Consider the following 72,089-nt stretch of genomic DNA (forward strand, 5'->3'; position numbering starts at 1 on the left):
TTGAACAGCCTCTGAGTTCTTGAGAAAGTAAAATTTATTCATTTTGTGTGGAAATTTATTCCAAGATTGGATTTGGAACTGGGGTTTCCTTGATTACTCATCCAATGTAAGATTTTTGTTGCTAATTACTGTTATATTACCTTTCTTGAACATTTTAGTAATTATTGTAATGAAATCGTGTGCAGGAAATAAAATAAAAAGTGATGAGAAAACAATCCTAAAGAAAAAGGAAAAGGTACTCAAACTTGATAATCGATTCGATGAAGTTAATATGGAGTTGCTCAGATGTATGGCTTGCTTCAATCCTAAAGATGGCTTCTCTTCTTTTGACAAGGAAAAGGTACTCAAACTTGCCACTTTTTATCCTTCCGATTTTTCAAACATTGATTTGATGGACCTTGAGTGCCAACTTGATATATTCATTGGAGATATGAGAAGTGATGAAGACTTTCAGAATTTGCGAGATATTAGTTCTCTTTTGATGAAGCTTGTTGAAACAAAAAGAGATGTGGTTTATTCGCGTGTGGTTTTGCTTATCAAGTTGATTTTGATTCTTCCGGTTGCCACTGCAAGTGTAGAGAGGGTGTTTTCTGGAATGACATTTGTGAAGAATAAGTTGAGAAATAGAATGGGTGATCAACCTTTGAACGATTGTTTGGTCACTTTCATTGAGAAAGATGTGTTTCTACAAGTATCCGATGATGATATAGTGAATCGTTTTGAAGAAATGAAGACTCGTCGAAAAATAAATTAGATATAATGTAGTTTATTTTTTGAAATGTATGACTCTAAAATTTGTATATTTCAAAATATATTGCTTTTAGTATTAGTTTTTATTTTTGGTATGTTATATAATGATTTATCATATGACTCGCACCCCCGAATATAAATTCCTGGATCCGCCACTGCCTGCAGTGTAGAAAAACACAGTATACAATGTTGTTCGCAAAACAGAGCTTTTCTCGAGTTAAATGTAGCATTTATAATGATTTTCCTCCTTTTTGTTTCTTCTTAATTTTCTTTTCTTTATCCATATTTTTAAACAACTTTTTTACTCTTTGAAATACATTATAAAAGACATTTTCTTTTGAATACGCCGATTTAGTATTTGAAAGAATCAGAAAGTGTTGAGAAAGTGCGGATAAAGAAAATAATTAATAACGCAAATGTCTTATATATAATTTATTTTTTAGTATTTAAAAGAATAAAAAGACGATTAAAAAATGTGGATAAATAATAAAAATAAGAAAATAACTACTCCTATTTTCTCAAAAATAAAAAGACTCAAGGTAATGAATTATGCGTAGTAACTAAAGTACATAATAAAATTAAATAAAATGCTGTTTAAAATTTAAAAATATGGTTAATGAGAAGAAAAGAGTGAAAAACAAAAGCGATATTGACCCATAATATCATAAAACTTTAAACCATGGATTTGTTATTTTCCACCAGTGAAAAAATTTCGACTATATTAATAGATTGAAGAACAAATTTGGAGGGTGTGCTTTAAGAAAAACTATTCTCAAATATTGCAAATCTTGAAACTCTCGAAATTGTTGTCGAGAAATTATGAAAAAATCTCCGTCTCATGATATTATTTGCCAGAATTTTTTCATTGGTAGAAAATAATAAACTCGGGTAAAGTTCGTGATATTATTTGTCAATTTCAAAGTTCGTAGGAAAAATCAACTTTTTGAAAGTTTCAATCATATTAAGCGCAAATATCTCAAAACAAAAAGGAGGAAGCACTGCGTTTAATTCAACAAAGGCTGCGTTTTGAGAGCAGGCATGCTGTGTTTTTCTACACTTCCAACATTCTTCACAATCCCCAATTTCTCCCTCATTCTAGCTCCCTCTCCAAATCGACACATCGAAGCAACATCACATTTACACAGACGTATACACATATATGTGTATGTATTGCTGCTACCTATTACGACCACATCCGCCTGTATTTGAATCGCTAGGGTTTAGAATACACAACGCTAACGCATTGTATTTAGGAACGAGTTGAATGTCACTTCAGATTTGGAAGTGAAATTGAAGTTAACAGCGACTTGAGGATTTCACAAAGCTACGGTTTTCGTCCCACATTCGTCGATTTGCTACAATGGATTCAGTACCTTCGCCATTGCCACTTGCCGTGAGAGATGGCTCGCCGGAAGCGGCGGCGACGGTGGAGGTAGACAGCACTCTGACGGTTGCGGCGGAGTTGGCTAAGGAGGCTGCTTTGCTCTTTCAGGCTGGCAACTTTGTGGATTGTTTGAGAGTATTGAATCAATTGTTGCAGAAGAAAGCGGCCGATCCCAAGGTAATTTTTGTAACGATCAACTTCTGCTCCTGAGAATCCAAGTTGATTTGTTTGAGTATTGCACATACTGCTGGTAAACATGTCGTTGATTAAGTTGATGGAGCAAATAACCGTTGCTTAATAACTTTATTTTGCTGCTTTCGGAATTCAATAGTGGTCGTGAGATGGATCCAACTATCCCTTTGATGGTTGCTGAAAATTAGGCTCACGGTTGGTTTTAGCTTACTAGGGTGTGGACTGTGGCTGTTTAGCAGGGAGTATGTTTTTTTTTGTTTTTGTTGTCCGTCGACCGAATGAACAGACAGTTGGCGTTGTTTGTAATCAAATAATCATGTGTATGGATTTTTGTGTCTCACTCAGATAGTGAACTGCAAGCAGTAGACCTTCTTCTTATTCTTGATACTGACATAAAATGTTAACACCTTGTTGACCTAAGTGAGATGAGAGGAAATTCTGAATGCAGCACTCCCAACAGAGATGAAAGGGTTTCAGTTCTAGCTTAACTTGACCAGATGAAGTGATTGTCGGACTAGGATAGGGAAAGAGATTTTGCTTGATACCCTGTTGATAGTATTGATTTTCTGTTATCTCCAAGTGTCTAGTTTTTAAGTTTTAGGTGCATTTCATTTTTAGGCAGGGTGCATTACATTTGCAGTTACTGATGTGTTCTCTCTCTTTTGTGCAATTCCTTTTCACATTGTAGGTTCTTCATAATATAGCTATTGCCGAAAGCTTTCAAGATGGATTTTTAGATCTTAAAAAGCTTATTGAAGCCCTTCAACAAATCCAGGTTTGTATTTAGTCAATTAATAAACTCCGTGTGTGCCTCTATCTCTCTCTCTCCAACACACACGTGCACATCCACTTATAATGAATGGGATTGGTTTGTCCAGTGGTATTTATATGTATGCTTTTTCCTGTATGGGCATGTTCTGATGATATATAATGTAATTATCCCATTTTGTTAGCACCCCGTAGATGTGTAAAATAAAGATCATATGACAATCGACAGTGACACCCAGTTCATTCCATTTAATTATGGAATGAAATGGCCTGTTGATAACACTGATAACTGATAGCATTGATAATGGGTTATGAGAATTGGCAGTAACCTTTAGTCATGTCATTTGATTATGCATGCTAGTAACATGTGGATTCCTTTTTTTGTGTTCTTTAATGTGTCCATAATAAATACTGATGATTCCTTCATAATCATTCAGATATTTTAACTTAAAATATACAGCTATATTAAAAAAAATCTAGAGCTACAATATGGACTATAACATGCAACCTCAGTTCCATCAAACTAAAGGGATATATGACAAAGCGCGACTTTTAAATTTGGTTACGTTACATCTTTTGATTGTAAAATCTATATTAACTTATGAGGTAGTAATATAATATATACCCACACAAATAAGGAAATTGATATAAACTGCAGCATATATGTATGTGTGAACTATCAGTTATTAGGTACACACATTCACATCCACCCATACTATAAATAAATGATTGTTCAAATTATCACTTGAATATGCATGTGTGGAAGTGAGTTGGGCCAGGGCAGCGGAAGTTCTATCTTATAGCTTGCTGCACTAACTATTAACCTCTTCTAGCCACTTCCACAAAATATTTTTCACTCTCAGGCAACAATGGAAAATGCCACAGGGTCCTAAGTGGGTGGAGAAATGCCTTGTGTATTGCATGGAACAGTTCAGCTCAGGACTCTCTTTTGCCTTGATGTGTTGTTTTATTAATTCTTTATGCATATGTGGTGTGCATACCCGTTTTGTATGTAATGTCTGATCCATGTTTCCTCAATTAGAAACAAATGGAACGGCTTTCTCATACATCTGGAGAGCACTTAGAGCTTTCTAGTAATGATGGAAGAGCACCTAAAGCTGGCCAGAATGGCACGAATCATGCTTCACTTCAGTTTTCTAGTCCACCAGTTGTCTACAATGATGAGTTTGATGCTTCAGTGGCCATGTTTAATATAGTATGTCTTACTCCACAGGATATTGCCAGTTCCTCAACTAGGTTGATAATCTTTTTGTCTACATTCTTACTTACATTTCATGCACATATCTGATTGCAGGCTGTTGTTTGGTATCATCTTCATGAATATGCAAAATCATTTTTGTATTTGGATGCATTATATCAGAATGTTGCACCGATTGATGAGGTGACAGCCATACACTATTCGTATTTAGCGATGCTGGAGTTTATCTGTTGACCTTTACTACGTAATATGCAGGCAACGGCCCTTCGTATATGCCTTTTGTTTTTGGATGTTGCGTTGCTTTCTCATCATGCGTCGAGATCTGCTGTAAGTCCCCTCCTACAGTGTTGATTTTTTCCCCAAATGCAATAATGAGTATTTTCTTTATTACTGATTGCATATTTTTAAACTGTCTCGTTAACATTTTTGGAGGAAATTGTCCCTTTTATGAGCTTGTTGGCTACATGGGTGTTGTTTTGGCCACCATGTCCATCAAATGGTCCTTAAAAATCTGATATGGAATTGGAACTTACAGAGAGGCTCTTGTTTAACACTATTAACAAAAATATGCATTTGATTATGGTGGTTTTCAGATGCCTTGATAATTAAAAATCAGCTGGCTGCACACCATATTTTGAATGACTAATAGAGTTATTCAGTTATCACAGATCCAAAAAGCACATCATCATATCGCTTCACATGAACTAATAAATAAAAAGTATCTTAAAACTTACAGCACAGTGGTGATAGATCTAGAGATGCCCATGGTTCAAAATTATCTCCGAACATGTCCTGAACCAACCTGTGGTCAATTAGCCAGTTAGTTGTTGACTTGGTTCGCTGGTTCAATGTACAAAACTGGTGGTTCATCTGTGTCTAAAAAGTTCCAAGTATGTTTTGAGGCATGAGCTGCCTGCCAAACATAACGGGTGTTTTAAAAATACTGGTAGGTAAACCAGTGGTTTGATACATCAAATTTTATTTTCTAAATTATATGTGCATGTTTTTCCTTTTCTTGTTCATATCTGAAGTGAAGTCTACGTTTTGGGTTATTAGTTTTTGTGTGTTAATACTTTTAAGCTTAAAGTTCATTTAGTTTGATGTTCCAAAACTTATATTATATATCCTAATTTCTTAGAAACTAAAGTTAAAGTTGAACTGGATATAATACACTTTGAAAAATGCAGCTAATAAAGAAAAAAATGCAGCTAAGAAAGAACTCCTGATATAAAATTTATGGATAACAAAGTATAAAGAAATAAAATGGGTCACACTGCTGTAACCATCTCCTCAAGGCCCGATCAAGGTTCATGCTAATTATGAAAAGAGAACTGGTGGCTTTGAACCATACTGTCAACTGTCGCCACTCGCCAGTTCATGAACCCCGGGCATGCCTAGCTTGACCATCAGAAATCATTTTAAGGAATGCACATAGCATGCATTAAATTATGAAAAACATTATGATATACATATCTGCAGTGAGCACTATGCTGGAACAATCTCAGTTATGGGAGGTTAAATGGAGAATGCTAGGAAATCTTCTGATTCATACCAGTAGAAAATTTACAAGTGTTTGTTATGAGACTGTTGATATTTTATGATATTGGCTTCATACACTGATATCACTGAACAGTTAAGCTTAACTTTTTAAAGACTTTTTTTCTACCTCTTTCTCTGTGGTGTTGTTTGGATGTGATTAGGTTGAAATTCATTGTTCAGGATGTGATAAGCTACATGGAGAAAGTTTTTTGTGTGAATAGCTTGACCAATCAACCAGAGAACGGAATCTCAGTGCAGCAGCAATCTATGTTAGCATCGAAGTCTCCTTCACTTCGTTCTAATTCAACCACTCCTGATTTGTCTAACCCAGATTCAGCTGTCAATGCAAATATGCTGGAAAATTCTTTATCTATGAATTTATCTGAAGAAGCACTTGAAGATGAGTCATTGCAGTTACTCTCTTCCCTGGAAATAAGTGGACAAAGCCTTCAAAGACTTTCTGGTGTTACGTCTTCTAACGATCATTCAAGAAGCCAAGGGGAGGAGTCCCTTTCAGTTGTTGATTTAAGGCTTAAGGTGCATCTTTACAAGGTTCGACTTTTTCTTCTCACAAGGAACCTCAAAGCAGCTAAGCGTGAAGTTAAGATGGCCATGAACTTAGCCCGCGGAAAAGATTATCCAGTGGCTCTTTATTTGAAGTCACAGCTTGAATATGCCCGCAAAAATCCTCGCAAGGCAATCAAGCTTTTGATGGCATCGAGCAACCAGTCAGAGATAGGAATGTCAAGCATGTATTACAACAATCTTGGGTGCATCTATTACCAATTGGGGAAGCATCAGACATCAGGTGTATTCTTCTCCAAAGCCCTGAAGAATAGCTCAATCGTACCGAAGGAAAAACTGACAAAACTCTTAAATTTGTCACAGGATAAATCCCATCTGATATTGTACAACTGTGGTATGCATTCATTGGCTTGTGGTAGACCTTTCCATGCTGCTCGCTGTTTTCAAAAGGCCAGCATTATCTTTTACAATAGACCTCTTCTGTGGCTGCGAATTTCTGAGTGCTGTCTGATGGCTCTAGAGAAAGGACTGATAAAGTCTGATTCCTCTGCGGACAGATCTGATGTCAAAGTTGATGTTATTGGAAAGGGTAAGTGGAAACGTGTTGCCTTGAGGTATGGGGTTCCGTCAAATGGCCGGTGCGATGTTGGAATGGATGATTTGTGTTCAGGAGACCGTAAACAACATGATCTTTCTCTCTCTCTTGCCTGTCAGTGTCTTGTAAATGCCCTGTATTTGTTGGAATCTTCTGAGGGAAAATATTCTAGATCTAGCTCGGCTCCTAGTACTGAACAGAATGTTCCCAGAGAAACATTTTCTTTTGGTACAAATCACAGGAATGTCGGTGGTGGCGATCAAAAGGAATCTGATGTACCATCTGGTTTGGGTCAAGTTAATTCAAATGGTGAAGTTAAAGAACAAAAGGCAAACAATCAGAGTTCATCAATTTACAGTTCTATTGTTGACTATGAGAGTATCTGTATGAAAGAAAACCAGATGATGAAGCAAGCAATATTTGCTGATTTGGCTTATGTGGAGCTGTCACTGGGAAATCCCCTGAAAGCCCTAGCTACAGCAAAGTCTCTTTTGAAAATTCCCGAGTGTTCGAGAATGTACATGTTTTTGGGGACAATGTATGCAGCTGAAGCTCTGTGCCTTCTCAATCGGCCAGAGGAAGCTGCCGCTCTTCTGACACCGTATATTTCTGGTGGGAACAACATTGAGCTTCCATATAGCCAAGAGGACTGTGAATTTTGGACAGCAGATAAATTAATTGATAGTGATGATTCAAATGGAGGCACAATTACTTCTAATGGTGTCTCAAACCCTGATGAACCCCAGGTTCTTTTTTCCAGCCCTGAAGAAGCACGAGGAACTTTTGCTGCGAATTTCGCTGCAAATGTTGCATTGCTGGGAGATTTTGATCTGGCACACCACTTTGTACTGAAGGCATTATCTGATATACCTAACAGTCCCCAGGCTATTCTAACCGCAATTTATTTGGATCTAAAACGCAGCAAGACACAAGATGCTCTTGCCAAGTTGAAACATCACGCTGCCGTTAGGTTTCTCACCAGCAACATTCCGTTAAATGGCTCTTCTTGATGGTTATTAGATCCTTCCAGCCCACCCCTGACTCTGAGTTAGCAGGTAGCTACAGAGAAGGATGTGTAAAATATATATAGCGCGATCCAGGGATAAGTTTTGGGTTCAGTTCTCACTTTTTGTTTGAAAAGTTTTTGCCCTTGGATTTTAGTGAATGGTGTTGTGGATTAATTTTGGTGATTACGATGATCCCTCTGGAAGTTCGAGTTGTAAGTTTTGATGCGTAGTGGTGTTGATGGAAGTAAAATCGGGCTAGAGTTCAAATGTTACATAAGGCGCAGGGGCTCTTGGGGAGCAGCAAGAAAGCAGAATACTCACAATTTTGTTGTAGAGGTAATATTCAGGCATTTCAATTTATTTGCTAGACTTCAATGCGTTAACTTGTTATTATGGGTTCGAGCACTAACTGTTTTGTTGCTAATGAAGGGCTTAAAAGCTCACATGTTAATTTGGATATTTCATCTTTCTTGTACAGTTTCAATTTCATCTATGATGTTTCCTTACCAGGGAATTCTAAAGGTCACAGAGGTGTAATAGTTGAGTTCACTTAATTAGAAAAAGCATTTTGATGTTTTGTGTTTAGAGAATATGATTTCGGGTAATGTTAATTAATCGTTTAGGCCCGTTTGAATATATTAAATAAATAAAATAATTATTTAAATTCTATGTTTGGTAGTAGTATATTAGTTCGTATTTAAGTTTGAATTGTCATTGTACTAAAATATCTTTATTAAATCTCAATCGGAAAGGTGAAAGGTGAAAATTTTGAGTGCGATGAGATAATTTAAGTTAATCAATGATTGAATTTTTAATGTAGCTTAATTAACCCAATATGATTGGATTTTTAATACTCTAGTTTAATTAATACACCAAATTGCCAACTGGTGGGTTAATTTAACACATCAAAACATAGAACTATTACAATGATGCAACGCATGTTTTTTTTGCAAGTACAAAAGCATGTCTAAACTATTTTAAAGCAAATCGCATCTGGAGCACACATTACAATGAGATCAACTAATTTTTTTAAGATTGAGAAACAGAAAATAAAAGTGAAAGAGAACTTAAGGTGTAAAATCCTAAACGAGATCTCTAGATAAAGCAGAAATCAGGCAAGCACACCCAAAATAAGTGCCACCAAGAAAAAAAGTAAGATAGTCTTACATAACTAAAATATGAGGACGTAAACTATCAAAAGTAAAGCTGCACCATATTATGAAGACATGAATATGATCAAGATACATACTTCAACCACAAGAATTCAGACTAATTACACCAATTAACTTAAGCATTAATATTTGCTTTAACGACTGATGGGTAAATTATGCTCAGTTGACTATAAGAAACAATGGAACCTTATTTACCATCCTCATCTCATATAACCAAACAAATATCTATATTTCATGTAATAGCTCCGACAAATAAGTATAACTCAGTATTGGCTCAAGTGAGAGCCTCCCCTTCCATATTTTATCGAGGCAGAAGAATATCCAAGGCTTCTAAGAATCTAAGCACTGAAGCACACCTTCTGTCAATTGAATGAAACAAGATTAAGTTTTATCAGGGGAAAAAGAGTACTGACATTGGCTAGACTAGACTATAAGTCACAAACATGAGAAATGTCACCCTCACTTCCCAAACATCACCACATCTGTTGAGAACGATAGTATTTATTTCACCTGTAGATATTTGACTATCATACCTAGAACCATGAGCCATACTGAGTGCCATAAAAGTCCTTGCAACTTTCTTAAACTTCTCAATAGTCTACAAAGAAATATATGAACAGGAAAGAATGTAACCAAGCAACCTAATACGACGTTTACAAACTTAAAACTACTTAAGATGCACAGGACCGTGATAGTTGAAAAGATGAAAAAATTGGGAAGAAAAAAGATTACTGTTCACACATTACAATTGCATAAGCACATAACTCTTTGTTGATATAAAGATAAGAAGAATTTTTTTAGAGGCCCACCTCTTCAGCTGGTGCTAGTGCGACATGCCTGGCCCTTACCCGTGACATGCTCTGTCTAGGTAATTTACCAGAAAACGAAGTGGAAGAAAGGAACAAATCTTTTTACTTGAAGTCAGCCCTGACGCATTGCAATCATTCAACCCGGCACAAGAATGTTTTAATAAAGCACTCACTAGATGGACATGAACAGAACTTAACTAGCAACTTGTGGTTTGAAAAGGTAGGTTGTCTTGAAGTTTAGTATAGTTTGGCTTTAGCCAAGGACATTGCAGGAGGATCATCAGTTTGTTCTTTCATTTAAGTTTTTATGCAGTAAGTCTAGCCATTTATTCATACAGTAGTATGCGTGAGTTTTTTATGTGTGTCTACTGTGTTTATTTCCAGTCCTTTTGTTAAGCAGGTGGTGGGTAGGAGACATCCGTTTATAACAGCATATAATATCACTGATGACATGAGGTATCATAATCACAAGAATTACTAAAACATAACACCTTGATGAAGATGGCATGTACCATAAATCATGGCATATTACTAAAAATATTTCTGATACATCGTGATCCCAGAGAAATATGATGAGCAAATACATATTTATGGATTTGATAAAAATTATCAAAATCACCTGTGATCATTCTCATGTGTTCATTCCCAATCCCCTTCCAGCAACAGGGGGCTTAGGAGGAGACAACGATCTGATTTCAGGTGCTGAGCTAGGGAAGATGGTGTTGAGCTTATGCATCAAGATGTCAGATCTTGATGGAATCTCATTCAAGAGAAATTGCTGCACAATTGGTTTCTTAAACCACTCAAGAATTGAATCTCCGGGGGCCCTCAACACCACCTTGCTAACCTCGAATGGTGATTCGAGGGAACACAGCATCTGCGCTATCACTATCCTCATAGTTGGCCCCGTGACTAGTTTAATCCGCCGTGGGACAACACCATAGTACAACATCCGTTTCCTGAACCTGTGGAGCGTGTGCACGACCGCTATAAGAGCTGCCCCGACAGAGAGATTCCTCACGTCCAGGGACCAAGCGATGTGTTGATCAAACACAATCGCTTTAGGGAAAAGCTTCTTCTCATATGCAACTTTCCAGACACAACGAGCACGATTTATCTGTCCCATCAGGACGAGGTAGTTGAGGAGCACGTTGACAAAGTACCGGGCAGCTCCTTCCTCCAATTCATAATCAATGCCTTGGAAAAACTCTCTCACGAATGATAAAACTGGTCGCTTCCTCTGTTCTGTCCCAGTGAAGAGCCCGCAAAGGAAAGCATGAGCCTTATGATCTGTAGCACTCAAGATCGACATCAGATGCCTCTCGTTGTGCTCCTCCTGGCATCTAACAAGATGAGCTAGAATCGAGGTGTAAAGTATGAGATCAACCTTAGCAGCAGCGTTTACATATGTTTCAAGTAGAGGCTTGGCAGACTCATACAAGCCATTCTTCATGCACGACTCAAATAGTTGTCTAATGATGAAGTTGTTTGTTCGAATCCCTGATGAGCCCATAAAGCGCAGCCACCTCAAAGAAAGATCAACAGAGCCATCTTTTATGAAAACCAGGAGAACATCACTAGCATTCACTTCAACTGAATAACCCATTGCCTTCATCTCAAGCAAGACTTTTGCAGCCACATCCACAAGCTTCTTTTTCGCTAGTAAAGTCAGAAGACCCGTGTAAGTGCTCAGACCCGGCCTCAAGCCCGCATTAGCCATGGAGTTGTACAATTTCATTGCAGCGTCTACTTGTCCAGAAGCAGCATGCATCTCCAATAGAGAGGAGTAGGTTGATGGCGTGGGTAAAAATCCAGCCTTTTCCATGTCTGAGAAAATCGACATTGCAATCTCAAGCTTCCCTGATTTAGCATGAGCCTCAACAATCATAGTGTACAAACCATAGTTAGGCCTAAACCCCGACCTTTTCATCTCATCCCAGAGCTTCAAAGCTGTCTCAAGCTTCCCAGCCTTAACAAACGACTCAATTAAAGAAACAAACATAGCTCCAGATGGCCTCAGCCCAAAACCTTGCAATTCCATGTACACCTTCATTGCTGTATCCAACCTCCCTGCCTTCCCCATTGTATCGATCAAACAAACAAATATGCCAGAAGTTGGCCTGTAATTCTTCGCTTTCATTTCCTGGAAGAGGTTGAAAGCAGCATCGAGACGGCCAGACTTTGCAAGACTGGGTATCATCAAATCATAAGTCGAAGCATCCAACAAGCATCCGTCCTTCTCCATGTTTGCATAGATCTCAAACGCCTTGTAAGGTAGCCCTTTAGTCAGAAACAGGGTTATAAGTGTATTATATGTCTGAGTATCAAGTTTACAATCCAGCTCCTGAACTTTCTTGAAGCAACAGAAAGTAATCTCCAATTTCTCTGACTTTGCTATATATTGAAGAACCCTATTATATGCACCAAACGAGGAAACCTCATTCGCACCCAAATTGCTAACCATCTCCTCAAAAACAGACTGAATACCCTCGAAATCCCTACTCAAATTCAACTTATCAAACAGCATAACATAGCATTCATCAGTAGGCAAATACCATGGCTGCCTCTTCCCCCAACGGAACAAACTCAACACGGCATCACTATCCTCAATTATCTTCAATGCCTGAGTGATGTGAGTCGTGTTTGGCAAAAATGGCAGCTTATCTAATTGAGCCTCCATCTCAGGCCCCCATCTCCACCTTTTCACCACCTCAACTATCTTCGCCACAGCCGCAACGTTCATGATCGGCTTCCTCACCCCTCCAGCCATCACATGATCATCAATCTTTGGTTCCACGGACCTAATTCCCTTACCAGAGTAAATAACGCTGCCTGATTCATCTAAATAATCAATTTCCTCAGTCCAAACATTTGAATCTTCCCTACCATCCCCCCCAGAACAATACTCTCTAACTAGACTGCGATCAGAAAATGCAGCAATTCTACACAAATATGACTCCGGCAACCTTTTTTTGGTATTTAGGGAGAGAACATGCCTTGACTGTCTCAAATTAGAAACAATTTTTATCCAATTCAACTTCATTTCGAAGAAGAACAATGGATTGTTATGGAGAAGTACCTGAATCCTTGCCTACAATTGTGTGCAAACATCATCAATATATGCAGATCATTAACTTTTTTGAAGAAGAAATGATTTGAATGCTTTCACCGACTATGCAGTAAACTGACGTAGTTGTTTAGGTTCGAAGATGACTTTGCTACTCTCAGCCAAGTGATTTTGTACATTTTTTTTAGTTAATTTTTAACTTGAGAAGTCCCAAAATCGGAAATTTTATAGTCATGAGACAAGTTTGAGCATCACGTAATCCAACCCCAATTCAAACTCATAATATTTCCCAAATTACGATTCAAGACAAAAATTCTACTCCCCATACAAGTTTGAGCATCACATAAAGCCAATTACTATAAAATTCTCCTAGTTGAATCTTTCAATTTAGTGTTAGATATATAAAAAAATGCTTACCAATTTTTGGCAAATGGTGTGAAGCTTGAAGCTTTTAAATATTTCTTTAACGGAGGATGGAGGGCTGAATAGGGGAAGAGAAATAGACGGGATGGTGGTGAAGAAGTCCGGCGCGGAGAGCAATTTATTGTCGTTTCATGGCGGAGGAGGCTTTTCTCTTCTCTGTTTTTCTCTAGGTTATTTTCATAATTATTTGGTGTACTTTTAAAAATATCCACTTTTAAATAAATAATTAATTAATCAAAGTATAATTGATTATTTGGATTACTTAGTTTTGCCTACGCACACACAACATGAATTGGAAAATTGTAATAATAAAAAAGCCCCTTTTCTTCATCATCATTGTTACCAATCTTCTCCATTGCCATTTCTCACCATTTTTGGATTGGATAAAGGAATTTGGTCAGAATTCAACCCCCCTATATCTCTCTCATTTGCGCAGCCCATTTTCATCCGATCAAAGGTATATATCTCTATAAATTACATAATAGTAGTACAATTCTGCCGGTTGGAGTCTGTAAATGAGATGGTTTTTTGGCGCTGATTGTGAATCCACTTTCTTTTTTTTACGTTTGTTTTGATTTTGATTTTTATAATTTTATTACTCCATTTGTTTAATTTGGGATTTTGTTGATGCCATCTCCCCATCCAATTAAGTAATGAAATAGTAGTAGTATTTGACCATTTAACATGGAATATCAGCTGTGATGCTTTGCTGAAGAAATTTGATACAATTTCCTATGTGAAAATGTTATGCAGCAGATGGGTGAAGAGTCCAAGAATGATCAAGGGGAGGCTAAGATTAAGAAGATTAAGAAAAACAAAGGAGTCCTATGTAGATTGTGGGCAGCATTTTTTAGCTTAGGCAGTAATGATTTTGAAAAGAGATTGCGACATATATCCAAGGAAGAGGCTGCTGTTCTTTCCAGAATCGCAAGGCGTTGTCAAACTTCTCGGAGAACTACTAGGCAATTTATCATACTTTCTGTTATTTTAGAGGTAATTAAGCCATACTTAATTACCTAATATCAGTAGTTATGAAATACTACATAAACTTGACACTAAATGCTTCTGTTTGAAATGAAAGCTATTCTCTGCCTCATAGAATCGGTTTTTACCCCTTTCCTTGTATTTTTACCAGGCAATTGCACTAGTTTACGCAATAATGACCACGAGATCGTTAGACTTGAATTGGCATGTAAGGGCATTGCGAGTCTTACCTATGTTTCTGCTGCCAGTATTATTTTTCGTTACCTACTCAGCGTTTAGACACTACACAAAAATGCGTAAGTGTTTTTGAGTCCTCTTTGCATTACTTGTACACGAACGAAGCTTAAAAAATGCTTTTGTGAAGCTTCTCTTGACAAAGTTTGAGCCATGAAGATTATGTATGTTGAAACTCCAAAGAAGATTAATCGAATATTAAGGTTCTCTTTTTAAGGACATTGGTTTGCTAATTAATATGGCTGCATAAATTTGACAATCATTTTATTTGTATTTTGGTGTCTAAATATCCATTGTTCTCATTGTTTTCTATTGTAAATCATATTTATAGGTGATGCCAAGGACCACAAAACTTTGGAAAACCTCCAGGCCGAGAGACAGGCGAAAATCAACGAACTGAAAGAAAAAACAAATTACTACAAAACTCAACAGCTTATACAGGTAAGGTAAGGACTGAAAGCTAGCTAGCTTTGTTGTTTAAATTGATAATCCACCAAAGCATGTGATGTATTAAGTCTATATTATTTTTATCTAAGTATATTGTATCACTCCAAAGTTCAATAGTGGTTCTCCTGATTGTCGACAAGATTTATGACTATATTCTTACATGGAGTCTTCAGTGCAGAGGTATGATCCTGATCCCGCAGCCAAAGCAGCGGCCGCCACTGTACTGGCGTCCAAGTTGGGTGCAGAGACCGGCCTAAAAGTATATCTGGGAGATGATTCTAACCCCATCGCCACTGCCGGAAAGAGCAACGAAGTGGAAGTTGCAGCATCTATCGGACTACGGAACAGAAAGCAGCCCCTCTCACAAACCTACAGCATGGAAAGTGGATTCACCGATCATTCTGAAGAAGCTATGCTCACCCTGTCTAGAGTCGAGGGTGTGCGCATGTCTCAGCAACACGCGATGGTTGTTGAGCATCATCCTCAATCAGGCCTGCACTCACAAGATCATGGAGGTTGGATTGCTCGAGTTGCTGCATTGCTCGTGGGAGAGGATCCTACCCAGTCGTATGCTCTTATATGTGGAAACTGCCATATGCACAACGGTGAGTAGAATCTCTAAATCTTTTTAAATAAACTGAATTCATGAGCGTTAAGAAGGTGAATATGCTACATATTGTTGTGATCATTGTAGGGCTGGCGAGGAAAGAGGAGTTCCCATACATCACTTACTACTGCCCCCATTGCAATGCCTTGAATAGGCAAAAGCAGGCCGATGATCGTCTCTCTGGTACCATGTCCCCCCCTCTAACCTCCAACGCTTCTGTGGTCTCAGAAGGAGGTTCAACGGCGGATAAGGCCTCGCAGAGCAGTAGTCCAACAGCCGCTCACGCTGCAGAAATTTTCGAAAGTTGAAGGTATCCATTTCATGGCAGTGTTGTTTGTTTGTGCTTGTGTATCACCTTACTATCTTATTTCTCCTCCTTTATTCTGCCCAATTCTTAAAATCTACATTTTGTTTTTCTTTTACATTATGTTTGCAAATTGCAAATTTATTTCGTAAAGAGTTTTTGTTAAGTTTGTTTGTGTGATGTTCAGTCATCATAGACCTGACATGAAAATCAGGCCATTTTGGTATATGTTTAAGGAGTTCTATTGAAATGCGATAAACTGAAAAGATTAGTATTTAGGAGCAAAATAGATGTGTTGATTATTTAATCCTCAAATAAACTTATTTTTATTTGGTTTGTTAAATAGGTATCTTCTCACCTCAACCTCCTCCATTCCAAAATCCAAAGCATGTAATATTACAAAACAATGGACTTCCCACTTATGTTTTCAAGTTCCATTAGTACCTTTTATTTTTGTAGTTCTAATATTTTTGTTAATTAACTTCTTTCAACTTTAAAAGTACCACCTGTCTCCTATTTCAAACTTAATTGTAAAAGTGCACGAGCTAAGAGATTTATTAAATTCATCTACTTATAAAATTTAAAAATAATGGCAATAAATCTAATACACATATGTAAAAATAAAATTTTAAAAATAAAGTAACTTTAGTTTAAAATTCGACGGTGTGACTAAGGCTATAAATGACGGATTTATTAGTTTGGAGGCTAGAATTTAGAAATGATGTAGTATAATTGGTTGGATACATTAGCATTTTGCTATTAGGAGTAAAACAAATTACGTATAGTGTCAATCTTCAATCAAGACTTTTAAAATTCTGAATTAAAATGTATTAAGCAATATATATATATATAGGGATGTATTCATTTACTTTTCCTATATTTCCTCCTTTTTCCTTCTTAATATCAGCCATTAGATTAGAGAAATGGACGGTCAAGATCAACATTGGGTAATTAATCCCGTGTTGCATTATTTGTCCTATTTTGTGCATTATGAGGGTACAATAGTAATCTAATAATGGCTGGAAACCGCTACGAATAATGCACCACATGGTCACGAGTAATGCATATAATTGCCTATATAATGCACAATATGTGAACTGCAATGCATACGAACAAGATGTGCTGTGTTATGATGTTTGACACACGTTTCTTGTTTCCCCTAAGGGTTTAATAAGCTTAGGGGCTAGGGTATAGTACGTAAACACGTATATAATCTTCACATGGTAACGAGTAATGGATATAATTGACTATATAATGCACAATTTGTGAACTGCAATGCATACGAACAAGATGTGTTGTGTTATGATGTTTGACACACGTTTCTTGTTTCCCCTAAGGGTTTAATAAGCTTAGGGGCTAGGGTGTAGTACGTACGCATTAATAACAAATTATAAAACGATACGAATAATTCACCAAATTGTCACGAGTAATGAATGTTATTAACTATATAATGCACAATATGTGAACTGCAATGCATACGAATAAGATGTACCATGTTATGATGTTTGACACACGTTTCTTGTTTCCCCTAAGGGTTTAATAAGCTTAGGGGCTAGGGTATAGTACGTAGACATTACTAAATGCACGTATGTAATCTTCAATCCGTTGATTAACCCATATACACAATACCTCTAATAAGGCATAATATACTGAGATAATGACAATTAATAGCTACATAATGCACTACCTAAACCAAATAATGCACATACGTATATTCCAATAACAACAATTTGTTAGTAATGTCTACGTACTATACCCTAGCCCCTAAGCTTATTAAACCCTTAGGGGAAACAAGAAACGTGTGTCAAACATCATAACATGGTACATCTTATTCGTATGCATTGCAGTTCACATATTGTGCATTATATAGTTAATAACATCCATTACTCGTGACAATTTGGTGAATTATTCGTATCGTTTTATAATTTGTTATTAATGCGTACGTACTATACCCTAGCCCCTAAGCTTATTAAACCCTTAGGGGAAACAAGAAACGTGTGTCAAACATCATAACACAGCACATCTTGTTCGTATGCATTGCAGTTCACAAATTGTGCATTATATAGTCAATTATATCCATTACTCGTTACCATGTGAAGATTACATACGTGTCTACGTACTATACCCTAGCCCTAAGCTTATTAAACCCTTAGGGGAAACAAGAAACGTGTGTCCAAACATCATAACATGGTACATCTTATTCGTATGCATTGCAGTTCACATATTGTGCATTATATAGTCAATTATATGCATTACTCGTGACCATGTGGTGCATTATTCGCAGATACCAAAATGTGGCAGTTACTTTTCCGTCAAATGTCAATAATAACCCTGTAATGCATACAACCACCTTCTATAATGCAACACAGAACCAGTTTTATAGAATCAATCTGATCCGTTGATGCGTTAGATCTAACGCGTAATATTAAGAAGGAAAAAGGATCTAAGATGTGAAAAGGAGAATAACGCTCCCCTATATATATATATACACATTTTGGTATCTGCGAATAATGCACCACATGGTCACGAGTAATGCATATAATTGACTATATAATGCACAATATGTGAACTGCAATGCATACGAATAAGATGTACCATGTTATGATGTTTGGACACACGTTTCTTGTTTCCCCTAAGGGTTTAATAAGCTTAGGGGCTAGGGTATAGTACGTAGACACGTATGTAATCTTCACATGGTAACGAGTAATTGATATAATTGACTATATAATGCACAATTTGTGAAGTGCAATGCATACGAACAAGATGTGCTGTGTTATGATGTTTGACACACGTTTCTTGTTTCCCCTAAGGGTTTAATAAGCTTAGGGGCTAGGGTATAGTACGAACGCATTAATAACAAATTATAAAACGATACGAATAATTCACCAAATTGTCACGAGTAATGGATGTTATTAACTATATAATGCACAATATGTGAACTGCAATGCATACGAATAAGATGTACCATGTTATGATGTTTGACACACGTTTCTTGTTTCCCCTAAGGGTTTAATAAGTTTAGGGGCTAGGGTATAGTACGTAGACATTACTAACAAATTGTTGTTATTGGAATATACGTATGTGCATTATTTGGTTTAGGTAGTGCATTATGTAGCTGTTAATTGTCATTATCTCAGTATATTATGCATTATTAGAGGTATTGTGTATATGGGTTAATCAACGGATTGAAGATTACATACGTGCATTTAGTAATGTCTACGTACTATACCCTAGCCCCTAAGCTTATTAAACCCTTAGGGGAAACAAGAAACGTGTGTCAAACATCTTATTCGTATGCATTGCAGTTCACATATTGTGCATTATATAGTTAATAACATCCATTACTCGTGACAATTTGGTGAATTATTCGTATCGTTTTATAATTTGTTATTAATGCGTACGTACTATACCCTAGCCCCTAAGCTTATTAAACCCTTAGGGGAAACAAGAAACGTGTGTCAAACATCATAACACAGCACATCTTGTTCGTATGCATTGCAGTTCACAAATTGTGCATTATATAGTCAAATATATCCATTACTCGTTACCATGTGAAGATTACATACATGTCTACGTACTATACCCTAGCCCCTAAGCTTATTAAACCCTTAGGGGAAACAAGAAACGTGTGTCAAACATCATAACACAACACATCTTGTTCGTATGCATTGCAGTTCACATATTGTGCATTATATAGGCAATTATATGCATTACTCGTGACCATGTGGTGCATTATTCGTAGCGGTTTCCAGCCATTATTAGATTACTATTGTACCCTCATAATGCACAAAATAGGACAAATAATGCAACACGGGATTAATTACCCAATGTTGATCTTGACCGTCCATTTCTCTAATCTAATGGCTGATATTAAGAAGGAAAAATGAGGAAATATAGGAAAAGGAAATGAATACATCCATATATATATATATATATATATATATATATATGTTAGTGATCAAGATATAACTAATCTTAAGTGTATAACTAGAGAACAAATCTCAACCACACATCTTAATGGAACAAATATTATTTATTTTAATATTTAAAATAGGCCAAGGGTATTTTTGGAAATCATTTTATGAAATTCATAAGAGGCGATTCTGCAGGAGAACTCGCTTCTGCATGGCTGGCCTCTCCGCCGCCGCAGCACATGCGCCGGTTCTTCCCCTGAAGGCGTCCTCCGTCGGGCTGTTCGTGGAGATGACGGCGGCGGTGAACAAGCTCCAACCCTCGCGCTGAAGAGCAGCGCAACGCCACCAGATTGTTCAAGCAACTGCACGAAGAGATCCAAACGGCGTTGATAACCGATCTCATTACCGAAACCGACGTCGCAAGCGCGATGGAGAGAGTTCTAACTCTCGACATATATAAGTATAGCTATTTTCTCATGCTTAATATCACAACTAGACTAGCTGGCTATCCCTTAAGGTTACGAAGGCATAATTGCAAACCAAACCCTGGTAAATAATCATACCCTCTCTAGTTACATTTTCAAACCAATTGGCCAAAATTTATCTGCATCGTTTCCTGCATATATCCAAGTAACTCCACCACTTTGCCTCATCTTCATTCTTTGAATTTGGGCTTCAAGTGTGATCTCTGATCTCTTTGTGTTCGTAAAGTCAGACTTCAATTTTGGCTGCCATTGCATGGTTTTCGATCAACTGATGGAGACTTCAGCATCATCGGAAAAGAAAAGAGATTGGCAATGAACAAATTGTTAATTAAATATTTCAGTTGTCATAATTGCAACAAGAGAAATTTGATACAGTGCTTTTATTGTAGTTAATGTAAATTTAATATTAGTCAACGAATATACATGGACTACTATAATTTAAAACACATCACTCTTATTATGATTTTACTTCAATCTTGTTCACAAAACACATCACTCTTATTCTGATTTTACTTCACTCTTGTTCACAAAACACATCACTCTTATTCTGATTTTACTTCACTCTTGTTCACAAAACACATCACTCTTATTCTGATTTTACTTCACTCTTGTTTACAAAACACATCACTCTTATTCTGATTTTACTTCACTCTTATTCACAAAACACATCACTCTTACTCTGATTTTACTTCACTCTTGTTCACAAAACACATCACTCTTACTCTGATTTTACTTCACTCTTGTTCACAAAACACATCACGCTTACTCTGATTTTACTTCACTATTTTGTACAAAACACATCACTCTTATTCTGATTTTACTTCACTCTTGTTCACAAAACACATCACTCTTATTCTGATTTTACTTCACTCTTATTCACAAAACACATCATTCTTACTCTTATTTTACTTCACTCTTGTTCACAAAACACATCACTCTTACTCTGATTTTACTTCACTCTTGTTCATAAAACACATCACTCTTACTCTGATTTTACTTCACTCTTGTTCACAAAACACATCACTCTTATTCTGATTTTACTTAACTCTTGTTCTGATTTTACTTCACTCTTGCTCACAAAACACATTACTCTTATTCTGATTTTACTTCACTCTTGTTCACAAAACACATCACTCTTACTCTGATTTTGCTTCACTCTTGTTCACAAAAGATATCACTCTTATTTTGATTCTACTGTTCAAAGTGAAGTAAAATCACATCCATAAGTACCCTTCCTTATTCATTATGCAAATTATTCAACTTGAATGTGTTATGATCATATTAGATGAATGTTGTATGTAAATTGGATTCTAATTCAGCCTTGTAGCTTTTCATCATTCTATTCCCCCCCCAAAGCTTCGTTTATCACTCTAAATTTTGACTCAAATAAACATAAATATATGCATATTCAAAACCTATACAAATAAATATAGTACAATTTATTTTGGAAAATAGATAAAATGACCCCTGGGGTATTGTTTGGGACGCCCTTAATTTTTGGTACCAATTCAAAAACTATAAAATAAAAGGATGTCGGTAAAGACAGTTAAATTGGCCCACGACTCCCACCTTCAAAATTCCAGAAAAATCCCTTCTTTATCAGAGAAATGGGGCAATCATCGTCGACGGAGCAAGGAGCATCACCGGAGCTGCGCGAAGTGCAATCACTAGTTGCTTCAACTGGAGCCCTACCATCTCTCCAGAAATCATTTCCTCTTCTCTCCGATCCATAAACTCATCGATTCCTCTCTCATCTCTGCAGGTATGGCTTCTTCTCCGCCGCCTGCTTCCGCTTGCTCGGATTCTCGGAGCTCAACGAAGAATTCGTTCTCAAACGAATTGAATTTGTGAATTTGCCAATGACATTATTTTGGTTGCAATGACAATTATACCCCCACCTTGTTATTGTTGAGTAAATTTGTGAGTGAGGGAATTAATTTCTCCTTAAATTAGAAAATTACATGTATTAATACTAACCCTTGATTTTCTTAATCTTGTGGCTATGATTTGTTCTCTAGTTATAGGTTTAAGAGGCTCTTTCCCTAGATCACTACTCTATATATATAGGGAGATGATCAAAGTATAACTAATGTTAAGTGTATAACTTGAGAACAAATCTCAGCCACTCATTATCTTAATCTAATGACTACATTAAATATTCATATGGGGGTATTTTGGGAAATACATTGTTCCATATTTGAAATTAGATATCATCTATTCTTGTATTTTGGGTTGCACATTATTGGAATCAGCGATGGAGGTTGGAGTAAGATCATCTCTTCGCCACCGTCAAGGCCTCCGTGCTCGGAATCTCTCCGTAACTCTCTCTCACACACACACGCACTCTAAAATTTCTTAAAATTCAAACAATTACAGGCGGATGATTAACTGCAATTTGAATTATCTCTCAGTAATTTCTCAAAATTGAATAAGTTATTGGAGGATTATCACATGCAATTTGTTATTGTATTGGATGATATTGGATGTTGAAAAGTGTGCTCGTGACATGAAAGCAAACATCGATGGTTCTGATGCTCAGATGCTGTTGGATGTAATGCGTAGGAAGAAGGAAACATGTGGTGGATTCACTTTTGAATTTGAAAATAGACGGAGACGAAGAGGCAGGCCCAGGTGCGGCGCTTGCTCATGTGGCGGAGCAGCAACGCCGTGAAATTGGAGAGCTCCGGCAGCGGGGGAGCTCCGGCGGAGGAGTTCGCCATGGATTGATTGTTGAATTGGGAGAATATTTGTTGGATTGAATTGGAATTGAGGTTTGCTTTTGGGGAGGGTTTTGTTTGTAGCTTGGAATGGTGCCTTTTTCTTTTTTGTGTTTCTATTTTTGGTTAGTGTTTTTGATGCATTAATATGTATTTGTTTGGTATTCTGATACGAATTCAATCACTTCTAAATTCTAATCAATGTACTTAGATTGGTTGTATACATGCGAGAATCAGTTCCACCAATTCATAGTAGTAACATTTTAAATAAAAACGTCACTATTAGAATGATTTTACTTTACTCTTGTTTACAAAACACATCACTCTTAGTATGATTTTACTTCACTCTTGTTCACAAAACACATCACTCTTATTCAGATTTTACTTCACTCTTGTTCACAAAACACATCACTCTTACTCTGATTTTACTTCACTCTTGTTCACAAAACACATCACTCTTACTCTGATTTTACTTCACTCTTGTTCACAAAACACATCACTCTTACTGTGATTTTACTTCACTCTTGTTCACAAAACACATCACTCTTACTGTGATTTTACTTCACTCTTGTTCACAAAACACATCACTCTTACTGTGATTTTACTTCACTCTTGTTCACAAAACACATCACTCTTATTCTGATTTTACTTCACTCTTGTTCACAAAACACATCACTCTTATTCTGATTTTACTTCACTCTTGTTCACAAAACAAATCAATCTTACTCTGATTTTACTTCACTCCTGTTTACAAAACACATCAATCTTACTCTGATTTTACTTCACTCTTGTTCACAAAACACATCACTCTTACTGTGATTTTACTTCACTCTTATTCACAAAACACATCACTCTTACTGTGATTTTACTTCACTCTTGTTCACAAAACACATCACTCTTATTCTGATTTTACTTAACTCTTGTTCACAAAACACATCACTCTCAGCATGATTTTACTTCACTCTTGTTTACAAAACACATCACTCTTAGCATGATTTTACTTCACTGTTGTTAATAAAATACATCACTATATCAAAAAATCACATCATTAGAGTAATTAAAGATAAACGTAGAATTAAATTAAGATTGGAAAAATAGCACACTTTCTAGAAAGATATTAAATTCAATAGATTAAGTAGTGACTAAACATTTTTATAACAACAACAATTAACCAACTATCCTCCTTGGTTACTAACATCAGCTCCAAATTTATTCTTCATTTCGAGTTCTTCCACAAAATAAGTAGGTCGTCTTCTCTGTGTGAATAAAATATCAAAACTCATCACATGGGATCAGCTCCAGCTCTCATAACAAACTAATCAACCAACTTGTTTTAACCATACAAACACTACCACTCTGTTGCTTCTCGAGCTATCATCGACTGATTTCAACAGAATGCATAATCAAATGTGCAGAGGGAGAGGATCAACATAATTTTCTTCTGTAAAACTTTCTGCAACCACTATGCCGCCGCCCCTTCAAACGCGCTGCAATCTCCGATCAACACAGGCGGCGGGAGATCTCTTTATCCCTTCAAAACGACTCTGCCGCGCCCGATTCCGATTCCGATTTTGAAATCGCAGGCCAGTTTTGGTGATAGAGAAACAGTCAACCCTAAGAGGATTCAAAGCAGTTCACGAAGCATAATTTTGGCTATGCAGAGGATTCGAAGCCGTTCACGAAGCAGAATTTTGGCTATGCAATGACCATTATACCCCACCTTGTTATTGTGGAGTAAATTTGTGATTGAGGGAACTAATTTGACCTTAAATTAGAAAATTACATGTATAAATACTAGCCCTTGATTTTCTTGATCTTGTGGCTATAATTTGTTCTCTAGTTATAGGTTTAAGGGGCTTTTGCCCTAGATCACTACTCTATATATATATATATATATATATATATATATATATAGGGTTGTGATCAAGATAGAACCATTCTTAAATGTAGAACCAATCTTAAATGTAGAACCAATGCCAAATTTGGATTGAAAACATGATTAGTGGGGTGGTTATAACCGATGCATTGTGATTATGTATGAAATTTGATCTTGACCATCCTTTTTCCTCATCCAATGGATGAAATGTAGTTCTAGGTTATACACTTTAGATTGTTTTGTATATAAGACAACCCTATATATATATATATATATATATATATATATATATATATATATATATATATATATATATATATATATATATATATATATATATATATATATGGTCATGATCTATGGCAAGTGCCCCTTAAACCTATAACTAGAGAACAAATCATAGGCACAAGATAAAAAAAATCAAGGGCTAGTATTAATTTTCTAATTTAAGGAGATATTAACTCCCTCAATCACAAATTTACTCCATAATAACAAGGCGAGGGTATTATGGTCATTTCACGTCCAAAATTAGGTAACGTCATTTGCAAATTCAATTCATTTGAAAAAGAAACTGCGTTCTTCTCCTCTTCTCATCTTCCTTCTTCTGCAAAATTAAACCGTAATTCAACCTCATTCAAAATTGAGTAGTACCTCCGACATGTTTGCTCAACTCAGATACAAAAACCGTTGGATGCTCTGCTTCAGAGATTGGTATAGTGTGCATGAAAGGGGAAAAATGAGGTTTTGAGGAGAGAGAGGAAATTGGAATACGCAAAGATTAAGAAGACAGAGTATTGGTGCAGCTCAATCCTCAACGCCCATACCAGATTAATGGTTGGATTTTGTTTTCTTGTGAATTTGTAAATTGATTATCAATTTGGATAATGATTCATCGTGTGTAATCTTGGCAATAGACGAGAAAAAATGTTAATATTACTATTAGATGAGAATGAAATAAAAAAATTATCAAAAATAAAAAGTGAGTAAATTGGTCAATTTTTTATTAACTCCATAATTTAAAAAATCATTAGTATTACAGTACTACTAATAATTATCATTCTCCAGTATCAAAATGATTAGCCGGCAAACAAATGGTATTTGGATTATTTATGCAATTTTAATCTATAATAATTGGTGTAAGAGTGATGTGTTTTGTAAAGAAGAGTGAAGTAAAGTCATGCTAAGAGTGATGTGCTTTGTAAACAAGAGAGAAGTAAAATCGTAATAAGAGTGATGTGTTTTGTAAACAAGAGTGAAGTAAAATCAAAATAAGAGTGATGTGTTTTGTGAACAAGAGTGAAATAAAATCTGAATAAGAGTGATGTGTTTTGTGAACAAGAGTGAAGTAAAATCCGAATAAGAGTGATGTAATTTGTGAACAAGAGTGAAGTAAAATCCGAATAAGAGTGAAGTGCTTTGTGAACAAGAGTGAAGTAAAATCCGAATAAGAGTGAAGTGTTTTGTGAACAAGAGTGAATGTTTTGTGAACAAGAGTGAAGTAAAATCCGAATAAGAGTGATGTGTTTTGTGAACAAGAGTGAAGTAAAATCAGAATAAGAGTGATGTGTTTTGTGAACAAGAGTGAAGTAAAATCAGAATAAGAGTGATGTGTGTTTGTGAACAAGAGTGAAATAAAATCAGAATAAGAGTGAAGTGTTTTGTGAACAAGAGTGAAGTAAAATCCGAATATGAGTGATGTGTTTTGTGAACAAGAGTGAAGTAAAATCATGCTAAGAGTGATGTGTTTTGTAAACAAGAGTGAAGTAAAATCTTAATAAGGGTGATGTGTTTTGTAAACAAGAGTGAAGTAAAATCATGCTAAGAGTGTTGTATTTTGTAAAGAAGAGTGAAGTAAAATCGTAATAACAGTGATGTGTTTTGTAAACAAGAGTGAAGTAAAATTATAATAAAAGTGATGTGTTTTGTAAACAAGAGTGAAGTAAAATCATGCTAAGAGTGATGTGTTTTATAAACAAGAGTGAAGTAAAATCATAATAAGAGTGATGTGTTTTGTAAACAAGAGTGAAGTAAATAGCAGTATTGATATGTTGAGCAACAAATAATGAACTCACTGTGACATTTCATCAAACACATACTGTGCTCATATTAATATACATCTATTCTTCTTTATCTTACAATGAATCTGACCAAAAGATTTATAGGAAAAAAAAACAATAACAAAATTCACTTATATTTACAAAGTCTTCTTCTCTAATCGATTCTCATTTCCTCAACTTCAGTGGCAGCAATACACCGCTACCTCGGCGGCTCAGCCAGACTCTCCATGTCGGAGTTCGCCGATCACTTCGAATAGATGCTATTTAGATTAGATGAATAAACGTGGTACCCAACGACGGCAAGCAAGCAAAGAATAGCTGCATCAGATGAAAATCCAACCTAAAAACCATTAAACAAACTCAAAATCAGCTCAATCAATAAATAAAATAGTCATGAAAGAGATCGGCGGTGAAAGCCTCTAGAATTGTCTGATTCGCCGTGAAATACAGAATTTGTTAGAAATCGCGCTTTGAATTACAGAATTTGTTAGAAATCGCGCTTTGAATTTGGGAGAGATCAGCGTTGAATTCCGAAAATGCCCTTGGGCTATTATTTTTTGTAAAAATCTGCAAGATTATGTAAGCCATAAGATTAATTTGGAGTATTAAGATGTGTGGCTGTGATTTATTCTCTAGTTATACACTACAGGTCCTTTCTTTATAGTTCTTGCATTAACTGGTCTTGAATTAGGCTTAGCTATATTACAAGCTTATGTTTTTACGATCTTAATCTGTATTTACTTGAATGATGCTATAAATCTTCATTAAAGATTGGCAAAGTGTTCCGTTTGAGAATCTTCCCTTTCCTTTCTTGGAAAAACCAAACCAAGGCTTGGAATATATATATATATATATATATATATATATATATATATATATATATAAAAGATTGTATTCAATGTCGAACCAATTTTAAATGCCGAACTAGAGAACAAATCCTGTACACCCATTTTTATAATCTGATCTTGACTGATATAATCTTGTGGTCAAATATAATTTACCATAATTTCATTATTTTATTCACAAAATAATTGCTTAAGGGTATTAATGGAAACCAACATACAAGATTGGTTATTTCTATACGTGATTCACCCCAAAAATCAGCATACAAGATTGTATTCAATCTCCTACCTCTCGCTCACTGCCTCTCTCTCTCGTGCCTCTACCTTCGCCGGCGAGTGGCGGCAGGCCACCGGTCATTCCCCCTCTCACTCACGTCTGGCCTATCTCTCTCTCTCACACTATCTGCTCTCGCTCAAAATGAACCAATGTAGTGTGCCACCGCTGCCGCTGCTACACTGTCGTCGTTCAATCACTTCATCTTATAATAACTTTACTTCATCTTATAATGAAATAACTTCACAAGAGAAATGGAAACATTTCGGTTAAAACCTCCCTCCTCCATCTTATACATCTCGCTCACGGCATCTCTCTCCAGTGCCTCTGCCTTCGCCGACGAGTGGCGGCACGCCACCCGTCATTCCCCCTCTCACTCACGTCTAGTCTCTCTCTCACTATCTGCTCTTGCTCAAACTCGTTCACTCTCATCCCCATCTCCAATTTCAAACCCTAGCCATCCGAAAAATCCTCTTCATCAATCTCCCCTCTCAGCAACTTATAGCCACCCTTGATTCGTGACATCCGGTGTCGGTAACCGCCATAACTCTGCTCCTAACGCCGCGCCTCGGCTCTCCCTACTCGCGGTACAGCGTTGTTGTTCAGGCACCGACTCGAGGTCAGTCTCGGGTTGAATTTCACCTGCAACTCGGCCCCGATGTAGTGTGCCACCACCGCCGCTGCTACACTACCGTCGTTCAATCACTTCATCTTATAATCATTGTACTTCATCTTATAATGAAATAACTTCACAAGAGAAATGGAAACATTTTGGTTAAAATAAGCCAAAATTTGAATAGTCCAAAATAAATAACTTCATCTTATGATATAATTTCTCCATCTTATAATTACATTGCTTCATCTTATAATCAAATAACTTCACCCGAGAAATGAAAATAACTTATAATAGTGTATTATGACTAAACAGCCCCTGGTATGAAGTAAATTGCTCTTAGGATGAATGACAGAAATTATTTGTACAATATCGCATCTCATCCATCAAAAATTAGATCCAATGGCTAGTATTTGGTCTCTAGTTCTACACTAAGGAGGTGTTGTGCATATAAAGGGACCCTATATATATGTATATATATATATATATATATGGGTTTTGATCTATGCAAAACTAAATTTAAATACAGAAACGCAGAACAATATCACACGTAGGGCACTTTTAGGTCATAGTTAGTTAATTTTAGGTCATGCTAACAAAGCATGACCTAAAATGATCTTAGCATGACATTAAACCCAAATATTATAATATGACCTAAAATTTCTTAATTATGACCTTTCGTGTTTTTGGTTAATTATTGACCATTAGATCATCTAATCCTAGGGTCAAGATTTGGGCTGCATTTCTGGATTTAAATGCATTTTTATTTTGATCATCTCCCTTTTATATATATATATATATAGGGATGTATTCATTTCCTTTTTGTATCTTTTGTTCTTTGTTCTTTTTAATCTCAGCCCCACGATTTTGTCATCCGACGGTTAGATTGGTGCCACGTGTCATTTAATAATGCAGATTTTCAGTTGAATAATGCACACCGACTAATAATGCACCATTATAGTTTAATAATGCAGATTTTCAGTTGAATAATGCACACCGACTAATAATGCACCATTATAGTATAATAATGCAGATCATCTGGACCGTTGATGAATGAGATCTAACGGCTCATATTAAGAAGAATAAAAGATCTAAGGGATGAATAGGAGAATAACGCTCTCCTATATATATATATATTATCAATATAGTTATGATTTAATTAAGACCGATGCACCATATATCCAAATATATATACTGGAGTTCGCCTCTTGTGTGAGTGTGACATAAGAGTAGATTTATTTTCTCACATCAGCCAAATAAGGGCATCTCCAACCATCCCAAAAACCCAAAGTTGCAGTTGAAAACACCTCAAACCATGCTGCGAATCGCATTCCCAATCGTCCTTTTTTCCGTTTTTTGAATAGTGGTACACCAAAGATGCAGTAGCACTGTAGCTACTACATTTCACTTTTTGAAGTTCCTGGAAATTGCACTTAGCTCCCTCATCCTTTGTATTTTTGAATGGAAGCAATGATTGTGGAGAGTTGTAGATGGTTGAAGAAGTTGTGAAGGAAATTTTGAGATGCAGAGAAGGGGAAGAAGACGATAGCAACGCTAGGAGAGAGAGAGAAAATTAGGTTTAGAATATATTTAATGGCATGGGCTAATTAAACCACCTCCAATTAAACATATGTGGAGTATTTATTTTTGGATTTGAGAATCGGAGATAGGCTAATTAATTACTATTATATGTATAAATGTAATGATGCATAGTATTTAATTGTTTTAGGACGGTTTTATCAATATTTAGTTCAAAAAGTTAATTGATATTTAGTTTATTTTATATAAATTATTAGTATTAATTATTTATTTTGTGTGATTTGTGAAATTATATTTAATATAATTTATTGAGTATTAGTTATTTTATTGAGTGTGAATTGTAATATTAGCATTTAATATTATAATACAATAAATTAAATAATAGTACAATATTTAGTAATAAAAGTACTCCTATTACATAACACGTCCTACAAATGGAAATTACGTTACAACGACATAAAACTAAAATAAAGACAAACGACAAATTACAATAACAAAATGAAAAACATAATCAAATAATCCAGTAAACCAAAACCAAAACCTCATATATTATCGAAGTACGAAGGATATGTTCCAGTTGCATAGTCATTTGGTTGTTCTTGTTGCTGAGCTTTTTTTTTTGTAAAATGTGTCTTCTCTCGGCTTGAAAATAAGCACGACTATCAGGATCGACTATGGAGCTCAAGTCCATAGCCATGATTTTATTTTCTTCCTTCATAGTTTTGAGATCATGGCTATTCTTTTGTTGTTTCAAAAACATATACATATTATCGTTTGCTTATTTCATGCCTGCAGTATATTGCTCATTTTGTTTTTCTAGAGTAGCAATAATTGATTCCGAGTTATCAGATTGCTTTTTCTCTAATTTAGCCCTCTTCACCCCGATAGGCCTTGATGAAGAAGAACCGCCAAGGATTTGTTCCTCGCCATCATCACAGCTCATAGGAAATGAACACAGTTTGTGAGCCATGCAAAGTATGAGCCTGACTTTCTGAATCAGAACTTTGTATCCCACCTGATGCTTGTTGTCTAGAGCTCCCTGCACAATCTTTAAATTTTTCAAAATTTTTAATCATTTCCCAAACATGAGAAAATTTCCAACCCGATTTGTATTTTGAATCTGTCTTGAGCATTTGCATGGCTTCATTCATCTACAAATAATAATAATCAATTAATCGCATGTACAAAGAGAAAATGAAACATTAAAATATGATTAAACACTCACTATATCTGCATTTGAAGCACCGCTTCGATTTCTTGCTTCAGCAGCTCAGATACATCCATGGAATTTTTTTGTTGCTTTCTCGATGGCTTGAATACGAGCCTGCATAGATCTTTGCGTATGCTCTGGCCAAGTCGGATCTCTTTCTTCAGCTTGATTGAATCCATCTTCCACGCGCTGCCAGAATCGTTGTGCTGATTGTGATGTGCCTATGCTAGGATCTTGTGAAATTTCCATATAAACTTTACACAAAAATATGTCTTCATTCTCTGTATAACTTTCTTTACGAACTGACATTTTGTGAGTAAAAGATAAAGATAAAAACTGAGATGAGATATTTGTGATGTTGTGGTTTCTTATATTTATAGATATGAAATGATTTTTCTACTTTTTGAATGGATGGCTTGGATTTAAATCTACTTTTGCGATGAATGGCTACGATTGAAAGCACGCGGATTGTGCTTTTTTTGTTTCCGGATTTTGAATGGATGGCTAGGATTTAGATCTACTTTTGCGATGAGTGGCTATGATTGAAATCACGCGGATTGTGCTTTTTTGTTTCCGGATTTTGAATGGATGGCTAGGATTTAAATCTACTTTTACGATGGGTGACTATGATTGAAAGCACGCAGATTGTGCTTTTTTTGTTTCCAGATTTTGAATGGATGGCTAGGATTTAGATCTACTTTTGCGATGAGTGGTTACGATTGAAAACACGCGGGTTGTGTTTTTTTTGTTTCCGGATTTTGAATGGATGGCTAGGATTTAGATCTACTTTTGCGATGAGTGGCTACGATTGAAAGCACTCAGATTGTGCTTTTTTGTTTCTAGAATTTGAATGGATGGCTAGGATTTAAATCTATATTTCCGATGTGTGGTTACGATCGAAAGCACACGGATTGTGCTTTTGTAAAATCATTATAAATTAAAGGCATGTTTTGATCATTTATCACATCAATCAATCACTCAAATTCATCTATCCTTCACCATGAATCCCAATTTTATTTCTAGCTCTTCATCTTCTGATGAAGATGATGAAAATTCTCATATGATATACACTTACAACCAATTTATACAGGATATGCAACGTAGAATCGACAACAACAATGTGTTGATTCAATACCTTCGTGACCATCAAAGTCCACAAATATATCTTGGATCAGTTCCAGGGCATATTGTCATCAACCGTGACCGAGAGGGTGCTCACGCTAGATTGTACAATGATTATTTTGCTGATAATCCATTGTATAATGAAACCATGTTTCGTAGGAGATTCCAGATGTCTCGTCTATTGTTCCTTCGTATTGTGGATGCAGTTAAGGAACACGATGACTACTTCGTGCAACGACCAGATGGAACCAGAAGGCTTGGACAATCATCTCTTCAAAAGGTAACAACTGCTATTCGTATATTGGCATACGGTGTACCATCTGATGCTTGTGATGAGTATGTGAAAATAAGTGAGAGCAGCGCGATCAAAAGTCTAAAATGTTTTTGTCGTGCAATAATAGAAGTTTTTTCAACGCAATATTTGAGAAGCCCGACAGCTAATGATATTGCTAGACTTTTATATATTGGTGCGCAACATGAATTTCCAGGGATGCTAGGTAGTTTAGATTGTATGCATTGGAAATGGAAAAATTGTCCTACGGGGTGGAGCGGTTCATATCCAGGTCGTAGTGGAAGTCCTACAATTATCCTTGAAGTTGTGGCAGATTATGATCTTTGGATACGGCATGCTTATTTTGGATTACCCGGCAGCAACAACGGCATCAATGGATTCCTCTCATCTTTTCTATAATCTCACTCAAGGTATTGCTCCTCCTGCTCATTATGTTATTCAAGGCAAAGAATACAATATGGGTTATTACCTAGCTGATGGAATATACCCAAAATGGTCTACTATTGTGCAAACAATTCATGAGCCTCGTACCCCAAAGACAAAATACTTTTCTATGAGGCAAGAGGCATGTAGAAAAGATGTAGAACGTGCATTTGGTGTTCTTCAATCACGTTTCTCAATTGTAGCAGGACCAGTGCGGTATTGGGATAAAGAAGTGTAGCGTGACATAATGATTACATGTATAATTTTGCATAATTTTACATATATATTTAATATATATATATATATATATATATTATAAATAATTGTATCAAATTATTTAATTATATTTGGAAAATTATTGACAAAGTGTTGTGGGGTGAATATGTAATTTAAATAAATATGTAGTTAAGATTGAAAAAGTAAAAAAAGTAGGTGAATATGAAATATTCTTTTGGATTTTGAGTTTGGTGTAAATGATTGGAGTAGAATTACTGTTTGATGTCATAGAACTGGAAAAATGGGTTTGAGTTTGGTATAAATAGTTGGAGATGACCTAACTAAGCAAGTCTTCTCATGACTGTATGATTAATTCTGATTTAGGAAAAAAATATATATTAATTTTTATCAAAATCAATGGAATAAAAGAATTTAAAATTTAAAAAATAAGATTATTTTCCTACGACGGAATACTTGCAAACAAGTCGTGTATGTATACGATAAGACATCTTAATTTTCATGACAACGTATTGACAAACACGGATTTTGCATGTTTTTGAGGACTATATTTGACTCATTTTAAATGCCAATCATGCAAATTAAGTTCTTAGATTGCATATGTTATACATTTGGTATTTTTGACGTGTTTGTTGATAAATGATAGAAAAAGACAATGTGCAAAAAGGGCCAAGGTGCAACAGTCTCAGTTCAAGCCGAGTTTCCTGGCAGTGTTGAAGTCCAATCAGTGATTAATGCATACCATTCTCTTCATCTTCGAAAGAGCTTCATGTGGATATCTTGCACGTCTCAATCGGAGTTCTGTGGAGAAAGTTATGACTATTCTACGAATATTGCGCAGTGTAGTCAAAGCTGGCGGAAATTCAGGGAAAAATAATTTGCTGCCCTAATCTCTCCCATTTATTGTAGAGCACGAAAATTATCAAAAAAAAATATTTTTCCCACCTATAAATACATCTTAACCTAATTCATCATTCTCTATCTCAGAGCCTCCATTCTAGGGCTGGCAATTTTTGACCCGACACGATAATCCGACACGAATTCGCATGAAAATAATGGGTTTGTGTCCAGCCTTATTGGATTCGTGTCCTTATTGGGCCGATCCGTTAAGAACCCGAAACTTTCAGGTTGGGTTCGGGTTGGATGCGAGTTGGATACGGATAACCCATTAAGAAATAATAATATTATTTTCATTATTTTTTAAAAATAATGCTTTACTTTAGTTATTTAATTTCTTCTATATCAGGTTTAAATCATGGAAAATGAATTTTTATCAAGTTTAAAAATTAGGTTTATTTGTGTAATATTATATTTAATCATGTAATATTAGGTTTTAATTGTGTAATATTGGATTTGGGTCGTTATCGTGTCGTGTCAACCCATATTATATCGTGTCGTTAATGGGTTCACCTCGGGTTCGGGTCGTGTTCAGGTTTGAGGGTAGCAGGTCGGGTTCGTGTTCGGATTTACAGTTTTCTTAATAGGTCGGGTTCAGGTTAGGCCTTATTAGGTTAGGTCGTTATCAGGTTGACCCGATAACGACCCAATACGAACGATTTGTCTCCCCTACTCCACTCCTTCCCCCTCTACACATTCTTACACTCCATAATCCACACATAATTCATCCATCTTCCATTGGAGCGGAGCTCTGCAGATCCAGGCAAGAGAAGACTGAATATTGAAGATTCAACCTTGGGTTTTATCAATTTCTTTCATGTCTAGTACTTTTATTGTACTTACTACTTGTCTATGAGTAGTTAAATATCTTTTGTATGTTTTTTTGTGAAGACTATTATGAACATGCTTTGATTTATTGAATTGAACTTTTTCCTAGCTCTTGTGATTGTTTTGCTTGTTCTTGTGCTTTTATTGTTCTTTTGTCTGGCCTACTTTAGAACTATGTCCGTTTAACTAGATTAATCGAGAAATAGCTAGTTTTACGTGGTAAAAAGAATGAGTTCAACACATATGTTTATCTACACTCGAGAGAGGGGGCCCTTTGTGAGGGCTTGAGTCTTAGGAACTTAAGGAGTTAGATTCTAATCTATTGGAAGGTGACTTTGATAGTAGAGTCTAATCTACTGGATAGGTGCACCCGAGAGAGGTTTATTCTAGAATCGCGACTTTCCTAATAATCCTAGAGACACATAAGGTAAAGGTTCTGTCAGATTAATCATCACTAGGTCGTAGTAGTTGTATCCTAAAACTCTACATTCTTTAGTCTGCTTTGTATATTTTATTTTTTTATACTTGTTTATTTATGTCTAGTTTTTAAAACCAAAACCCAAAACTCCGTGTCTCTAAATAGTATATGACGCTTAGTATATGATAGCCAGTTGAAATCTTATTCTCTGTGTTCGATATCCCGGTACTGACCTGTAGCTATACTAGATCTACCCTGTAGTAAACTTGCATATATTTTTATTGCTAATAAATAGTGCATTACGTATAACGGAGTACTATATTACAAGAACGATTTGATATGATAATATATACATATTTTTATATCATGATAAAAATGCCTTCATATACGATAAATATTAGAATAAAATATTGCCCATAGCATCTTCCAATTACTTAATTTAGAAAACTTGTTCTTTCCTTTGGGCCTACAATATAACACTAAATTGAGTCCAAACTACACAGGCTTTGATGATTTCATGCTACAGTGAACATAGAAAGGTGGATGCATCCTTTAGATTTCTTTAGAAGCGGAAATCTGTTTTTCATTTAATTTGTTCATTCTTGCTCATTAATTTATATGATTGTTCGTTGATTTTATACGTTTATTCGTCATTTTTATTTATCACGAAAGTTTTACTAATAACATTTTTAAGTTAGGTGATTCTTCACTGTTTTAAGCCCACCACTCTTGGGGTCGTTTTTCTTCATTCCACACGAGGAGAAGAAGAATGAAACGCCTCTATTAACATGGAACACTAGCTCCAAAATTACATATCAAATTATCAAAGATATTGATCACTTAATTCTATTATACTATTGAATTAAATTGCTATTTGATAATTATTTTTCTAATATTATTACTGTTACAATTATTGCACTTACGCATTCGCTAGAAAATGAGCATAGAGTAAATGCATGTGTAGTTTGCCATCCAACTTGATATCATTATCAATAAACATCTCATAAATTAAAATAACTTGATTTTCATACACACTGGCCATAATTCCGAGCCCTACAAATCGTAAATATTGTACCAAACACACATTATAGGTAAGTAGAGTACAACATAGATTTGCATGTAGCATAAGCATACTACTAATACTAAACCTCATTGGAAAAATTGGAAATGTTTCCCATAACCCTAATTAAACAAGCTATAGAAATTAAATATTGTTTCATCAAACGAACCCGAATAAACCAAATCGTCCAAAATGGGCATGTAATTGTAGGCCTCGAAATCCAGATGCCCATTTTTCAACTTGTCTATCCAACAATCTGTTGCACTACTACTCTCATCCAAATTCCCCCCTTCGATTTTCGGAATCGGGGCCACAGATTCTGTCGTGGCCGCATGGGGCGGTGGTTCGGGAATTTGAGCCCGGGAGGGCCTCTTGTTCAAATGTGTATTCCAGTAATTCTTGACTTCGTTATCGGTCCGACCGGGAAGCCTTCCGGCAATCAACGACCACCTATAGGGAAAAAGGAACAAAAGTGGTTTGACCGGTCAAACAAAAAACTACATATAGTCATAATGTATTTTTTAGACTCACACCTGGTGATTCAAATCTCCGAACTATTAAAAATTGAATTGTGCATCTTTGTTTATAAATGTGTGCAATTGAAGCATAGGATAGTGAAAGGGCTTAAGCCCCTATAATTTTTTTTAGTTATATAATCTCATCAAATTTTAGGTATTTTCTATAAATTATTGTACAAAAAAAAGGCCCTATCAACCTAAGAAAAACTTAGTATACTACAAATATTCTGTCAAAAATTTCATACCCAAATTTAGAATATATTGCCCATACTAAAATAAATTTATGCGTTCAATTTTAATTGAATGATAAGAAAGTGGGAATAATGATCCATAAAGCAATGTATATGTGTTTTTTATCCAAGAGATCTTGAAATGATAGATTAGGATTGCCTTTTCTTCTATCTAGTTTATTTCCCTAAAAGGTATATTCAGTTTGCTTTAATAATAAACATAGAATTAAAACAAATGTCCAACATAAACAAAGATCCATTAAGTAAAATAGTGAATTATTACCGGTTGCCTAGAAGCTTATGCAGCCTAATAATAAGATCCTTCTCATCTTCAGACATGATGCCTCTTTTGATGTTAGGTCTTAGGTAGTTCTTCCACCTCAGCCTGCAGCTCTTGGCTCCCCTAGTCAATCCTGATCATAGTTGTAAACATGGTCAACAGACAATAGTCAGGGGCGAATGCAGAAAATAGATTTGGAAAAATTAAATTGACTTTTTTTCGAAGATAAAAGAGCTCGAATTTTGCCTGAGTTCTTGGATACGGCGGTCCAGTTGCCTTCGCCGTGGCTCTCCACATATTTCTTCAGTATCAAATCCTCTTCTGGTTTCCAAAAACCCTTCCTCAAACTTGCCTTCTTCACTCCCTCTTTGCCCTTCATTTCTCTCTCTAGATTGAGCTTTTGTTTCTCTTTTTAGACTTTGTGTGTGGATGTAGTATATATGTAGGTGGCTTTATTATTTATACTATGAGAGTTGGGGGTTTGAGATTGTGTTCCCTATTCATGCATGGATCTTGTGATAACTAAGAGTGTCCCCTTGAAAAAGGGAAAGTAAAATAAAATAAAATAAAATAAAATTCAGGTGCATAAATTTTGACTGGGATGATTATGGAAGTGGACCCTTTTCTTATTGGTTTATTAATCTTAACAAATTGTGAAAGGAAATGCATGTTGTTTAACTTTAGAAAATTTGAAATGGAAAGGCATGATTTGCCAATTATTGGATGACAATGAGACAATGAACTTGACGTGCATGCATTTATATTCTTCTTTTTTTGGGGTTCATATACATGATTACGTAGAAAGCCTTTATAAGTACTTGGTACATCCTCCATTTGTAAAAATAACTTTAGCCTAACGCGAATTTTAAGAAATATTTCATCTATCTTATTAAAAGTGCATTATCTCTATTTTATTCTCTTTAATTACTTATCTTACAAAATAACACTATATAAAATTTCATACCGAAAAATAAATGTTTCGATGAGACGAAGGGAGTATGGAGTAAAGTGAGTAGAGAAATTAATGGGCATATGTCTCACTTTTAGATAGTATTAGTTTCATTATAGAATGTGAGTATAATGATTTAGCTTAGTGTGGGTCCACTACCGAAAATGAAAAAAAATGAAACTTTAAATTATGGATATTCTAAAATAACAAATTGGGACATTAATTTATGGAAGGAGAAAGTACTATTTTTTGGAGTATTGGATTGATTTTTCTAACTTGAACCCGTTTAGAGTTAAGATTCAAACATTAATCTCATTTTATAAAAGAAATTTTATGTTGTGAGAAAATTTAGTATAAAGTCTCAAAGTAATGATTTTTTGTATTACTACAATTTAACTAGGACCTTGTGATTTGTGAAGGATGTGGTATAAGCTGGTTTTGTGCTGAGACTGAAGCACCAATTTAACACACAAGTCTTGTATTATTTATAGTGAAATTTATTTGGAGAAGAACTTAAAATTGCATAAAAAATTTATATAGTCTTGTAAAGGAAATTGTAGAAGTCATTATAAGTAACTTGATAATAATAATATACGAATAAGTTACAAATAATATATATGAAATTTAGCATCAATCTCCTCTAACTAATTATTAGTAGTAGTACTATTTTTCACCAAAATAGTAGGTATGTGGTGTTAAATTTGTTTGATCAACTATCCTAGTCTGTGCAATTTAGGATATTTAGCCTAGAAAATTAAAGGTAAATCAGAAATGATAATCAATTTGTCATCAATATATGCTTCTTATTTATAATGATTGAAAAGAGAATAAAATTGGTCATAGCTGAATAGTTTCACTGGGAAAGTTAGTTCCTTTCCAATTATGATGTTGATGAATATAACTGCTGACATTTGCAGCTTTTTTTAGTAGCCACTCACTCACATCTGAAAAGTAAAATGAAAAAATTGGGATCATCAGGTGATTCCATTTTGGTCATAGCAGTATTATAATCATGTATCTCCAAAAATTTTAAAAATTAAAATCTTTGCATCATTAATATTAATTGATTGCAGCAGTCAAGGTGTAAACTAATAATTAGTTTACTTTATCTTTAAACTTATTCCATATACTTTAGAATTGTACTATAGACCTATCATCCCTATAATGCATAATCGAAGATTAAATGATTCTTACAGAGACAAATGATACGAGTCATTTACATCCAGCACTCTTTGTTTTTTTATTTATTTTGACATATTATGCACTCAATTTCACTTCCAATCTGTTGAATTGTGCTATTACATTAGAAAAACAATATCAAAATTAATACACCTAATCCTATTTTCTTGCAAAAAAAACACCCTTGATGCGATGCAAACAGTGAGAACTAATTATTGCACTATGGAATATACACACATCATAATTTTAGTGATCTTTTAGGCTGTCCTCTCTCTCTCTCTCTCTCTCTCTCTCTCCTCTCTCTCTCTCGCTCTCTCTCTCTCTCTCTCTCTCTCTCTCTCTCTCTCTCTCTCTCTCTCTCTCTCTCTCTCTCTCTCTCTCTCTCTCTCTCTCTCTCTCTCTCTCTCTCTCTCTCTCTCTCTCTCTCCCTAAAAAAATCAGCTTTGGTTAGGAGCATGTGTAATTCTTACAACTGGTGATATATATCACAAAATAAGGGTTGGGGTGGGGCTGTATGTATGAATTGCTCAATGATATGATTCCACTAATAAAACAAAATGAATCATCATAAGATATCCTCATGCATGAGTGCTTCTTTTCTTGCAGGCGTATGTTTTCTCTTCTTTTAATTCTGCTTCATCAACTTTGCAGCCTATCATTTTTTTTATTCCAACTAGCTACCTTTCATGCCCACGTATATCGTCACCCACTTTGAATTTTCACCAACACACCAATCACCTCATTTAATTTATTGAGAAAAAATTGTGTAGCACTAGAATTTCAGCTATTTGCGAAATTAAATGCATTATATAAAAAGGACCTATATTTGATTATAATTTTCTTAATAAACTAAGTTTAGGAGTCAGCCCACATATGGATGTGGTTATCATAGAAACTATATAAAACACTTCATAAACAATAATTGGTGGAGTAAAATACAACTCCATTGTTCACAAAGACGAGTTTGGGTAGGTTTAGGGAGAGTGAGAGTAAAAATAATCTAAAAACCAACATTTTTCTCAAACCTAATTTGTTATATTGTTTTTAAATTTTATACTTGTGGCGAATGAGTTCAGTTTTTTTTGGTTACACTATCATTCTTGTTAAAAGTCTGTTTGGTATACGAAAATAGAATTAGATTAATTTTACGGAATTGAATTATAATTCAATTGAAGATCTTTTGTTAAGGTAAAACTGAGTACATTAATGTGAAGTGAGTGTAGTTTGTGTGTGGAGATGTCTAATTTTATAACTATTCGGAATTTCAATAATTTACTTTTGATATGAATTCAAATTGTGGAATTGGAAGAATTGGAATTGGAATTGTAATTTAATTCCAACTCCAAATATTTTGCGATACCAAACATTAAATTTGAAGGGAAGACTTCAATTCCAATTTCCATCATCATTTGTCACCGTATGCGGCTAAGACCCATCTCCAACCATACATCAAATCTCATTTCTGGTGTAAAAAACTTCTCTAATCATATTGCAAACACAAACTTATTTATTCGTTTTTCTATGGAACAATACCAAATATGGGGGTGTAAGTAGCTACTGCAAAACAATTTGCGAGGCATATACTCAAATATGGTGTGAAATTTGAGTTTAGTTTAAATGGTGGGAATAAATGTACTTTTTTGTGTGATATATATTCAAAATTAGGTTTGAGTTTCAATGTGAATACTTATTGATAGGTATCAATCTAACAAAATATGGTTAATTAGTTAAAGCAAAAACAACTATCTTTTCTATTTTCTCAAGCCACCAATGAAATTAGTCTCTTTTTTCTGCTCAATATGTGGTCTGGTTCTTAATTTGAATTGGCTTAATAATTTTGTTTTACTAAAATAACCTACTTTGAGATTTGTGAAAATAACACGTGGAGCTAGGCTTTTAGTCCAAATCACTAATCAAGTTAATTAGATTTCGAATTTTGTCCTTATCATTTCTATGGGCCAACTAAGTCAGCTAAAAAATTAACTAAGCCCAAGCTTAATTCAAATACAGCCCAAAACTAAGAGCCCACACCCATAACCTCTCTTCCTCAAACATTCAATCATTCATATTGCTGATTATGTTCACCATTTATTAATAATTCGAGATTTAATGTTATTAGATTTATTTGATGGTTAAAATATGTATATTTTATTGTAAATTTTGATTGGAATAGAATATAAAATGAAAAATAGATTAATCTATGCACAGATTATTAGCTATCTTTCGTTAAACATACTCCCTCGTCCACAAAAATAGTCTTATATATGGACGGATATCTCAAAATGCCAAAATGAGACCATGTGTTGTGGACGGAGGTAGTAATATTTTGTAAATAGAAAAACAAAAGAAGAAAAGTTTAAGAAGAACTAGAAAATAATAAAAGTGAACACATCAATTACGGAAAAAATGGTCTAGAAAGAAAGCCAGAAAGATTAATCACAATCACATTAAATTTGTGTCTCGATGATAACTCAATGCACTAATTAGTATAAATGGGTTTAATATATTATTGTGTAGAAACAAAAAAAGGCAAATACTAGATTCATTGGCGGGGCAATGTTTGCATGAAATATAGTGGAGTAATATACTAGCCTAATCAATTTAAACGATATTATATATATACATCCCTATATAGTAGAGTAGTAATCTAGGGCAAATGACCATTAACTACATAATTAGAGAACAAATTACAGCCACAAGATCAAGAAAATCAAGGGCTAATATTAATACATGTAATTTTCGAATTTAAGGAGAAATTAATTCTCTCAATCACAAATTTACTCCACAATAACAAGGCGGGGTATAATTGTCATTGCAGCCAAATTACGTCATTGAAGAAGAAGAATTTTTTTTAAAAGCTATGAATTGTCGATCTTCGTCGGATTGTTGCCTTTTCGATTTATTCATGATTTTATTTCTAAATACAGTATTATGTATATCCTGCAAATCGCGTGTATTTATATACGGTTGATCATCTGAATCGGGATTGAATTTTGGGCATAAATTGTAGCTGCTTGATATTTGGATCTAGAATTATGAACGATTGTAAAAATTGCATCTTATGCAATGCTGCCAACCATTTTGGGGATTTTCTATCTACCTTTAATTGCGAAAGGTGATTGATGAATTGTGTTAAGCTGAATGCTTTTATGCAATGGGACAAGCTGTTATTCTGTGATTCGAGGAGTTCAAATTTACATTCTCATATGATTTTGCTTTCATACGAGACTTGTTCTTCTAATAGTGATGTGTTTTGTTAACAAGAGTGAAGTAAAATCATGCTAATAGTGATGTGTTTTGTTAACAAGAGTGAAGTAAAATCATGCGAATAGTGATGTGTTTTGTTAACAAGAGTGAAGTAAAATCATGCGAATAGTGATGTATTTTGTTAACAAGAGTGAAGTAAAATCATGCTAATAGTGATGTGTTTTGTAAACAAGAGTGAAGTAAAATCATGCTAACAGTGATGTGTTTTGTAAACAAGAGTGAAGTAAAATCTTACTAAGATTGATGTGTTTTGTAAATAAAAGTGAAGTAAAATCATGCTAAGAGTGATGCTAAAAATGATTCATGCATGGTTCACATTTCCCAAAAAAATTCTACTCCTTTATGTTGCGCTGGAAATAGGCATTCCAATTCTAATACTTTCCATATGATTAGTCTCATAAACAGGCAAGCTACTCGAAAAGAAATCCAATTCATGATTAGGCAAATCAAACAGATCCGAACTCGAATCACTCTCCGCCCCATCCTCTTCTTCGCTCAATTTTTTCAAATTCATCTTCTCAGAAACCCTCAATTTCTCCAGACTCTGCTTTAAACTCGTCCCTTTCATAGGCACAGAAACTGCTTGATGATGCTGGTCAGATATTTGGATCTAGAATTCCTTGGTCTATTTTATATAATTAAACAAATGGGGGTTTCCTGACGACTCCACCTCATCTGCAGCGTCGACTACCGGAAATCCAAATACGGATCGTCCGATTCCTTCGCCCAACAGCGTGCTCCCCTCCACCTCCTCCGGCGAGTTTTAATTTTCCAGAACAGAGAAGAGGAGAAGAGAGAAGAAGAAATCGCAGTTGTTTTTCAAATGAAATCAATTTGGCGACCTAACCTGATTTTGGTATCAAGCTTTTACAAAATTACCATAATACCCCCGCCTTGTTATTATGGAGTAAATTTGTGATTGAGGGAACTAATTTCTCCTTAAATTAGAAAATTACATGTATTAATACTAGCCCTTGATTTTCTTGATCTTGTGGCTATGATTTGTTCTCTAGATATAGGTTTAAGGGGCTCTTGCCCTAGATCACTACTATATATATATATATATATATATATATATATATATATAGAGGTGTGATCAAATACAAACTCTCTAAAATACAAACTATACAAACTATGTCACCGGAGTGTACAAATTCTGTCACCGGAGTGTACAAATTATGTCAACGGACTGTACAAATTATGTCACCGGGGGTCGATGTCAACGGAATGTACAAATTATGTCATCGGGGGGATGTACGGAGTGTACAAATTCTGTCGATGGGGGTGTCCAAATTCTGATTTTTCGATGTCAAAATGTTGACATTAGAAAAATCTCTTATATTAACCGTTGATTAATTGTATTAAGTGGGTATGATTAAAGTTTGTATAGTTTGTATTTTAGAGAGTTTGTATTTTATCACACCCCTATATATATATATATATATATATATATATATATATATATATATATATATATATACAGGGGAGCGTTATTTTCCTATTCATCCCTTAGATCCTTTATTCTTCTTAATATGAGCCGTTAGATCTCATTCATCAACGGTCCAGATGATCTGCATTATTACACTATAATGGTGCATTATTAGTCGGTGTGCATTATTCAACTGAAAATCTGCATTATTACACTATAATGGTGCATTATTAGTCGATGTGCATTATTCAACTGAAAATCAGCATTATTAAATGACACGTGGCTCCAATCTAACCGTCAGATGACAAAATCGTGGGGCTGAGATTAAAAAGAACAAAAAACAAAAGATAAAAAATAAAATAAATACATCCATATATATATATATATATATATATATATATAAGTTTTTAGTTTAAATTGTGCAATATTTCCTTAGTCCCAATAATATCAAATACATTTAATTCAAATAATTTTTAGCATTAATATAAATATTTTAAAGCTCTTCTTGATTAAGTTTGGTTTGGTATTCATTGAAACATATTTTTATATATGTTGAGTTACAATTCTTGCGTAGTTGATTCAATCATTACAAAATAATTGATACCAGACAAATCTATAAATCAAACTAAATAGGGATGATGTGAATATTGAATGCCTAGGGTAGGGATTGGATTATCAATATCGGACATAGGATTTTGACTCTTGGGTTCAATTTACAATTAACAATAGAGTATTTTTCGATATTTGATAGTAGTTGTGGCATGGTAGTACTAAGTTACGAGATATATAGGTGAATAATGAGTAATGAATAACAAGGGATGGTGTCCCACTAAATGTAAAACAATTGTTTTCGATAGATTTAATTTGGTATTATTTTATAAGAGTAAAAAAATTATAAAGTAAAAGAAAGAAAAATATAGAGAGTGTTGTTTTCATTTTAATGGAGAGTAATAAATGCGGCTAAAGCATTTATTTTTCGATACAAAATTTTATTTAGTGTTATTTTATAAGTTTAGTAAATAATAAAGTAAGAGAAAGAAGAATATAGGGTTAATGTTGTTCTTATTTTAATGGGAAGAAGTAGTAATAAATAATGAGAATTTTTTATTGCAAAGTCTGAGGTAAAAAAAAATGAAGTGTGTGTAAGTTAATCTTAAAAGTTGTGTATTTGAAAAAATGGAAAATATAAACAACATAAATTGTTGTTGAGGGATGAAGACTTTGTTGTTGGCTGGATTCAAACTAGAATCTGGAGGAAGGAAGGTCACAGCATGGGCCGCTTACACTGATGGATGAAGTTATTCAAATTGTGAAACTAATATATACGGAGACCGGGGTAGTATATAGTAATAGTTCCGAATGTTGGGAGTTCCATGGGACCCCAGGCCGGCCCCAAAGTAGGTCCGCCAATGGGGATGGCGCCATGCTAAAATATGCAAGTTTGAAAGTCGATAAACTATTTCGGATTCGAACACAAGAAAAAGAAATTGTAGTGAGCCTATAAAATCCTCCTAAAACTATCATCTTCACTTCTTTTGTTGAACTATGTTTAACTAATGAAGAAGGCAGCATCTTCACTTCTCTTGTTAAACAATTTTTATCAAAGTATTTTAGGTTGAATATGAGTTTAAGGAAAATTGATTCACATCTCTCAGCCTCAGGTGGTAATCGGTGAGGTGAAGGATGATCATCTTCGGATGAAAATTGATACAATCTCAAGTGATCGTGTTTAATTGGTGTCTGAGAAAGAATTTGAGATTTCAAATTAAGTATGGTTATATTGCTGACGATGAAACGGATTAGGAGAAATTGCATGAAGCTTCAACTCATGAAAAAAATGGTACATGAAAGAAAGAGGAGGAAGAGGATATGATAGTTATGATGACGAAGATGATAATGAGAAAGAGTAGCCAAAACACAACCAGTCCATCTAAAAGAGACATGTGACATTGAATTTTGATTAAACACTGGGCTTAATGGTTGGATGCCCTAGATCATGATTAGATCTAATTTTTGGAAATTTTATTTTATTAATTTGTTTTTGCAATGGATTCATCTAAATTTTGATTCATCCTTTTTATGGATTTTGTTAGAGGAATTATATGAAGTACTCCATCCATCAACCAAAAATAGTCTGTTATTCTATTTTGGATATTCGCAAAAAAAAACCTCATCCAATCAACATCACTTCATAATTTTCGAATCAGTTCATAGGAATTTCATCTTCTTAATTACTAGGAGTACTAATTAATTAATTAATTAATTAATTAATTATGCCTCAAATATCATGATCTATTGGCTAATATGGGTACATTATGAAATTAAATAATTAATCCATTCTTTTTATTTGTTTTCTCAGTTTTAAATTGAATTTTCCGTGCATAGAAGTATAATTACATGCGAAAAAAGAAAAGAAATAAAGTAGAATAGTACTGAGATAAAGCATAACAAAATTAAATGTAGAGAAAAAGAAAAATTGGCATTGACAATTGATGTGTATGAAGGCTCAACAAAAAAAGAGGCTTTAACATGCAACCGAACCCAAAAATCATGCTCCACTTTTAGAAAAAGCAAAAATTCAATTCTTTCGTAACAAGAAATTATTGTTTCTTTTGAAAGTTATATTCCAAAGAATAATTTTAAATTAGGGCGGAATGAAGGATGCAATTATTTATACTCCGTATGAATGAATTTATGCCAGTCCCCATCCCCCGGGTATCATTTTTCTTCAAAAAGTAGAAAAAAAAAGAAAAAAACTAATCCGTTCCACCAAGTAATATTTTCTAGTTTTTTAATAGTGTTATTTGATTATATTATGGTTGATAGTAAAACATAATATTTCTCTAGTATTTCTAAGATAGTTTTTTTTAAAAAAAAATCTTATCTAAATTTCTCTCCCTATATACCATCAAATTACCAGGACATAAACATTACCAAAAATTTGAGCCGCCTAGAGTCGAAAGAATCATATGGTTCACATCCTTGGATTGTTTTTAGCATAAAAAATGATTCAAATAATCCTTCAACTCAAAACTAATAATAGTAGTACAATTTTTTAATTTTATTTTGTGTCATTCGTAGTAATCATCTACTACTTTTGAAAATTGTATCGCTATTAAATTCGTTGGAAATTATTTTATAATAAAACTTTAATCAATTTGAATTTCACAAAAGATATCACACTTTCTTTTTAAAAAAATATTCTCTCCAACATTAACATTAATATAAAAGTATATTTTCTCTTTCACTTAAAATCTCATGATATCACCTCTACCTCGAAAAGGGGGGAAGTACAACATTATTAACAATAAGCAAGTTAATTTGATTAATTGAATAGGTTGGCTTCACTTACCAATATTGTTAAACATTGATGAAATTGGGCCGACAGAGAGGAGGTAGTAGTTATTAATAGTAACAAAACGTTGTTGCTGTTTGGTGCAATTGAGAAGTGATAAGTGATGCTTTAGCACACAACAAAATCAACAATTACATATTAACAAAAAAAAAAGCATAAATAAAAGGAAAGAGGAGAGAGAAAACAGCTGTGCCACCGCAACCGCCGCGGCGGCGGGAGGGCGTTGTACGTCAAAGTGAAAATGGAAGGAGTTTTGGGATTACAAGGAAGATTGATTTATTGAGCCTCTACTACTAATAATTTTGTGCAATTTATCTACATTTAACTATTCTACTAGTCCTTATACTCCATCAAAGTTGAAATTGCTTGGACATGGCTACTTGAAATACTTTTAATTACTAATAATTTATAACTTTTTTAATTCACCTAACACGTCTATTTGAACGGTTTAGTACTTTAGTATAGGTTGTGTAACACTTACATATATTATACACACCTACTCATTTTGATTCAAGAGGATGGTTAAATCAAAAGAAAATTACAAATAAAATACAGTACTACTATAGTATAATTGAAGAAAAAAGTGAATATTTTAAACTCACTAGTCCTATAGTGTTAATTAAAATTATTGTTGGTGAAAATTGGTATGTGGTGTTAGGAATTCTTGTATTCATCTAATGAGCGCAGCGGAAATTGCAGACAAGAATAACAGATCTAGATTCATAATCATATTGCAAGTTGAGCACGTAACACACAACGGAACTAAATCTTACTTGTTGTGTTGTTCTTCTTCGATTGAATCCTGCAAGTTGAATCCACTACTATCGAGGTCCACGTGCAATCCAATCCGATGCAGGAACTATCCCGGTACAATTGCTCCGTAGAAGAAAGGTAGGAATTCTCTCTACAGAGCTTTACGTATTTTCTCTCTAATGTTACGCTATTTCTCATCCTCCACAATGGAGAATAAATGACCATTATATAGACAAAGAGTCATTAGTGTTTCATGATTGTTGGGCTTATGGACTAAATATAATTGTAGCCCAACTATAATTATTTAATCCATATTAATCTAATCTAGCCCATATCCTTTCAATCTCCCACTTGGACTAGCATTAGATATAATACGCAGTTCCAACTTTGTACCCTTGAGTGGATCAAAATACACTTATAGTGTGACCCTTTAGGCCCCCATTATCGACGACGATCTAATCGAAGTCTGCACAAAACTCCTAGACTGCGTTGGCAGCGTAGCTCGATATATGACGGACGTTTACGTGAATTCGGTAAACAAGCCTTTACACAAAGTTTATAGTAACATCCTTTCATTCACGAACCACCCGATTGAGCCTAAGATTTGTCATGTGTCATCCAAATAGCTCAATCACTTTATCTCATCTTTATTAAATGACCCATTCGATCATATTCAATTACTTTAATTGAATATATCTTTGCATTGGCCAATGACTTAATGGTCAAGTAATATAGAGAATTTGAGTGTTCTCTCGAAATTCTAATCGAGGAATGAATCTCATTCTTGGCTCAACTACCATTTCCATTTATCTTATGATGTACCCAACACAAGTCCGTGTCTCAATCCTCCTTTGGGAAGCAAAGCATTGGACAAGATCAAAGCACACCACTCAACAAACAAAATGTGTAATGACCTCAGATCCAAGGACTATTACATACTTCATGCACTAATAAACTGTAGACACCTAACAAAACAGTTTAATAGTAGGGTATACCAATACTCTCCAAAATATACCATGTGTCCATCACGAGTATCTAATATCTCATAGTTGTGAGAACAACTACATTCTCGAAGAATGTGATGCAAACCCCATGCTAACCTATAACATATCATCAATATCCCATTCTTGATGATCATTGGTTAGGGCTATTTTAGAATTATACTATATCATTAATGTCTCACACCATTAACGACAGTCATAATTCAAGGGAACAAATATTTAGAATAAAATCAAACATTTAAAACAATTATTCCAATAAGTGCACAAAACCCATAGAAAATGAAATTTTCATATAATGTGATCAAGTAATATTGTCTCAACACAAAATGTTTCTAAGACATATAAAACTGTAACTCCCACTGATTCAAAGCCATCTACCAAGATGCTTAACACCTAAGCTCTCAAAGTGCTTGTTGTGTTTTGCTATACATAACGGTTTGGTGAAAGGATCAGCCAAATTATTATCAGTGGGTACTCTTTCTAATTTTATGTCGCCTCTTTCAATTATTTCTCTGATCAGATGATATCTTCTGGGAACATGCTTGTTCCTGTTCGTAGCTCTGGGTTCTTTTGCTTGCGCAACAGCACCAGTGTTGTCACACTACAAAGGTATTGCACTATTGGCACTCGGAATGACACCCAGTTCTTTAACGAACTCTAACAAAGCAACAGCTTCTTTGGCAGCTTCAGATGCAGCAATATACTCGGCTTCGGTGGTGGAATCGGCAGTTATACCTTGTTTGGAACTATTCCAACTACTGCTCCACCATTGAGGACAAAACATATCCAGACTGAGACTCATAGTCGTCATGGTCTGTTTGGAAACTAGAATCAGTGTACCTAGTAACTGATAACTCTGGTTGTCTACCATAGACTAAGAAATATTCTTTAGTCCTTCTAAGGTACTTAAGAATAGTCTTAACAATTTTCCAATGTTCCTCACCGGGATTTTGCTGAAATCTGCCTGTCATGCTAAGCGCATAGGCCACATCTGGCCTAGTAGAAATCATGGCATACATAATAGATCCTATAGCCGAAGCATACGGGATCCTTTTCATGTTTTCTCTTTCTTTGTCATTAGAAGGACAATCATTCTTTGACAATACAATGCCATGTCCCATAGGAAGAAAACATTTCTTAGAATTCTCCATTGAGAAGCGCCTTAGCAACTTGTCTATGTAAGTGGATTGTGATAATCCTAACATCCTATTTGGTCTATCTCGATAGATCTTAATTCCAAGGATGTAGGAAGCATCACCCAGATCCTTCATCATAAAGGAACTAGACAACCATTCTTTCACGGATTGCATCATGGAACGATCGCTTCCCATAATCAAGATGTCATCAACATATATGATAAGGAAGACAACGTTACCATTCTCGCGTTTACTATAAACACATGGGTCCTCTTTGCTTCTGACAAAACCAAACGATTTGATTGTTCTGTCAAAACAAATATTCCAACTCCTCGAAGCTTGCTTAAGTCCATAGATGGACTTCTTTAGTTTGCACACTGCATTCGGCCTTTCTTTCGATATAAAACCTTCTGGCTGTGTCATATAGACATCGCCTTCTAATTCTCCATTGAGAAATGCGGTTTTGACATCCATTTGCCAAATGTCGAAATTGTAGTATGCAGCAATTGCAAGTAATATCCTAATGGACTTGATCTTAGCAACTGGCGAAAAGGTTTCATCATAGTCAATGCCTTCACGCTGACTATAACCCTTTGCCACTAACCTAGCCTTGTAGGTTTGTACTTTGCCATCTGCATCTCTCTTCTTTTGAAGATCCATTTGCAACCTATGGGGTAAACCCCATCTGGCAAGTCAACTAGTTCCCAGACTAAGTTGAAGTACATCGAGTCCATTTCAGATATCAAGGCTTCAAGCCACTTCTCTCGATCGGTGTCTGACACCGCCTCGGTATAGGTCTTAGGCTCATCATCATCTAAATCAACTTCATCATCTTGGTTCTCAACCATTAGATTCAGTCTCTCAGGTGCACGAAGAATCCTTCTAGGCCTATTGAGTTGGTTTTGCTCTGGTTCAGGCTGTTCATTCTGTATGTGAGAAGGTTCAGGAATATCACTATGATCTTCTTGAGGTAGAGGTGATGCAACTATTGTATCATCTTGTCTTTGATGCATCTCATTGTTTTGAGGTGGTCCTTCGAGAGTCTCTCTAAGGTCCTCTCTAAGAGTAATTTCCCCTCTCAATAGATCATCAAAAACTCCCACTAAGTTATTGTCCAATCCAGTGGATAATACTTCATCCTCATTGTTAACTTGTGGTTCTTGAATTTCTTCAAGATCTACTGTATTTTGACCTTGTTCCTTGCAGACATAATTGTCTTCAAGGAACGTCACATTCCTTGATGTTATCACCTTGTGATTTTCAGGACAGTAGAAATCGTACCCTTTAGTTTCTTTAGGATATCCCACAAAATAACATTTCTCACTTTTGGTTTCCAATTTATCAGTCATCATTTTCTTAACAAAAGCTGGACAACCCCAGGTCCGGATATGGTTAAGACTTGCTTTCTTGCCACACCATAACTCATATGGTGTTTTCTCGACTGATTTAGAAGGAACCCTATTTAGAATGTAAATAGCCGTTAGTAAGGCATGACCCCATAGGAATAAAGGAAGACTAGCTAAACTCATCATGGATCGAACCATATCTAATAATGTTCGGTTTCTCCTTTCAGATACTCCATTCATTTGTGGTGTACCAGGAGGTGTCCAGTCTGACTGAATTCCATGTGATTTCAAGTAATCAAGAAATTCTCGGCTCAAGTATTCCCCTCCTCGATCTGATCGAAGAGTTTTTATACTTTTCCCAAGTTGTTTCTCAACTTCACACTTAAACTCTTTAAATGTCTCAAAGGCCTCGGATTTGTGTTTCATAAGATACACATATCCATACCTTGTCAAATCATCAGTGAAAGTAATGAAGTACGAATAACCACATTTTGCTTGAGTTGGAAACGGTCCGCACACATCTGTGTGGATCAACTCTAGCACATCATTAGCACGCACCCCTTTCTCAGAAAGTGGCTTATTAGTCATCTTTCCTTTGAGACAGAATTCACAAGCACCATATGATTCAAAATCAAATGAATTTAGATAGTCTAACTTTCTCAATCTCGCTATCCTTTTCTCATTGATATGACCAAGTCTACAATGCCAAAGATAAGTAGCATTATCCGTATTACATAGCTTAAGTCTTTTATTTTGCACATTGAGAATATCCCGTTTGCATTCAAGCATATATAATCCATTCTCTAAAGAGGCATTTCCATAAAACAATCCATTATTAGAAAACGAGCATCTGCTGTTTGCAAAATGGAAGGAAAAACCTTCGATGTCCAACATCGGAATGGAAATAATATTCTTTGAAATAACTGGGACAAAATAACAATTATGTAAATCTAGTCTATGTCCTGAGGGAAGATCTAATCTATAAGTTCCCACGCGTTCGGCAGCAACTTTTGCTCCATTTCCAACACGTAGGTCTACTTCCCCAGGTCTCACTTTCCTGCTGTCAATTAAACCTTGCACATTATTACAAATGTGTGAACCACAAACGGTATCCAATACCCAGGATTGTGAGTTATTCATAGACATATTTATCTCAATGACAAACATAGCCGAGCTCCCACTCATTGCACCTTGTGCCTTGAGTTTTGGGCAGTCTCTCTGCCACTCCGTGAAATTTGACCTAGTCAATTTGTTTGTTTTCATCATACACTCATAAGATAAGTTTGACATATTATCTGAACAGAAAATAAAACGAAAGCAAATCAGAAAAGCATGCAAAGATCACATTCGCATCACTAATCAAACAAGGGCTTATTGTATTGATTAGCTCCCACTAATTTTGACATATATTATGTCCCCCAAACATAAAATACGAATTTATATCAAATATAAATTTTAGTGGTCCAAGATCCAAGTCTATATTATTGCAGCCCCTGCTTTGGCTGATCACTACAATAATATCACAAGGTAGGCCTCCAATCCAATTGCAACAACTATTTTGCAATTCTTGGTTTATTAATCCAATTAATATGCATCCATAAACTATTTAGGTCGCTTTGGCGTCACTAAACAATTTAAGCAAGTCAACCCCATCACACGATGCCAACCATGCATCTATGAATGAGCCTAGGCCTTGTAGATTTAGAGTAAACACTTTGGCGTAAAACTCGTGGTCGAAAAGGCTAGGAACATCAAACAATTATGATGGACGATGCGTTTGTTTCAAAACAAGACTTTTATTTATGGGGAAAAGTGTGATACTAGTTTTGTGAATATAATATCCAATATTAAATTTCAAACAATTACTGGGCGCCGCCTACCCAGACATAGTATAACACGGACTACACATACTGGGCGCCGCCTACCCAGACATAGTATAACACGGACTACACATACTGGGCGCCGCTTACCCAGACAATAAAACGGTCTCTAACTACTATAGTTAAAATAAATAAGCATAAATCAAATAGCATGCTTATCACATAAGATATCAAATAATGCTCAATGAATAAAATCAAATTTTATTCTCTAATTAAATGTGGATTTAATTATTTATATTAATTCTAAATTAATATAAAATTATAAAATATTAATCCAATTAATATTTCATTACAAACTAAACGTTGACTAACAATTCATATTAATTCTAAATTAATATATTAAATATTCAATATTAATTCTAAATCAATATTATATATATTATTTCCAAATAATATATATTTAATATTTCCCTTCAAGATTCCCTTTTGCTTAGAGAAAACTACCAAAAGATTTTCCTTCAAGATTCCCTCTTTTAGTTTTCCATTCATCCGATTCCAAATCACCAAACCAAAACCGAATTCCCCACTGCCTTCTGCTATTTTTGTTTCAAAATCACAATCAGAATCACTTCAAAAGAATTGTTGAATTATGTTCTACGCAGTTGAATAGATTTCGACGATGAGTGGGAGCACCTCTCCGACGAGGACTACCTCGAAATCAGCGACGAGGCTGGCAAGCAGATTTACTCGCGCAACCCTCCCGCGGCGTCGGTTGTCCACATGAAAGGTGATGATGTGGCGAATTTTTGATGGGAATAAATGCAAGTAATAAATGATCACAACACGGAAAATTACGTGGTTCGATTTACTGAGGTAAATCTACGTCCACGGGAAGAAAAGAGGGCAAATTTGTATTGCTTGGTCTCGCTTACAGATTACAATACTGATTTGCTATAAGATTCAGGATCTAGAGAGCTTAACCCTCGTCTATCTGATCTATGTTCTATTTATACATTCGAACTAAGATCGTGGTTTGCAGCCCTGGTAGTGGGGTTGATAACTGCTTAATACCACTAAATAGATCGTGGGTGTAGTGGAGGTCGTGGAGATCCTGCATGGGTCCACTATCTCCTTGTTCGGTCGAATACTGAGACCGAACTGCTGAGACCGAACTGCTGAACTTTGCCGATCAGCTTTTGCCGATCTGAGAGTTGAGCTCGATTGGTCGGCTTTTACCGAGCTATGGGCTGTGACCGAACTCTTTGGTTGTGCCGATCTGAGAGTTGAGCTCGATTGGTCGGCTTTTACCGAGCTATAGGCTGTGACCGAACTCTTTGGTTGTGCCGAACTGATACTCTTTCTTGGGTTTTGGGCTGACGGGCCGTCACTGTTATTGGGCTCGCAACTAGGGTTTAGTTGTTTAGTTCGTACCCCATCAAAAGGATATGGGCTAAGAAGGAGTATCGCGACCGGGGTCACGTTGGGTATGAGAACACGACCAGATTCGTCCAAAAGATGGTTGATCTCGTGCTCTGTCCGACGCCAAGCATCGTACCCTCTTCGATGTGCCCAGCACGCCACAACATAGTCCTTTTCGTTCCGCGTCCAACGCAACGAACAAGAGGTGGTGAATTGTATCAAATCCAATTTTGAATAAAATCACGTTGACGAAAAGATGCAGCAAACTGAATTTGTTTCCCAAACCATTTTTGCTCTCAACTTTAATTTCGAAAAATAATTGAGCAAATTTTCAATTCTCAAAGTTTGTTTGGAATCCTATTCCAGTTTCAAAGATACGAAACATGCCAAAAAGTTTGTAATCTTATTTATCATTTTTGAAATCCAATTTCAGTTTTGTTGAAACAATTAAACCAAAGGAGGCTGAAACCCACAGAGGAGCCGGAGATGAAACTGGCGGAGTATGATTTCGTCTCCCTTCTCTTAGTTTAGTTTCTTTCTCTCCTTGTAAAATGGCCTTGAAGCCCTCCTTGTGTAAAAAATTTTTCTTGTGAATGAAAAAATTCTTCTTTCTACACTCGTGTCTTCTTTATAGCTTTTCGTAATCTCTTTTACTCCTGTTGTGGTTTACTGCCTGCTCGGTAAACTGAAATGCCGAACTGACATAGCTGCTTTGTATTCTTAACTCTAAGGAGCTGGAGGTACTTCACTGGAAGCGGCTATACTCTTCGGCTTTAAACGAAGCTGAGAAAAAAGCCATAGATGACCAGGTGAAGTATGACGAACTCTTGGCTCGGTTAGTGGAGCTGGAGTCCAACAATAAGGACTTAAAGTCCATAAAGAAAGATCTGGATGCCGAGCTGAACACTGTCATCGCTGAGAGGACTGCATGTGAGGATTTCATCTGCGGGCGCGGGGGAATGACCATATCTGAAGTTCAGAATCAAGTTGATGAACTGTGGGAGGAGCTTCATGTACTCCGGAAGAACAATGCGCTGGAGAGCTCGGCTTGCCAACAAGTTGTGAAGTCATTGCGGCGCTTGGCTTCTCGGTACGACATCATTCTTTCCCGGCGTCCCTCAATCGAGAGATTCCTTAGGCGTTTCCCGCCAACAGATGCTCACACTCCAACTCAAACCTCTAATCCACTTGCTCAAGATTCTGCTCCAAACCAACAACGGACTCAGGATGAACCGGAAACGTCAAGACGAGAACGTACTCCAAGTCAGCAACGGACTCCGGAGCAACCGGAAATGTCAAGACGAGAACGCCCTGAAGTTCGTAGAGGAGTTGTGATTATGAGTGAGCAAGATCAGCGGATGCTTCGTGAAGAGACTCTTCGCCGCCGAGGTGCTAGAACTTCCCGGACTCAGGGAAGGGGCGGTAGGTCGATCAGAGCATCTCGTCGACCTACTTATTCTTCAACTGTTCGGAACACCCGAACTCAGCATCATGAGGATTTTTTGGATAGGTGGCTCAACTTTGGCAACCGTGGACAGTAGAGTAGTCCTTTGTAATGGTGTAACGCCTTCTCGTAGGGCAGCGAAATTGTATGCCGAACAAGACTTAATAAATGAAATTTTTTCATTTCGCTTCTATCACTGCGTATTTACAGTTCAGCGATTTTTTATTTCATTTATTGTACTCGTCCGCGGTCTTATGAAGAAAACTCTTCTTTGACCGGACTCGTCTTCGGTCTTATGAAGTAAATTCTTCTTTGACCGGACTCGTCCTTGGTCTTATGAAGTAAACTCTTCTTTGACCGGACTCGTCCTTGGTCTTATGAAGTAAACTCTTCTTTGACCGGACTCGTCCTCGGTCTTATGAAGAAAACTCTTCTTTGACCGGACTCGTCCTCAGTCTTATGAAGAAAACTCTTCTTTGACCGGACTCGTCCTCAGTCTTATGAAGAAAACTCTTCTTTGACCGGACTTAGTTTGTGTCCTTATTTGGCGAGTTTTATCGCTTGGATTGGACTTTCCCTTTGTGTCCTAATTTGGCGAGTTTTATCGCTTGGATTGGACTTTCCCTTTGTGTCCTAATTTGGCGAGTTTTATCGCTTGGATTGGACTTTCCCTGGTTGACCGAAGTGGTTTTCGGCTTATTGCAGTCCGTTTCAGACGAACTGCTTGTTTCTTAAGCTGAATTGTGGTCTTGTATCTTCCTTAGAAGCTTGGACTCACAATTGTCTTTAATACATGATCTAAAAAGGGGATCAGCCTTTAAAGATCAATATACCTCAGTAATATTTATAAGAGACAAAACGCACATAGAGACTAAACGCACATAAAGACAAATAAAAAAGACGAAAAAGATTTTAAACTTTTATAAAACGACCAGCATAAAGGACAAATAGAAACATGAAAGCACATATCCCTAGGACCGAACTAGATACAAGACTGACCGGACCTTGTCTCTTACAAATGGAACTTCTTGAGGTTGGAAATATGCCATGTTCGGGGTACTTGTTCTCCTGACATGTGAGTCAATTTATAAGACCCTTTTCCCAGGACTTCTGACACCCGATACGGACCTTCCCATGTGGGTTCAAGTTTGCCCAGCTTTTCTGCTCGGCTTACTTCATTGTTTCTCAATACGAGATCTCCCACTTGAAACTGCAGCTTTTTCACCCTTTGGTTATAATACCGGGTTACTTGCTCCTTGTACTTGGCTGCTTTTATGCAGGCCAGTTCTCTTCTTTCTTCGGCAAGATCTAGTTCGGCTCTCAGTCCGTCATCATTCAGTTCTGTTGAGAAATTGAGTGTTCGGGGGTTGGGTATGCCGATCTCAACCGGAATTACAGCTTCAGTGCCGTACACTAGACTGTACGGAGTTTCACCGTTGGAGGTTTTTAGTGTAGTTCGGTAAGACCATAGGACTTGAGGAAGATTTTCTACCCATTGTCCTTTGGCTTGTTCTAACCGAGCTTTTAATCCTTTCACCAAAATACGGTTTGTTACTTCCGTTTGTCCGTTTGCTTGTGGGTGAGAGACCGAAGTGAACCGCTGTTGAATATTCAACTCTTGGCACCAATTCTTGAATGTCTTGTCGGTGAACTGAGTCCCATTATCCGAAATGAGGATATGGGGTATGCCAAATCGGCAAACTATGTTCTTCCAAACAAAATCCAATGCCTTCGAGCTCGTTATCGTAGCTAATGGTTCAGCCTCCACCCACTTTGTGAAGTAGTCCACGGCAACGATCAAGAATTTCATTTGCCGAGGAGCTTGTGGTAGTGGTCCTACTATGTCTATGCCCCATTGCATAAAAGGCCAAGGGCTTTGCATAGCACATAGATCGGTCTGCGGCATCCTTGGGATATTTGCATGGATTTGGCACTTCGTACATTTCTTAACGAGCTGTACTGCTTCTTGTACCATAGTTGGCCAATAATATCCCCATCTCAGAACTTTTTTAGCTAAAGCTCTAGCTCCGATGTGGCTGCCGCACGATCCTTCATGAACTTCTCTAAGGATGTAGCCCGTCTCTTCTGGTCCTACACATCGCAATAACGGTTGAAGGTAGGACTTTCTATATAGGACTCCTTCATGAAGTTCATACCGAAGTGCTCGGCATGTGATTTTCCGAGCTTCTCTCTTATCCTCGGGCAGTTGTCCTTGATCTAGATACTTTGATATTGGCGTCATCCAGTTCGGCGAGCTGGTTACTGAAAGTACCTCAGCATCATCAATGCTTCTGTGCGGTAATTCCTCCACTTTTGATCTCGGATATGAGGCCAACTTGCTTAAAGTATCTGCTCGGCCATTTTCCGCTCTGGGAATGCGGATTATCCGAAAATAAGAGAAACTTCGGCTAATGCTTTGCGCTTTGTCCAAGTATTTTTTCATCCTTTCATCTCGGGCTTCACTTGTACCCAACATGTGATTCACTATGACTTGTGAATCACAATGGATTTTGAGAGATTTGATAAATAGACTTTGCGCTAACCGAAGTCCGGCAAGAAGGGCTTCGTATTCGGCTTCGTTATTAGTGGTTGGGAATAAGAACCGAAGTGAATAAGTTACCTCGTGTCCGTCGGGAGCGATAAGTAGAATACCAGCTCCACTCCCCGTCTTATTCGAAGCTCCATCTACGAATCCAATCCAACAGTCCGGCGGCTCTACTTCGGGTTCCGGGGGCTGTGTTGGTTCATCATTGGTAGGGCTTTTCTGTTCGGCAATAATAGGGATTGCTTGATCGAACTTTGCCTCTACCAGAAAATCTGCCAAGGCTTGTCCCTTGATGGCTTTCCGAGGTAGATATTCTATTGAATGTTCTCCCAACTCTATGGCCCACTTGGCAATTCTGCCTGATGCTTCAGGCTTAGTCAAAACTTGCCGAAGTGGAAGATCGGTTAAGACGCATACCTTGTGAGCATAGAAATATGGCCGCAGTCTCCTTGCTGCATTTACTAATGCCAGAGCAATTTTTTCCAGAGGTTGATACCTTGTTTCGGGACCTCTTAATGCTCGGCTTGTAAAGTAGATAGGACGCTGCTTTAGGCCTTCTTCTCGTACAAGTACCGCGCTAATGGTTTGATCTGATGCCGCTAAATATAAGAATATCACTTCGGCATCTGTTGGAGCAGAGAGAATAGGGAGTTCGGCTAAATAACTTTTGAGTTCGTCAAAAGCCTTTTTCTGTTCGGCTCCCCACTCAAACTTTGGTGCCTTCTTCAAAACATTGAAGAACGGCAGTTGCTTTTCGGCTGCTTGGGAAAGGAATCTATTCAGTGCGGCTAGACATCCAGTTAGCCTTTGCACATCATGTATGGACTTCGGCATTGCCATGTTCTGAACAACTTGAACCTTTAGGGGATTTGCCTTGAGTCCGTCCTTTGAAACCCAACAACCCAGAAACTTTCCCGAATCTACCAAAAAGGTACATTTTTGGGGATTGAGTTTGAGGTTGGCTTTTTTGAGCACGTCGAGAGTTGATTTGAGATTGTCTTCGTAATCCGAAGTGCTTCTACTTTTAACAACTATGTCGTCAACATAGACTTCAACCTCTTTTCCGATCAGGTGCCGAAATAGCTTGTCTACCATCCTTTGATATGTGGCTCCGGCATTCTTTAAACCGAATGGCATCTTTTTATAAGCAAAAATGCCGAAGTCAGTAATGAAAGCCGTTTTTGAAGCATCATTCTCATCCATTAAAACTTGGTGGTATCCTTTATACAAATCAAGAAAACAGAAAATTTCGAAGCCTATCAAAGCTTCTACTTTTTTATCTATGTTCGGAAGGGGGTAGCAATCTTTAGGACAGTGCTTATTTAGATCGGTTAAATCTATGCACATCCGCCATCCTCCTTCTTTTTTCTTGATCATCACAGGATTGGCCACCCAAGAAGGATATTTTACTTCGAATAATACATCCGCTTTCAGTAATTGGCGGACTTCGTCATGGATGACTTGATTTCTTTCTGCCGCAAAGAGTCTTTGCTTCTGTTTTATAGGCCGGACTGAAGGATCAATATTTAACCGATGTGTAATTACCTCGGAAGACACTCCGGTCATGTCCAACGGAGACCACGCAAAGACATCTTTGTACTCTTTGAGGAGCTGGATGGTCTTTTCCCGGAGCAGAGGTGTTCCCGCGAAACCGATCTTGACCGTTCTGGATGGATCATCTTCGTATAACTGAACTGTCATCGAGTTCGGCTCCGGTGTGACTTCGGTCATTTCGCCTGCCTCTGACTCCGGCTGCTGTGATTGCTATGCTTGATGGTGCCGATCTGATTGCTCGGCACTTTTAAGCGCAATCTGCAAACATTCTTTTGCTCTCTTTTGATCACCTCGGATGACTGCAATCCCTCCTTTAGTGGGGATCTTGATTGTGAGGTGATAAGTAGAGCAAATGGCCCGAACTGTGTTGAGCCAGTCTCTTCCCAGGATGATGTTATACTGGGACCGAGCTTTTACCACAAAAAACTCGATCATCGTACTGGAGCTAGTAGGCGCTCTTCCCACCGTAATCGGAAGGCTGATAGTACCTTCAGGGCGGGTGTCTTCCTGGGCGAAACTTTTCAGAGGAAGTGGGGCCGGACTGAGCCGAGCTGGATCCACTTCCAGTTTATCAAAACATTCTTTAAAAAGAATGCTAACCGACGCTCCTGTATCCACAAACACTCTGTGGATCAGTTTGTTTGCCACTCCGGCTTGAATGACAATCGCGTCTTGATGAGGAGAAATGGCCGGGACGGGATCTGCATCTGAAAACGTGATTACTTCCTCCTTCTTCAGCCTTTTATGCATAGGCTCCTCTCGATTGACGCCTCTGCGTTCTGCTTTTAGAGACGACTTAGTCTTCCCGGCTGGGAGAGCGTCAATAGTCTGGATTACTCCGTCATATTGCGGCTCGTCATCGTCTTCGGGACCCTGTTGCCTTTTTGGATCCTGAGGAGCGCAGTTCGCACCTCTCTGTTTCTTATTCTTCTTCGGCAGCTTGCTTTGGTATTTTTTTAACGTTCCTGCTTTCACAAGAACATCAATACCTGCTGCCAAATTTCGGCACTCCTCGGTATCGTGACCGTGGTCTTGATGGTAGGAGCAGTACGTATCCTGACTTCGGCGCGTGGCTGATTTCGTCATCCGCTTTGGTTTTTCGAACATATCAGAATGCAGTTCGAAAATTTCCGCTCTCGACTTGTTCAATGGTACGAACTGAGCGGGCGGTTTCTCAAGATCGAGACGTGGTCCCAATCTGCCTTGTACCGGTGCCCTTTGAATTCTTTCAAAAGGAGTTCGGCGAGGAAGCCCCTGATCGCTATGATCGGGCTTCTTTTTGTCTCCTCTGGATGAGCTGTCTAAAGACCGTTTTCGACGGTCTGCCTCATCGGCACGAGAAAACTGGTCCGCAATGTCCCACATCTCTTGAGCTGTTTGCGGACTGCACTCAACGAGCTTTCTGTAGAGAGCTCCGGGCAGAATTCTATTTTGGAATGCCGAAATGACAAGTAGATCATTGAGATCATCCACTTGTAGGCATTCCTTGTGGAATCTCGTCATGAAGTCGCTAATTTTTTCATCGCGACCTTGACGTATAGAAAGCAGCTGAGCCGAAGTGATTCGGGCTTCCGCTTTCTGGAAGAATCTCCTGTGAAAAGCATCCATTAGATCTCTGTAAGATCTAATGCTCCCTTGAGGGAGGCTGTCAAACCACCTTCTTGCGTTCCCGATAAGCAGCTCGGGAAACAGCTTACACATGTGAACCTCATTGAGACCTTGGTTCGCCATATTATACTAATAGCGTCCCAGGAAATCATGAGGATCCACTAACCCGTCATAAGTCATTGACGGAGTTCGGTAATTCTGTGGCAATGGAGTTCGGGTGATATCATCCGAAAATGGAGTCTTCAGCGCTCCATACATGGCGAATCCGACATCTCTTCGGTATGGTGGAGATGGAGTTCTCCTGTGATTTCGGTACCGAGGAGGAGAAGGAACATGTCGGTGGTGAGGATTCTTTCTCCTGGAAGATACGACACTACTGCGGTAGTGACTTTCATGTCTGGAGGGGGAGGGAGAATCCGCCGTTTGCTTCTCCGGCTTCTGGCTCTTTTGCAGGAATGTTGAGAACTCATCCTGCTTCTCAGCCAAGAACGACTTGACAGCCTCATTCAAAGCAAGCTGCTGGGGAGGCTCGGTGCGATGACTTTTGGAGTGGTTTGTTCTTTCACCGTGAGAACTGGAGGCAGATTTCTCCCGAGGCTGTTTTCCGGGCCTACGGGCTGGACTAGCTTCCTCACGTTCATCACGGACGGAAGTATGGGTATTATGTGATCTGGTATGCATTTTTTGGTGGAAGAGGATCAAAAACTCGCTTTTATCACAGTTTTGGTTCTCTGTTTCCCACAGACGGCGCCAGTGATGATGTGGCGAATTTTTGATGGGAATAAATGCAAGTAATAAATGATCACAACACGAAAAATTACGTGGTTCGATTTACTGAGGTAAATCTACGTCCACGGGAAGAAAAGAGGGCAAATTTGTATTGCTTGGTCTCGCTTACAGATTACAATACTGATTTGCTATAAGATTCAGGATCTAGAGAGCTTAACCCTCGTCTATCTGATCTATGTTCTATTTATACATTCGAACTAAGATCGTGGTTTGCAGCCCTGGTAGTGGGGTTGATAACTGCTTAATACCACTAAATAGATCGTGGGTGTAGTGGAGGTCGTGGAGATCCTGCATGGGTCCACTATCTCCTTGTTCGGTCGAATACTGAGACCGAACTGCTGAGACCGAACTGCTGAACTTTGCCGATCAGCTTTTGCCGATCTGAGAGTTGAGCTCGATTGGTCGGCTTTTACCGAGCTATGGGCTGTGACCGAACTCTTTGGTTGTGCCGATCTGAGAGTTGAGCTCGATTGGTCGGCTTTTACCGAGCTATAGGCTGTGACCGAACTCTTTGGTTGTGCCGAACTGATACTCTTTCTTGGGTTTTGGGCTGACGGGCCGTCACTGTTATTGGGCTCGCAACTAGGGTTTAGTTGTTTAGTTCGTACCCCATCAAAAGGATATGGGCTAAGAAGGAGTATCGCGACCGGGGTCACGTTGGGTATGAGAACACGACCAGATTCGTCCAAAAGATGGTTGATCTCGTGCTCTGTCCGACGCCAAGCATCGTACCCTCTTCGATGTGCCCAGCACGCCACAACATAGTCCTTTTCGTTCCGCGTCCAACGCAACGAACAAGAGGTGGTGAATTGTATCAAATCCAATTTTGAATAAAATCACGTTGACGAAAAGATGCAGCAAACTGAATTTGTTTCCCAAACCATTTTTGCTCTCAACTTTAATTTCGAAAAATAATTGAGCAAATTTTCAATTCTCAAAGTTTGTTTGGAATCCTATTCCAGTTTCAAAGATACGAAACATGCCAAAAAGTTTGTAATCTTATTTATCATTTTTGAAATCCAATTTCAGTTTTGTTGAAACAATTAAACCAATTACAAAAGTTTTGATTTCTGAAATCGTCCACATATAACCAAATCACAAAACAAATTATGAATCAAGCCCCGGGCTCTGATACCACTGTTAGGAATTCTTGTATTCATCTAATGAGCGCAGCGGAAATTGCAGACAAGAATAACAGATCTAGATTCATAATCATATTGCAAGTTGAGCACGTAACACACAACGGAACTAAATCTTACTTGTTATGTTGTTCTTCTTCGATTGAATCCTGCAAGTTGAATCCACTACTATCGAGGTCCACGTGCAATCCAATCCGATGCAGGAACTATCCCGGTACAATTGCTCCGTAGAAGAAAGCTAGGAATTCTCTCTACAGAGCTTTACGTATTTTCTCTCTAATGTTACGCTATTTCTCATCCTCCACAATGGAGAATAAATGACCATTATATAGACAAAGAGTCATTAGGGTTTCATGATTGTTGGGCTTATGGACTAAATATAATTGTAGCCCAACTATAATTATTTAATCCATATTAATCTAATCTAGCCCATATCCTTTCCTGTGGTGCAGGTGAAAAAAATGTGGCGTACAAAGTCATGTATCAAAACGAGGAAGGTGAATGGCTAGAAGCAAAAGATGTGACATGGGAGTAAGTTGAATTAGTTTTTTCAACTGTTTATTTTTTTATGAATGGCGCATTAATTAAAATTAGCTGCTTTTGATTTTATTTTTGTTGGTTGAAGATGCTTCATCAAGTCAGTGCGACGCTTGAAGTTGGAGAAGAATGGCGCATTAAAATTATCGTAGTTGTGATAGTTCTATTTTTAGTTACTATCATCTTATAGAAAGTATATGTTAATAAAAGTAACGATGAATATAAATGATGAGTTAATTACCCTACCGAAACGAATTGTTCCTTAATTTCTAATGAAATTTTGCTGATAGCACTAGAATGCTTGTTTCTTTGGCAATGCTAGAATGCTTGTTTAAATTACTTCAATTGCATAAATAGGACATATTGTATAGGAGAGTCCAAATTCGAGGTGGTGTGAATTTGGTGTAGAGAATAAATTAGAGTGGTGAACTACTATAGTACTATGATTTTTTTGACTCTCTAATGGATTCTTTATATAGATTCAGGAAAGAATCAACAAGAAAATTTGAAAGAATTAATAATAAAGTTCTACCAAAAATAAGGAAAAAGTCTGTAACTAGTGTGGAGTGAAGTTGCGGTATCTCTTCGGTCTCTCCTTCCTCGGGCCCACATCGCGTATCTTCTTGCGTCCTCGTTCCTTGGCCCTTCCTCCCATCTCCAAGGTCTTCGAGGCTTCTCCCTCAGTCGGCTCATCTATGGGTGCAGTTGGAGCTAGGTCTCCCTCGGCATCCCTATCAAGTAGTCCAACCACTTGTCAATTTTGATAGTGCGATTCAAATTTAAATGACCACTGTCTATTTCAAGTTCAAATTTTACATTTTTGTATGCTGCTAATTTTGCACAATAATTTGCAAATAAACCGGTTTGATACGGCTAAATTTACCATGTGTGTTTCATGCGTATTTACTTTGGTATCTCAAAACCTTCAATTCCAAATTTATTTTTGATATCACATAAATATTTGGATTTAAAATGTTATTGTAATTTTAAATTTTCTCTAATTAATAATGTAAGTAAATATTTATAAATTTAAATAGTTATTAAAATTAAATACCTCTAAAACACACACCCACATGTCCTGCAACACACCACACTCACACAAATAACCATAACAGAGTCTTAAAAATATACGAAAACAGTACCATAAAATTGCATAATATAGAATTACAATTACAAAAATATTTAATTATAAAACAATGATAAATTTTGATTACTTGTTCACTAAATAAAGATCTTGAAATTAGAATGCAATTCTATATTAACTGCTATTTAATTTTGCAAAGAAAAAATATAGAATTGAATTAAAATAGTACTCCCTCTGTCCCATAAAAATATGGGCAATTGGTATGGCACGGGAATTAAGATAAAATTGGTAAAGTAAGAGAGAGGGGAAGAATGGTAGTTAAGGGCATCCGCAGCGCTGGCTCGTTGCCAGCTCGGTCTCTTCTCGGCGAGACGAGACAGCATCGAGCCAGCGATGCGGCTACTCCGTCTCGTCCCATATCCCTCCGCCGAGAGCATGTTGGCGAGCTGGCTCGCCACGCGCGTTGGCCACGTGGCGAGCTCCCGTGCGGCCGAGACGCCCACTCGCTGGCCCGCGAGTGGGCGTCGTTTATATTCGTTGAAAAAATATTTTTTTTAATTCCAAAAAATTGAAAATTAAAAAAAAATCCCCCAAAAATACTAGGGCTGGCAAATTGTGCGGATTGGGTCGTTATCGGGTCAACCTGATAATAACCCAACCCAATAAGGCATAACCTGAACCCGACATGTTAAGGAAACTGTAAATCCGAACACGAACCCGACCTGCTACCTTCAAATCCTAACACGACCTGCACCCGACACGAACCCGTTATCGACACGATATAATATGGGTTGACACGACACGATAACAACCCGAACCTGATATTACACGATTAAAACCTAATATTACACGATTAAACCTTAATTTTTAACCTAATTTACATAATTAAAATTCATTTTATACTATTTAAACCTAATTTATAAGAAATTAAAACATTAAAGTAATATATATATTTTTTAAAATAATAATAAAAATAATAATATTATTTCTTAATGGGTTACCCGTATCCAACCCGCATCCTACCCGAAATTATCGGGTTCTTAATGGGTCAACCCGATAAGGACATGGATCCAATATGACTTGACCCCAACCCAATAATTTCATGCGGATTCGTGTCAGATTATCGTGTCGTGTTGAAAATTGTCAGCCCTAAAAAATACTAGCCGTTTATAGCCGTTTTCCAATATTTTAATTTTTTTTTTCTATTTTTTTAAGCACCCAATCACTTCTATAAATATCAAATCATTCCCACAAATTATCCACCATAAAAAAACTCTCTATTCTCACTCAAACACTCTACATTCTTCATCTCAAAACAGTATTCTTCTCCCAAATTTAATCCATTCAATTATATATTTTTTGTATTTTCGGATGTTGTAATTTTCGTGGCTTTAATGATTTTATGAATTATTAGTACTAATTTAATATTTCAATAAAATATTAATTGAATTTGTTGGAAATAAAAATAAAAAATGAAATTGAATGAATAGTTAATGGATGAGATGGTTAAGAGATGGAGGGTTGCATGTGATGTCTTTTAGTTAAGAGATGGGATAAAAAGTGCAGTGGGGCCTATGAATAGTTAAGGGATGAGACGGTATTGAGACAGAGATGTTGATGTCCTCATAGTAGTATTAGTGGATAGTGAGACCTACATTATTAAATTGATACTATAACTTTTCAAAAATGAAATGCACATATTTTTATGGGACGAACAAAAATAAAAAGTGCACATATTTTTATGGGACAGATAAAATAGTATATCTTCAAACTCAGTTCTATAAAATTATAATTACATACAATATCAATTTTCCTATATCGAACGCATCTTACAGCAATTACCGGACTGCTTTTAGTTTCTTCGTCAAGTTCTGTGATGTAGTACTCAAATTCGAAGCTATAGGAAATACTCTTTCCGTCATAAATTCAATATTTCATTTTGATTTAACGTGAGCTTTAAGAATACATAAAGAAAAAAAAATCAAAAAATAAGTGAACTATGAATTATACTTTCATATTATTAGTTATAATTATAACTAAATACATGTGAAATGAGTTTAGTGAAATATAAAATTCATTTATTAAAATTAATAAAAATAAAATATACGGAGTAATATTTAATCCTAATAAATATTCTAAAATGACAAATATAAAATAGTACAAATATTTAATGAGGGGCGAAGGGTTAATGATAATTTGACAGTTATGATAATTTGGGCTTTTCTGTAAGGCCGACAAATGCAGCCAACTTCTCGGCCCACCGACCGCAATTACTATTTTTGGCAGGTATTTGATTATGTCTGCAAATATATGACTTTATTACACTATTAAATAGTACTATACTACTAATCTTATGGAACAGATGTCAACTTTTTCTATATTTGCCTCAAATAATGTTAATGGTAAATCATTCGTATTTCAAAATCGTTAACAGTGTCCTAAAAAGTTGAAGAGGAATAAAAATGAAGAGCTCGATTCTAAAACAATCATATTGAAAACTCCACAGAAAAAAATTTATGAAATGTACATAATTCTACATACAAAATCAAACTAACAAAATTTTTTAAATATTTTAATTTATAGATCGATTTATAAATTAATTGATTTAAAATGAATTACATACTAATCATTTTGCAATAATTAAAAAAATTGACATTTTAATTAAATGTTTGCATATTTAAGAAATTTTTTTTTACTAAGTACTCCATTGTATAATTAATTATAATCAAACTCGAAATCATATCACTTGATATAAAATTTCTATATCATTTCTTTCTTATTGCCACATAATTATATAGTAACAAATAATGAATTTAATTTTTAATTAAATTAAAAATTTAATGATATTATATAAATATATAATTTATGTACATTTATCTTTATTCAAAAAAATTTTATAGAAACAAATCATATTGACATAGTTGGATGTTTGTCCGATTAAATTAAAATCAAATCGGGCGTTAACAACCTGTCTTGCCAATTTAATGTCGTAGTTCCACACCTTCAATGAATAATAACCATAACAATATTTAGGTCCAAAAGGACAAATTTTGTCCCTTGTTTTTATTTATTTAATAAACTCAGGCATCGTCATTTTGAAGGAAGTAATATTGTTTTATTTTTTGCTAGTATTTCACAACAAAATTTGTTAGTTCCAAGTTTGATACCATTTTAATACTAAAATTAAATCTCAATTTTCTCGTGACATGGTAATTAAAATATTGTTAAAATGACATTTTAAGAAAAAACTTAGTTAGTAATCGAACACTTCATCGATATAAGAAGCTTTAAAATTTAAAATACTCCTATTTCATAACTTGAAGGGAATATTGAAATTAAGGCCGAGCGGAAGAAGAGCTAGGCTACCAAATTATTAGTATTGTTATTTACTCCATATATTACTCCTGCATTTGGAATCATTGCTTTCAAATATAGTTAGTACTGCTACAATATACAAAAATTAAAAATTTAAATAAAATAATTAAGAGATAAATTGTATTCTGATATTTAAGAAATTTTATCGACAAAACATTTTGTACATCAATAAAAATATATATTAATTCACTAAACTGTGTTTATATACTCCCTTCCTCCTAATGTAGTGGGGGCTTTCGTTTTGACACGAAATTTAAGAAATTAATATGTTAAAGGTTAAAGTGAAGAGAGTAAAGAAAGAAAAAAAATAAAGTAAGATAGAAGAAAGAGTAAAGTAGAGTAATAGATAAAGTTTTTACTAGAAAAAGAAATAACTCAGGGCATCCACAATGGGGCGCCTGAAGGCGCGCCCGATACGTGCCATCGTCCTCGGGCGCACCATCGGGCACCATTGTGGGTGCCCGGACGATGCGACGCCCTAAGCCCACGCCCTATGCTTCGTCCGCGGTAGAAGCGCGGCCGATAGGCCATTCGGGCGTGCCATCGTCCGCGCCATTGTGGGCGACGCGGACGATGTCGCGCCCGATGACACGCGTTTTTAATTTTTTTTAATGCTAAATTCGAAAATTTTGTTTAAATACCCCCTACCCCACCTTCATTTATAACATTTCATTTCACGATTCCACTCTCGAAACTCACATTTACTACGAAATGGATTCAAGTCCCAATAGTCCGATGTTTGGGGGTGATGCGCGTTGGCCGGGTATAGAACCCGACGAATATCCGCAAGCACTGGGACCAGATGAAGAAGCAAGTCAACCTGTTCGCAGCGGAGTACGAGAAGTGCTCGAGAGAGCAGGGAAGCGGCGAGAGCTTGAGCGATGTGCGCGATAGAGCGCTGTTGTCGTACCAGTCCATGTACGACGACTTCAAGCATTTCAACATCTAGGCGCTCTTGAGGGACAAGCAGAAATTCCAAGGCGGGATTCTGCACACCGGTGTGACAAAGAGGACGAATACTACCGAAGCTGGTGGTTACACGAGCAGCGGAGCTCGTCCAGTGGACCTCAACCGGACGTACGCGGAGGATGAGAGTTCCGGCACACCGATGTCCTCCCAGCGTCCCATAGGCGTCAAGGCTGCGAAGAACAAGGGGAAGGCGACGGCGACATCATCCTCGACCGCCGCCGCCCCATCGCCAATCCCGGTCCCGATCCCGATCCCGACCCTAAGCCCGACGCCCGACGCGTATGTGGAGTTGGCAACAGCCTCGATGGCGCGGACGTTGTTGCAGACGCACAAGGCCCTCGAGAAGTGTACGGACCCCGCCAAAGCCGAATACCTCCGGGGGTTGATCGATGAGCTGCGCCGGAAGTTGGGAATTTCGTAGATTAGCCAACTTGAATCGTGTAACTTTTGTTTAATCAATGCAGTCTTCGCCGGTTTTTATTTAATCGTTGCGTTTCTTAATTAGTTTGCATTATATATTTTGAAAACATTTAAATTAATTAACTAAACAATAGTAAAACCTATAGGGCGCCCCTTAGAGCGCGCCTTAGGGCGTCCCATAGGGCGCCCCACTGCAGGTGGAAGGGTAGGAGGATAAAAAAGATGATGTGGCGGTGCATACGGCGCGCCTTAAGGCGCCCCATTGCTAATGCTCTCATCTACCTTGGGGACAATCAATAAGAAATATACGACTCAACTACCTTGGGACGGATAGAGTATTAAAATGAGTAAAGGTTAAAATTGGTCCTAAACATATTGTCAGAATACGAATTTGGTCCAAAACATTCACTTTTGAAAATCGAGTCCAAAACATTTGAATCGTTATCGAAGTGGTCCTAAACATTTGAAATTGCTGTCGAAGTGGTCCTTTTTGACGATTCCGTCAAAAACTAACTGTCACCACCTAATTAATGTTTTTTTAACTAAATTAATATACTAATGCATAATTAATTAAACAAAATTAAATATAAAATTATTAAAATGCTAAGAAATTCAAAAATCGACTACTTCTCCCTCATCTTCCTTCTCTTCCATCTCTCCTTCGTTCTTCCTAAATCGAAATCTATCTCTTCTTCTCTTAGGCGCTCAACGTCGTCGCATCTTTCTCTCTCTGCTCACTCCTCCACAAATCGTCGTTGATAGTAAGTTTTGGAGTGTGTGTGCAAATCAAACAGGTCCAGAGGATTCACTCAACCGTCAAGCCTAGGAATTCTCTAAACTAGCTGACTGTGTCGTTAGGACACTCTCAGTCACTATCAAAACCTTAACCCATTTACTATTGGCTAGTATATGGTAGTAAGGATCGATCCCATAGAGATGTAGGTGTAAGCAAGTATTCAGAGGACTTCGGAGGGGTTGGTTGTTGCCATGCAACCCATGGGTTTAGACTTGTTTAACTACTAGACTTAGAGGAATTTAAAAGTAACTAACTTATCTACTAGACCTAGTGAACAGGAAAAGTACGTACGCATGCATGGCTAACGGAAATAAAATCTT

At 36.5% G+C, this 72,089-nt stretch overlaps 6 protein-coding genes across 7 annotated transcripts; 4 read left to right on the plus strand and 2 right to left on the minus strand.

The window, feature by feature from the left end:
* The first annotated feature begins 271 nt into the window (after window positions 1-271).
* Window positions 272-754, plus strand: LOC121749268. The gene has a single exon (XM_042143853.1). It carries the CDS (start codon window positions 272-274, stop codon window positions 752-754), a length of 483 nt encoding a protein of 160 aa, XP_041999787.1.
* A 1,013-nt stretch (window positions 755-1,767) lies between these two features.
* On the plus strand, window positions 1,768-8,448 carry LOC121748660 (CCR4-NOT transcription complex subunit 10-like). The gene is made up of 6 exons (XM_042143142.1): window positions 1,768-2,311; window positions 3,015-3,101; window positions 4,137-4,310; window positions 4,410-4,496; window positions 4,569-4,640; window positions 6,033-8,448. The coding sequence occupies exons 1-6, from the start codon at window positions 2,111-2,113 to the stop codon at window positions 7,980-7,982; spliced, it is 2,571 nt and encodes an 856-aa protein (XP_041999076.1). The 5' UTR covers window positions 1,768-2,110; the 3' UTR covers window positions 7,983-8,448.
* A 2,021-nt stretch (window positions 8,449-10,469) lies between these two features.
* On the minus strand, window positions 10,470-13,619 carry LOC121748661 (pentatricopeptide repeat-containing protein At1g79490, mitochondrial-like). The gene is made up of 2 exons (XM_042143143.1): window positions 13,445-13,619; window positions 10,470-13,051 (listed from the first exon to the last, which is right to left on the minus strand). Exon 2 carries the CDS (start codon window positions 13,001-13,003, stop codon window positions 10,592-10,594), a length of 2,412 nt encoding a protein of 803 aa, XP_041999077.1. The 5' UTR covers window positions 13,004-13,051; window positions 13,445-13,619; the 3' UTR covers window positions 10,470-10,591.
* Window positions 13,620-13,733: 114 nt separating this feature from the next.
* On the plus strand, window positions 13,734-16,192 carry LOC121748682 (uncharacterized protein At2g24330-like). 2 transcript variants are annotated; one of them, XM_042143171.1, is made up of 6 exons: window positions 13,734-13,907; window positions 14,204-14,443; window positions 14,586-14,730; window positions 15,000-15,109; window positions 15,294-15,720; window positions 15,810-16,192. In XM_042143171.1, exons 2-6 carry the CDS (start codon window positions 14,207-14,209, stop codon window positions 16,028-16,030), a joined length of 1,140 nt encoding a protein of 379 aa, XP_041999105.1. In that variant the 5' UTR covers window positions 13,734-13,907; window positions 14,204-14,206; the 3' UTR covers window positions 16,031-16,192. The 2 variants fall into 2 exon arrangements, with proteins under 2 accessions (XP_041999105.1, XP_041999104.1); XM_042143170.1 differs by having other exon boundaries at window positions 14,207-14,443.
* A 16,351-nt stretch (window positions 16,193-32,543) lies between these two features.
* On the plus strand, window positions 32,544-33,182 carry LOC121748703. Its single transcript, XM_042143198.1, has 2 exons — window positions 32,544-32,955; window positions 33,164-33,182. Exons 1-2 carry the CDS (start codon window positions 32,554-32,556, stop codon window positions 33,170-33,172), a joined length of 411 nt encoding a protein of 136 aa, XP_041999132.1. The 5' UTR covers window positions 32,544-32,553; the 3' UTR covers window positions 33,173-33,182.
* Window positions 33,183-36,792: 3,610 nt separating this feature from the next.
* Window positions 36,793-38,258, minus strand: LOC121748699 (transcription factor MYB82-like). Its single transcript, XM_042143191.1, has 3 exons — window positions 38,102-38,258; window positions 37,859-37,988; window positions 36,793-37,277 (listed from the first exon to the last, which is right to left on the minus strand). Exons 1-3 carry the CDS (start codon window positions 38,232-38,234, stop codon window positions 36,950-36,952), a joined length of 591 nt encoding a protein of 196 aa, XP_041999125.1. The 5' UTR covers window positions 38,235-38,258; the 3' UTR covers window positions 36,793-36,949.
* Between the last annotated feature and the right edge of the window lie 33,831 nt (window positions 38,259-72,089).

This window comes from Salvia splendens, chromosome 9 (genome assembly GCF_004379255.2).
Source record: "Salvia splendens isolate huo1 chromosome 9, SspV2, whole genome shotgun sequence".
In the NCBI taxonomy this organism is placed as follows: Eukaryota; Viridiplantae; Streptophyta; class Magnoliopsida; order Lamiales; family Lamiaceae; genus Salvia; species Salvia splendens.

What these genes read in the sequence shown, in the direction of transcription:
- LOC121749268 (XM_042143853.1), top strand. Translation starts at nt 272, where the DNA reads ATGGAGTTGCTCAGATGTATGGCTTGCTTCAATCCTAAAGATGGCTTC.
- LOC121748660 (XM_042143142.1), top strand. Translation starts at nt 2,111, where the DNA reads ATGGATTCAGTACCTTCGCCATTGCCACTTGCCGTGAGAGATGGCTCG. An exon ending in AGAAAGCGGCCGATCCCAAG is followed by an intron (nt 2,312 to 3,014) that starts GTAATTTTTGTA and finishes TTCACATTGTAG; the next exon opens with GTTCTTCATAATATAGCTAT. An exon ending in CAGTGGCCATGTTTAATATA is followed by an intron (nt 4,311 to 4,409) that starts GTATGTCTTACT and finishes ATCTGATTGCAG; the next exon opens with GCTGTTGTTTGGTATCATCT.
- LOC121748661 (XM_042143143.1), bottom strand. Translation starts at nt 13,003, where the DNA reads ATGAAGTTGAATTGGATAAAAATTGTTTCTAATTTGAGACAGTCAAGG.
- LOC121748682 (XM_042143171.1), top strand. Translation starts at nt 14,207, where the DNA reads ATGGGTGAAGAGTCCAAGAATGATCAAGGGGAGGCTAAGATTAAGAAG. An exon ending in AAACTCAACAGCTTATACAG is followed by an intron (nt 15,110 to 15,293) that starts GTAAGGTAAGGA and finishes TCTTCAGTGCAG; the next exon opens with AGGTATGATCCTGATCCCGC. An exon ending in AAACTGCCATATGCACAACG is followed by an intron (nt 15,721 to 15,809) that starts GTGAGTAGAATC and finishes TGATCATTGTAG; the next exon opens with GGCTGGCGAGGAAAGAGGAG.
- LOC121748703 (XM_042143198.1), top strand. Translation starts at nt 32,554, where the DNA reads ATGAATCCCAATTTTATTTCTAGCTCTTCATCTTCTGATGAAGATGAT.
- LOC121748699 (XM_042143191.1), bottom strand. Translation starts at nt 38,234, where the DNA reads ATGAAGGGCAAAGAGGGAGTGAAGAAGGCAAGTTTGAGGAAGGGTTTT. An exon ending in CGCCGTATCCAAGAACTCAG is followed by an intron (nt 37,989 to 38,101) that starts GCAAAATTCGAG and finishes AACTATGATCAG; the next exon opens with GATTGACTAGGGGAGCCAAG. An exon ending in CATAAGCTTCTAGGCAACCG is followed by an intron (nt 37,278 to 37,858) that starts GTAATAATTCAC and finishes TTTTCCCTATAG; the next exon opens with GTGGTCGTTGATTGCCGGAA.